The 58,669-nt window shown below is 38.3% G+C and overlaps 2 protein-coding genes across 3 annotated transcripts; both read right to left on the reverse strand.

Moving 5' to 3' along the window:
* Positions 1-16,866: 16,866 nt before the first annotated feature.
* LOC149836930 (subtilisin-like protease SBT5.6) lies at positions 16,867-33,591 on the reverse strand. Its single transcript, XM_090007934.1, has 7 exons — positions 33,443-33,591; positions 28,811-28,929; positions 28,494-28,654; positions 22,050-22,192; positions 20,205-20,640; positions 18,610-18,823; positions 16,867-17,405 (listed from the first exon to the last, which is right to left on the reverse strand). The coding sequence occupies exons 1-7, from the start codon at positions 33,589-33,591 to the stop codon at positions 16,867-16,869; spliced, it is 1,761 nt and encodes a 586-aa protein (XP_089864060.1).
* A 2,969-nt stretch (positions 33,592-36,560) lies between these two features.
* Positions 36,561-47,481, reverse strand: LOC149836931 (subtilisin-like protease SBT5.6). 2 transcript variants are annotated; one of them, XM_090005670.1, is made up of 10 exons: positions 47,312-47,481; positions 46,963-47,057; positions 46,720-46,817; positions 45,559-45,735; positions 44,683-44,794; positions 41,635-42,199; positions 40,590-40,690; positions 39,183-39,540; positions 38,323-38,536; positions 36,561-37,246 (listed from the first exon to the last, which is right to left on the reverse strand). In XM_090005670.1, exons 1-10 carry the CDS (start codon positions 47,438-47,440, stop codon positions 36,705-36,707), a joined length of 2,391 nt encoding a protein of 796 aa, XP_089861796.1. In that variant the 5' UTR covers positions 47,441-47,481; the 3' UTR covers positions 36,561-36,704. The 2 variants fall into 2 exon arrangements, with proteins under 2 accessions (XP_089861796.1, XP_089861797.1); XM_090005671.1 differs by lacking the exon at positions 47,312-47,481 and having other exon boundaries at positions 46,944-47,286.
* Positions 47,482-58,669: the final 11,188 nt, after the last annotated feature.

Consider the following 58,669-nt stretch of genomic DNA (forward strand, 5'->3'; position numbering starts at 1 on the left):
AAAAGTAATAATCTCATGTTACATCTCAAGAAAATCATGATAAATAGGATTATATTCGCTTGTTAAAAAGTGCTAATCTCATGTTATATCACAAGAAAATCATGATAAATAGGATTATATTCGCTTTTGAAAACATATTGAGGGCCAGATCCAAACCTTATCCACTGAGCATCATAAACCCATCGCCTATCTAACCTTAGCGGGTTAGAGGGGTTTTTTGGTTCTAACTCAAAACAATAAAGTTATACACCTATGCTTTAGCTTTCCAACCATAGAAGGTTTTTCATTTTCTTAAAATGCATATAACTTTTACGAAAAATAACAACACAGTACGTTAAAATGACATGTTTCCCTAAAAACCACATAATTTGCCAAAATTCATCTGATGACCAAAATCATAAATATTCGTACATAAAAAGATAATTTTAACCTTTGCATATGCAAATTTTCTCCCAAATATGTACTTAAGTATTGCATCCAAGATCTATGATAGATGTTGTCACTAATTTTTTATCCAAAAAATGAAGGGTTTCAGAAAAATGTAAAAAAGAATGAAAAAACTAGACATGAATACCTTTTCAACGACATCTGATTTGCTAAAAAAATACAAACGAGCACTGAGATACAACCTCAACAATATTCCTAAAACAGGAGATAAACAAGCGTTGTTGCACCTATCCTCATTATTCTATATTATTTTCTGGCTATCTGCACTAGAATCTAAAAACAAAAAGACAGATCATGCCATTAGCTTTTCAATGCCACCAAGATCACCATGATCTAATGAGCGGTTGGAAAGAAACATCATCTGAGAGATAAATTGTTCGATTGTTCTTGTCTGTAGAGCATATTTTTATTTCTGTCTTAGAATTAAAAAATGAGAACCCTATATGGGATTTTTGTTTTGACTCAAGACAATAAAGTTATAGGCCTGTATCCTAGCTTTTCAACAACTATAAAAATACATGTTTTCGATATTAGTTCAAAGAAATACAAATCCTAAAACAAAGTTTATTTTATAGAAAATATATGAATATGCAAATTTTATCATATATATGCAAATTTTCTTATATATATCAAATTCCTCTCATATATGCAGATTTTCTCATAAACATGTGAATTTTCTTATATATATGAATTTCATCATAAATATGTAAATTTCTTCTTCAATAAATTTGAAGTTCCTCTTATATAAGTGGATTTTCTCTTAAATATATGTGAAATTCCTTTTATATCTGCAGATTTCTTTCTAAATATATGATTTTTTTCTTAAAATATGTGAATATACAAATTTTCTCATATATATGTGAATTTTCTCTTAAATATGTTAATTTTCTATTAAATATATGTGAAGTTCCTCATATATATGCAAATTTTCTCCTAAACATATGAAGTTTCTCATATATATATATATATATATACACACACACACAACCTTTCTCTTAAATATATGTGAAGTTCCTTCTATATATGAAGATTTTCTCTTAAATATGCAAAAGTTATCTTAAAATATAAGAATATTCAAATTTTCTTATATATATGCAGACCTTCTCTTAAACATGCAAAATTTTTCTCAAAATATGCGAATATTCAAAATTTCTCATATATATGCAAATTTCCTTCTAACCATGTAAAATTTTTCTTAAATATATGTGAAGTTCCACACACACACACACACACTATATATATATATATATATATATATATATATATATATATATATATATATATATATATATATATATATATATATATATGCAGATTTCAAATATTTAGAAAAAAATCCGCATATATAAGAGAAACATTACATGTACTTAGGAGAAAATTTGCATATATAAGAACTTTATATATATGAGAAAATCCACATATATATGAAAAAATTTGCATATTTATATATTTTCTACAAAACAATCAGTGTTCTCGGATCTATATCTCTTTAAATCGACATAAAAAACTTACGTTTTTATAGTTATTGAAAAGCTAAGTCACATGCTTATAATGTTACTGTTTTAAGTTAGAACCAAAAACCCCTATAGGGTTCTCATTTCTGAGTTCTAAGACAAACAAAAATATGTTCTGAAGACAAAAATAACTGAACAATTTATCTTCCAGAAGATGTTTTTTCCCAATCGCTCATCAGATCATGGTGATCTTTGTGGCATTGAAAAGCTAACGTCACAATCTATCTTTGTTCTTTTTATTATTTTTCAATTGTTTAGTATAGATAACTAGAAAATAATATAAAACAATCAAAATAGGTGCAATTACATATGTTCATCTTCTATTTTACAAATGTTGTTAGGGTTGTATCTCAACACTCATTCATCATTTTTCAGTGAATCAGGTGTCCTTGAAAATGTATTTTTGTCCAGTTTTTTTAATTTTTTAATTTTTTTTGAAACTCTTCATTTTCGTGATAAAAATTCAGTAACATCTGTCACAGATCTTGGATGCAATACTTAAACAGATATTTGACAGGAAATTCTATGGAGGAAATTCGTACATATGAAGGTTAAAATTATCCTGCTTATCAAACATATTTTGGCAAATTATGAAGTTTTTAGAAAAACATGTCATTTTTAACGTACAATACAATCATTTTTAGTAAAAGTTATACGCATTTTGGGGAAATGAAAAGTGGAGTTTAGCTATAAGGAAGAAAATGGATCATGGCCTGCCTGATTGGTTTGGGACCTGGACAACTAGATCAAGTTGGTCCAAGCGCTGGTTCTGAATCCAGTAAGGGTCAATCGAGGTTAGCCCTCAAATTTGATCCAGCTGGGTTTAACATATACCTGTCCCCTTACAGCCCTATACCCATGAATGACTTGGAATCGATTCAGTCCAAATATGTCGTGAATATTCCCCAAACTTTCAATCCAAGACCCAAACCAAAGAGCCAAGCAAAACCATTCGACTCACATGTCAAACTAAGATAAGCCCACCTTGGCTAAGTCTTAGTCTTCTGTCGTACGTCTGTGAGCACCCACTTAGCGTGCAAGTTTCTGTTTGTTGTGGAGCACAAATTAGTGCTTGCATGTCCGTTTAATTGGACAAGTGGTTATACTGACCTAAATGGGTCGGATTTGGTTCCGATGCTGGCTTTACTAAATCCAAGCTAACCGGGTTTGGGGTTTCGTACAGATTCAGATAGAAAAGGGCAGTGCTGACTCCAAATCTGCGTAGCTTAAAATATTGGACATACTTTTATACGTAATGGAACCGAGTTCAAATGTAAGACTATGTGGAATCCAAAATCCAGTCGTTAATTGGATGCTCATTATTCTACCAAATCCAACTAAACGGATTTAGTTCCGCTAAGATATTTGACCCAAATCTGATCCCTTGACATCCCTAAGTGGGGGGGTTATCCAACTAGGGGTGTCAACAGGCCGGATTCTGGTCCGGACCCAGGTGACTCCCAACCTGGATCTATCTTTCAGGTGTTGGTACTGGGTCTGGACGTGAGTTTTATCGGGTTTGCTATAAGAAAACCATTCACGGTCCTATAAGGATTACATGAACCAGACCCAGCCCATAATATTTTTTTATCTTTTTATATTGAAAAATCATGGGTGTTAATGGGAATTTGGTTCAGGACCCGGGTTTGTTATGACAAATCATATCCGTCTCTATATAACTAATAGGAGTTTCTAATCGGACCTCCTTTTTTATCACCACACCCGGACCCTATAGGGTTTGGTATGGGCCGATACCGCCTCCTATATCCAACCACTCCTTGGAGATTTGTGTCTGAATCTTATGTCCCGGGTCCACAAAAATCCGAGACTTTTTTCATGTCCATAACCAAAATTTCATATGGTAAAAGCCATCTTTTTATTCAACACGCAGAAAATCTGAATCCAGCTTCTCTTCTCTCTACATTGTATCAGTTAATACATGTACATTTCAGCAATCACGATTCCGGCGAATTGCCGGAAAATTTTTCCGGCGAACAGACGCTCAAAGCCAGAACTATAATCTTCAATCAACTCCAGATAAAATCTTTTCTACATCTCGAGATTTTGGCTTGAAATTTTGCATGGATTTTGATGAACTGAAAAAAGCCATCCAAATCGAACCAGAGGAGAATAAGAAAGACAAGCTTCAAGAGGTCAACCTTCCCTCCAAGAATCCCGTTTGCTTCAACACCGAATTCCTCACCTTCCGTAAATCCCTCCCCTTTAGAGTCCTCCCGTTTCCCGTACATACCGAGAACGCCGTTTTCCGGCCGCCTCCGGCGAACCTCCGCTCGACGATAACGTGGGGAGGCACCATTCCTTCCTCGTCCTCTTCCTCCCCGCCTCTGTCACCATCTTCACCCCTGGGACTGAAACGCGACGACCGTGAATTCCCTGCTTTTCTCGCCGGGATGCTCACTGGAGATGACCGGCCGGTCAGGGACCGGTCGTTCTTCGCCGTCGCCGGAGTCGACGAGATTGCTGGGGGGTCTGGAGCGGGTTCGTGGTCAAACCATAGGATGTCTTCCTCGAGGAGCTCCTCCATCGCTGGGTTCTGGCCCGCCGGAAAATTAAATCCCGTGGACCGAAAGAGGCTTCGCTTCCGTGGCGGGTTAAGCTCCGGGAGGGATGTGAGTTGTGGTATTTATGGAGATGGGGGTGGAGAGAGAGTGCCGTCGGGAGCACACTTCGTCGTCGTCACATGGCGTCATCCAGGGAGCGGTGAGTGCGGCTCCCGTCTGTGGAAAGTAGGCTCTGCTCAGCTCGGCTCATATCGGCGCCATGAGCCGGCTGTTTTTGAGAGTTATGCCCGTACGCGTCTTGCCTTCGTTTTTTTTTTGCTATACCAGAACCATTTATTATTTTTTTGAACGATGAGAACCCTAGCGGAAAACCGGGTCACTTAATGGGTCCACCTACCTACCACAACCCACTAGTTAAAGGCACCTGTACACACGGTGGGAGTCGAACCTGAGAAGAAGGGTCAGCACCTCTTCCTGAGTCTGCTACCACTTGGGCTAAGGAAGAAACTATCCATCATATTATGATGGCAGACCTTCAATTGGTAAAAGCCTTGAGATCCTCATACTTAGCTTCGGCTTTGCCGCTGAACACCTCTCGTAGATTTCGAATTCGTAACATTCTATCAACTTGGTAACTTTCACCTGGACCTAGCTACGAGATGAGGAGAGTCATTGTTGTCTAGTCATTTGGCCAGTTAAAATTATTTTTAATGCTCTTTCATTTTAAAGGTGTTAGAGACCGGTTGAGATACTCAAACCCACTAATATTCTATTATTTTAAGAAGAATCTCATGCAAGTATTTGCTTGTGAGGGGCAAACCTATGTAAAACATTCGTATATATATATATATATATATATAGATAACACCCCCAGGCTAAGAGACCTAAGGAGTGTTTGCATGTCACGGAATGGAGTGCTCTTCCGTGGATTTCTCAATGTCACGGAAATGAAATCGGACCCCCTCACGGGCATGCTCGTCGAGGGTTTTTTGCAGAAACGCAGGTTTCTGTTGTTTGTGTTATTACAGTGGGGCCCTGCAAAATCCCACCCGTCGATGCATTTTCGTGGAAAACAACCCACTTTCCGTGACACACAAATACGCCCCTAGTCACACTGTCCCTACTTGTTGCACTTACACTCGGATGTCTTACCAAGATAAAGGCTTACCCCTGGGTCCCAAAGGGTCGCCAAGCTTAGGCTTGTGCAGGGAGGTGACACTCATGGGATTTGAGCCTAAACCACCCGTCTAATGGCCTAGGTCCCATCCCACAACACCAAACCCTTTAGGCTAATTTTATCGTGATATTTATCACAATGTTTTCAAAAGCTGGCATATTAATGTTGAAAAGCACCACATTCTCATGACATCTTCTATTTTGAAAATGTCACATATTTTATCTTGACCTTAATGGGGTATATAATAAACACTCTGTAGTAATTTTATATTATATCTTTTTACTAATTATTTAATATTCATTATTTTTATATTTTAGGCATACCAATATCATCTTAAGATTTTCTCAAAAAAACTATATTTTTTATATATTCATGGAATTTCCCTCATGGATAGTTTCCTGAGCGAGGCATGTGAGAATTGGTGCAAAGTGAATGATAAAAAAGCTTAAAAAATTCACGTTAAATATTTGCTGCATATACCAACATTTGCGATATTGAAGATCACCATATCCACCGTCCATCTTGGTGCATGGGATCAAGGCCTGAACACCAAATATTTCATTCAAAAGAATTTTAAGGGATTTGGTGTCCAGTGCAAAATAACTAAAAACCACTGTCAATGGTGATTTTTCAATATCATATGATCTGTGTCATGAGTACACGCCATTTTGGCTGCATGTCCATGGTGACACGAGGGGATACATTGACTCGGACACCAACACGTATGTCATTATTTTAATATTTTATATATTTCAATAAAAAACCCATTTTCATTGTTAAAATATTTAAAAGATATTTTTTACTTAAAAAATAGAAAAAATCCGTGTCCTCGTGTCCCTTTCTGATTTTTTTTTCAACTTTCGAGTCGAATCCAAATCCCACTTCTTCGAGCCCAAGGATCATTGTGACATATCATATGATCCAAAACACACATATGGTTCCCCACACTTTTTAACCATTGACTGGAAATCACGTTGACCTTAAAAATTCATCAAATCCACAAAAGAAGATCAGCCTATAATTAAGGGGGCTTAAGCCGAGCCGAATAGAGCCAAGCCAAAAGACGAGGAGTGCGACGGACTGCAATCTCAAAACAGAGAGAGCCGATGATTGGGCAAGCGTGTGGCCGAGTTTTCTCGCTCGGCGTGACATCGGCTTGCGGCGCCGCTAAAACGGGTTCCCTCTCTCTCTCTCTCTCAACCCTTCTAGAGTTGGCGCCAACGGGCATATTCAGAAACAGATAGCCAATCACTAGTAGCCACATACAACGACTCCCTCTCCTATACCTTTGCCACGTTGTGAGCCCATCAGGTCAGGGGGTACCCCTATCGAATTAGGGCCCTCTAGATGCCGTTTATTTAATGATGAACGGTACTCATGGATGGATTGCTTGTCTTCTGGATGAGTGCAACAAAATCTTTGGGAACCATTCATCTGGAAGATGCAAAATGAACGGTTGGAGAGCACTGAAACCGCAAAAGTACTGCTCTTTGGGTGTAGTTTATTTTTTTTTTGATAGGCAAGCTGAGATTAGGTAGACCTTTACCAGTTATACGTACAATGATACCATTGAGATTCGAATTTGCAACGTCCCAACACATTGGGACGTGCACTAGATGCTCCTACAAGACAAGCCAAGGAACGGATCCCATTGTTTGAAATAGGATGGGTTCTATCATGCATTCAATACTAGCCATCCAATCAATGGCTAGATGGTTAGGATTGAATGTATGATGAAACCCATCCCATTTCAAATTATGTGATCCATTTCCCAAGCGATGCACCCCCATTGGTGTCCTTTATGGCATTAATGAACGAGATCCAAGAGACTACTGATGGTAATAGCTCTAACCTTACGCCAAATCCTAACCCTAGTTTCACTTTCAATATAAAGGGTAGGCCGATAAATTAATAATTAATTTTTCATGGCAGATCGTATATTGGCAGGCCTCCGGCCAGTTGGTATATAAAACCCTAAAGATCTTTTATGTCCACAAGAGAGTAGACTCAGTTTCAACCTTGTGGGTTTTGTACCGTAGTCGTTCAAACCAGGATTGACTCCAACCAAGAAGTTGAAGTTATCAGACGGGATTAAGGTGAAAGTTAGCTCTAATTTTCATTTTTAATGAGTGCAAAGAAAAAAAAAAAGACATAGTTCTAAGTTGGGGAAGAATAAGATGAAATTATATGCTTTCGTTTTCATCATCCACGATGAGGGCACTTTTTTTCTTTCCCTACAGAGTTGGGGAATTAGGTCTCCCTCCCTTTTATAAAGAGCCTTTAGCCAACCCAGACAGGCCAAAGGCCTGTTCAAACTACCAGACAGTTATTCAACTACCCATATACCAATGGAGTTCGAACTTGCAACGTCCCATCACATGGTGACTTACACAAACTGCTCCTACCAGATGGTCGGAGCCCTGTTGGTCTTGAGGGCTCATTTTTTTCACGCGTCATACCAGAGACCAATGCATTGAGAAACAAAGTGGGCCCCTCTGGGCCCTACTTTTCTCTGCGGGACAATGTTTTCCTGGGGTACCTCATACATTTTCATATGAAACCCTGTTTCCCGTGGAAAAAAAAGAGTGTACCACATAAGGTTTGGGGAATGGGGGTTTCCATTTTCCTGCAGAGCCGTTTGTTTAACACCCATTTGGCTTTTTTGTAAACCAAAGTGCCTTGAGTTTCAAGACTTTTTCAAGGGGTTTAGCGTAAAGTCTAGCTAGGTTCAAATTTCATGGGCGACACCCCCCCCTACGCAGAAGCTTGGCGACTCCCTGAGGTCGAGGGGTAAGCCCTTAGAGTTTACACCCACATGGACAGAGATCGTAAGTATGGCAGGCTGAGCCAGCAGGACTAGGTCTATGGGCCTTGGGCAGTTTCTTTGAATAATGAAAAAAAAAAAAAAACTTTCATTGGAAAGTGCTGAGCTGACAATTGTTTTTGTTTTTTTTCTTTCCTACAATGAACTAAACATCAGATCATCACGGTGGGAAAGTGCCATACCATACAAGAACAAGTACTAGTGGACCCAAGTTTTTCTCACCACCTTTTTTTATCTCCCCCCTCGCAAAAGCTTTCTTACGAAAAAGCTGAGCTGGCAGGAATTTCTGGAAATCCATATGCCTTTTTCATAAAAGGCCTTGTCCCTTCGTGAGAATGAAACAAAGGGACCTTAATTGTTTAGTTGGCAAAGGACCATTTGGCAGTTTTGGGGTTGTTGGAAGAGCCAATCAAATTTCAGAAGCTAGAGACTTCCACACATTTGATCCCATGCGTACTCATTCTCTTAGGGTTTGAGATGGGGACGAAGAGTTACTCAAATTTCAGAAGCTAGGGATTTTGGTACATTTGACCTCACACTTGAGAGTTTTGTGATGGGAATGAAACCACAGGTCTCTTTCTTGCACTTTTCAAGCAGCAAGGACAATGTGCCACGGCAATGAAAGGGTTAGTGTGAGAGTTTAGCACTCTTGGAAAGTATGGACACTTGGAACTCTTACAAAGAAAAATATCCATCGGCTCAAGGTTTTCTAGAGTGATCCATTGCACGAACCCAAATTAGAAAAGAAAGTATATTGAGATATTTATATGTTCAAATCAAAGCGAAAGAGAAGTCTAAACATTCACTAAGGAGAGAGAGAGAGAGAGAGAGAGAGAGAGAGAGAGAGAGAAGCTGTTTGTACTATATCAATGAGTTTATCAATTTCATCTACTAGTAAATTTTCAAGTTGATCTGACCATGTGTTATGGAAGTCAATCCAGATCCTGCTTGAACAGGCTAATTCAGATAAAAAACAAAGGACCCATTTGGTCATTCTCAAAAAGTGTTCACATTATATGATTGGGGGCTGCATCCTAGCAGCCACCCATCTTGGGATTTCTCAAGATGGGCATGATCTCCATCCTGAGAAAATGTTGAGATGGGTGGCTGTCAGCGGCAGGCTGCTGCATAAAAAATGCTCCTCTAAAAAACCGGCCAATTTTTTGTTGAATCGGAATATGGACTGATAATGACACCAAAGTGATTCACATACATGTGTTAAAGCAACTGGTGTGTCCATAGCTTTAAGAGATGGGCCACATAAGGCAGGGTGGTCGTGAGGCTCTACCTCGGGTTTTTCTCGCTTTCACGACGGGTTTTTTTAATAAAAAAAGCTAATATATTTATAAAAAAATAAAATAAATAACAAACCTTTTGGAATGGCCAATTCAAATGTGATCCTGTTTGATTCACTTAATGAACTTATTTTAATAACATCGCTTGTGTGTACATGTGTGCAATCGTGCGCGCTTCCAACTTGGAAATGTTTCGTGCATTTTTTTTTTTTTTTTGAAACGCAAGTTGGGGTTAGGCAGACCCCTAGTAGTTATACAACTATACCATTGGCGTTTGAACTTGCAACGTCCCAACACAAGGTGACGTGAAGTAGCAGGTCCTACTAGGACAAGCGGAACGGGGCCCCCGTTGGTTTTTTCGTGCAAGCTTGCGTGAACTTAAAACGGTGAAGTTGCTTGCGCCTTCATTCTTAACGATGAGGAGATACCGTCATTGAGAAAGGTTTGGGTGCTTGGGTTATAAGCAAAAGGCTAGCCTGATGCTCGAGGAATTTAAGTAACCAAAGCCTTTGTGTTTGATGCAAAAACCATCAAACACTTTGTAAAATATTAAAACCAACGGGTAGCCTCAATTGTTTAATACATTTTTACATGTCTTCTTCAGCACCAAGAAGCAACAGTAATTTGCAATTTAACATTGTAAGCAAACACAACATGCAGGTCTTTGTTTTATCCTGGATTTTAGGGCATCTTGTGATAGATTAAACCCATTAAGACAAGTTAGTCAGTAGGGGTTCTGCGGGTTGGTCCTGGGTTCGAACCTGAATCGGACTTTGAGATGCTGGTGTCAGGAGCGGGATCCAATAAAGATTATATGAACTAGACACACTCAATAAAATAATGTATTTTTTAATCTTTTTTGCATTGAGAAAACATGGATCTTAATTGGAACTTGGGTCAAGTCACGGTGATTGTTGCAAAAGATTATGGCAGGTTTAGAAGCACCAGAAGAGAGGATGTCGCAAAAGATAGAAGAAGGCATGATGCAAGCGATGAAAATGTCGTCGAAACATAACATACAAGAGACTAATGTTCTATGGTGTTATCTTTAAGAATTTACAAAAATGCATTCGATCCAATAACTCTTTCGCTTCTTCTGTTAGTGTTAAAAATCAATGGTATGCTTGATTCCAATAGAATCGGTGCATGCTGGATGTTGTTTCTTCTGAATCAATTGATTGAAAATCTCGTAATTAAAATTAATTTTACTTAAATCAGTCAATTTTAATGAATTTCTGCATGATATATATATATATAAATTTAATCAATAAAATCAGTCAATTTTAATGAATTCCTGCATTATATATATATATATATATATATATATATATATATATATATATATTTAATCAATAAAATCAGTCAATTACAATGAATTTCAACATGTTGCACACATGCATGACAAATTAATTAATTGTATTAATGTTAGTAGCATATCAATTTAGTCAATGAAATCAATCAACTGCAATGAATTTCTATATGTTGCATAAATACATAACAAACCAATCAATTTCATATATATATTAATTTAATTAATAAAATCAGTCAATTACAATAATTTTTTATATTTTGCATACATACACGACAAACTAATTAATTATATTCATGTATAATAGTATATATATATATAACAATATTTGATTCAGCCATTAAAAAAAATGAACCAATATTTGATTTAGCTATTAAAAAAATGGAACAATGTTTAATTTAACCGTTAAACAAAAGAGCACACTGTGCTTACCAAAAAAACACTTTGTCGATGGTTCAACAACGATGAAATGCCTCTGATAAATAGTTGTCAAAAATAGTTGTGAAAAATATTTGATGAAAATAGTTGCCGAAAGGAAAGCAGGTTGCGGACAAAAGAGAAAAAAAACCTAGATTATGCAAAAATAATCAAGTTGGGGCCCACAGTGGTTTATATATGATTCAAGAAAATATTTTATAATAAATAAGCAAAATAACATATGTGTCATGCTTTCATCAATATTTAAGTACAATATTTGCAATATCAAGCGATTCACAAATTATGTTATGCAAAAACGCGTAGTATATGCAAATAAATAAGATATTTGCGAATTTAATGAAGTTTCATAAAATAGAATGATATTATAAATTTATGTGATATCGCTTCATATATATACGAATATGTAAGATATTTACGAATTTGATAGTAAGTGGTAAGTGTAGTTTCATACATAAATTTATGAGATTTCTATAAGTATATGCAAAAAAGTAGGATACTTATGAATTTACTAGTAAGTGGTAAGTAGAGTTTCACACGTATATTTTTGTGATTTCATAAAATCTATGTGAAAGAGTAGGATATTTACGATTTTGGTGGTTTCAGTTTCACTGAGATTTGACAAATAAATTTATTTGAGTATGTGAGGTTTAAATTCATATAAAAAAGACCTGCGATTCTAGATTTAAGTGGTTGCTGGATATATTTGATGAGTGGTATAATTTTATCACAAAAAAACTTAAATTCGCAGTTGCGAAAAGTGTCGTAACATATTTGTGATTTTGAAAATCGAAAGAATATAAAAAATTATAAGGTTTTTAGGAAATCGGGTCAAATTACCTGCACAATAAGATCATTTTTTTGAATTGCAAACCTAAATAAGACTAGATGAGCTGAGCTGAGATGAATACTTATTTTTTGCATTTGACCTCTGCTTAGACTAATAGGAACTCATAGCTCGACTCACCGAGATCATTTGACGAATGTGAATGACCTGAAGTGAGCCAAGACACAAGCTGCTTTGTTTGTTTACCAGCCCTTAGGAAGACTTGTAGCTATAAGCTATGAGTTGGACGAAAAAAGAGTTGCAGAAATGTAGTAAGGAAGATGCCTGCATTTCTTTAATTTTCTCTTCAAGCACAACTAGCTGAAAGGAAAAATAGAACAAGCATATTGCATCAACAAGCGTAGACGTTGGTTCCTCTTAATTCAATTGGTGCATACAAGTTCTGAGAAAGAATAGAAGAATAACGACTAGAAAATTTGGGCCCTTTCCTTAAAAAAGTAGATTACAATGTGCTGATACAGATGAGAGAGTGATGGAGTTCTTGAAGTTTGACAGATTTTCTTTGTGTGTGGACACCGAGTGTATCCAAATAGCTGTTGTAAGGACCAATGTTGTCAATATCGGTATCGGCCCTGAATCGTTGGGCCACGGATTCATACATATATACTCAAAGTGAATCGTTCTGTATCGGCCAGAAAATAATAAAAAAATATTATGTGTTAATCATAAAGTGACACATGTTAAAACCATTATTATAATAATAAAAAAATAAATTTTAATATTTTTTGCATTCATAAAAAATAACCTATTCAGGGGTAAAGTGTATGGATTTTCTGCCGATACTATGTGTATCAACTGATACACACCGATACTGATAACATTAAGGACAAACCGCCCTACTGTTTCCCTTCGTTGAGTAAACCATGTATTGATTTCATGATGTACTGGTTGGTAGGGGTGTCAACGGGTCGGGTTTGGTTCAAACTCAGGTGAAACCAGACTTGGAGTCGATTTTTGGGTATGGTATTGGGTCCGGACCCGGGTTTATTATTTAAAAAACCATACTTGGACCAGATAAAAATTACATGAACCAGACCCAGTAAAACCATATTTTTTTATCATTTTTTACATTGAAAAATTGTGGGTCTTAATCGGAACTCGGGTCGGGTCCGGGTCTCATATAAAATTTCACAAACTATACCCGGGTCCATGTATTAATCGGACCTTCAGGTCCGGACCCGGGTCTTCTTATTTATTACCATACCCTGATCCTATAGGTTTTGGTTCGGGTCAAGTCCGGGGACACCCCTACTGGTAGGGGTCTGCCTTACCAGTTACCCCAGCTGGATAATCCAAAAAAAAGAAGTAAAATTTGCAGCTATTTGCTTGCAATAAGAGATACGCAACCATAGATGACCATGAAAGAGTACGTAAACGGGAAGATTAATTTATGCTCATGCTTATCCCAAATCAGTTTTTTTTTTTTTTTTGTATTTCTGGAAGTTGTAAAGTTTTTTGGATAATGGGATATTATGCAAGGAATGAGATCTTCTTGATATTCCATTGTGTCTATGGGAAAGGTCTTTGCTGGCAGGACAGGATTTGGTTTTTTTAGGGACTAAATTGTTTTTCATGTCTTTCTAATTGCTCTCTTAAAACATTACGTGGTGATAGACCCTGTAGACACAACAAATTGATCAGCTCATAATTTTGATTAACCTTTCTATAGGGAGTATTAGCGACTGTGATTTGGGAACGTTTTACATAGACATGCTTTTCTTTGAATGCCAGATGGTGACCTTAATGATGATGATTATGGTGTACAAAAGCAAATATTAATTCGTAACGACTCTCTGATCCTATCTCACAGGGACACGCAATACAGGGTCCCAAGTCTAGGCAGCATGACACGTTCTATCGATCTTATGTCACAGGGACACGCTATACAAGGTCCCATGTCTAGGCAGCATGACACGGTATATAGGTCACATGACATGACAAGTTAAAATAGTATTTATCACATGTTAATAAATTTAATAGTTTCGACAAGAATAAACAAAATTTAATAGTTTCGACAAGAATAAACATACATTTTGTATATTCAAATATCACAAATATGCATTTTATGAATTGATGAATAAAAAACTGTCCTTGTGAAAATTTGGGAATTCGTGTCCGGTTGGTATCTTATCCATGTTTGTCTCCGTATGGATGTGATAAAGGTCTGATTTGCTCTGTTTTATAAAACACAATGGCTTAATTGATAGAGTAGCTCTAGCTTAGTCGAATGGTCTTTGCCACCAAAGGCCTAGTCCTTCAACCCGGGTACAGGCACCCCACCCCGCCTCGCTCCTTTTGGACCGGGGATGAAGAACATGAAACGGGGATGAAGGTTAAAATAAAAACCCATGCGGGGATGCACTTACGCTTTATCCCGCCCCCTCCCCGTCCCTTGCCCCACCCTGCCCCATCTCCAATCCTTCTAAGGATGGCAAGGGACTAGGGATGGCAATGGGGTGGGGCCGGGGACAAGGTCTCCACCCCCGCCCCGCCTCAAGATTTTATCCTCCACCCCCGCCTCCATCCCCGGCGGGGATGAATTTTATCCTCCACCCCGCCTTCATCCCCGTTTCATGTCCTCCATCCCCGGTTCAAACGGGGATGAGGCGGGGCGGGATGGGGATATTGCGGGGAAAAGTGGTCGGGGCGGGGAAAAGTGCACGTCCATCCCCACCTCCACCCGCGGACGGGGATGGATTTTAACCTTCATCCCTGCCTCCATCCCCGTTTCATACCCTTCATCCCCGGTCCAAACGGGGCGAGGCGGGGCCCCGCTTTCCCCCGGTCCACTGCCATCCCTACAAGGGACATTGGGAAACCGCCCCCCACCTCGCCTCACCCCATTTGGACAGGGGATGGAGGACATGAAGCGGGGATGGAGGTTAAAATCCAAACCCGTGCGGGGATGGAGGCAGAGATGGAGGTCCGGATTTTGAGACGGGGAGGGGGTGGAGACCTTGTCCCCCGCTCCTGCTCCCGCCCCGGTCCACTGCCATCTCTAGGTACAGGGTATGTGGCTTGGTTTGGTTTGTATAAGCTCGTGAAAATGTAACATGTAGTATTTAACATGTCATAAAAGCAGGTTTTCTTAGTTGTTTTTGCTGCAAAAAATGGCATAAAAAACTTTTTGCACAAGCCAGCTCAGGCTCAAGCTTGGCTCGGCTAGACAAGAGCTCGAGCTGAGTCCTCTGATAAATGAGCCAAGCCTGAACACAGTGTTCAGTTCGTTTGGCGACTTCACCAGCCAAATAAACAGCAACTCATTCTGCCAACAGTAGACAAGTATGGGATATTTACCTGGTTTGCATTGTTTCTACATTTATGCCCAGATAATGGTTCAAAATTTGTACTTAGCTTAGTGAAGATGGATTAGCATGAAGTTTGAGCAATTTAAATTGGATCAATAGCAATGAAGAAGAGGAGGAATGCAATCACTTGGATGTTTGCCAGAGAAAGAATCGAAATCGGGAAACTATAAGGAAATCAGAATCGGAAAACATAATTCAAATATATAGAGGATTTCGGGAAGTGAGAAGCAGGTAGGAAGCGGTATGGGGAGTCGTTTAGGAAGCAAAAATGTAAAACTGTTTGAGCAAAATAATCAGAATTCCTAAAAGAACCAAAATTCTTGAAGAATCGTGATTTCTAAGTATAGAAATTGGGATTCTTTAGGGACTCGGGATGTCCAATCATGGGAATTGGGATTCCCATATCTTTGAATCACAATTCCCGACCGATTCCTTTGCCGCTTTCTGGGAGATGCGACTCTCGTGTCATAGGCGAATCCGGTAACTACGATCAAGACACTTTCGCATTGTGCCAAGTTAAACTTAATGTTGGCTGCCACTCCAAAATGACTACGCCATGGTGAGAAATCAATCCTGAGTGCTAGAAAATCTGAAGTTACACATATAGTTCATTTGTTTGTCTAACAAGATCAGTGTGGCCTAAGTGAGCCTATGCTTGATGCAGACGAGTTCAACCTTTCTTGCACATTAATTCATGTTTTCTGGGTCACAAATTGCAACTTGTTCTAATAAAAAAACTACCAATTTAGCACTTTTAATTTTGTACTTAAAATATGATAAGGCAGCTGGCTTTATCAGGGCAATGTGTACTAAGTAAAAAATACATAAGAAAGAAGAAGAAAGCAAAAGAAATCATGTGCTTCCCATGTGTAAAAGTGAGCATTTCATAATTCATACAATAACTCTATCAAATGGCCTTCTCTAATGTAGGGCATCTTAATATAATAGTGGCATCTTTCTTAGCCACGATTATGAATCAAGTGTTCACTTATTCACTTTCAAATAAAGGGCAAGTGCAGGTGACATGATTTGTTTATCTGAAGTTTTGAATTCTTTGCTCAAACAATATAGTTCTCTAAATTAATAATCTCTTTTATTTTGAATAGCACGTGTGCGTTACATGAGTGAGAGTGCTTGGATCTTCTTGCTGCTTTGGTTGGTCTCCTCACACTCTTAAAGAGTGTGATACTATGCTAGTGAAACTGCAATGGGACTGCTGACCCTGTGAATGCCATCACTCCAAGTATATGAGCCAACAACATAGTCACCCTTTCTTAATCCGGTGCCGCCGCCACGGCCCGCAGCCTTAAAGGTTGCTGTGAAGCTCTGCTTTTCACCGATCGCGTGGAAGTGGAGAATTCTTGGGCGGATTTTGACATGAACATCCTGTGGCTGGATGACACTGGCAATGTAGGTGCTTGTACCATTGCTGCCTACATTTGTTACCGTCCTTGTTACTGTTATTGTGCCATTGAGCCTGGATATGGCTATGGATGGGTAGTTCAGATCATTTGGTCTAGGACGGCTAGTCGGGCACCTGAACGAAGAATCAAGTTGTACTCCTGAGCTGCAGAGGAAGAGGAGGTAGTCTTCGTATGACGCATCGTATACAAGACCAGGATCAGCTGCACTCATTGGATTCAGGTGGCCGGAGCCATAGTTGGAGGGGTTGGCCGTGCCCCCGGATGCATTAGTCAAGGGTAGGCCCAGGTTGTTAGTCAAGCCAGCTGCAATGAAACAAGGTGAAAGGGCACATCAGAGAATGTCAAAGCTTTTATTGCGACTAGGAAGCCCCTCTAGAAAGGTGAATCTGCCAATTAGTTTAACAAGTGACCTATTAAATTATCTCTATGCATTGAAATTGTAGTTATGACCAACAAGTGGTCTTGTGAATTCGGCCCTCTTGCTACCATTAATCCTGAATATGTTTTGAAATAAGCAGGACCAGAGTTATCGAAAGCTTCTTAGCTGGGTGGGAAGCGTGCTTCCCGAAAACTCGCTTTAGAAGCGCGATACTCCTTGCTTTCAAAACTTCATGAGAATCTCAATTCCTCCATGCTTCTTCTATGCTTCCCACATGCATGGTCTATGCTTTCCACATGCTTTTTTCACATTTCTTTTCAAGTTTTTCATGTATTTTTTCTCACGCTTCCACTCACTTCCCATGTACTTTCTAGAATCGGTAACCATCATTGTTAGATTTTAACAAAAAATTAGCTCTTACTGAAAAATCATGAATTATAAGAATGATCAATTTTATTTTAGTTTTTATTTGTTTCTTGTTCGATTCCTATTCAGTTACCATATTGCTTTATTTTTTATTCATATTTTGCTTTAAAATTAATACTTTACTTCTCGCATCTTATAAATTTTAAAATGCCTCGCTTCTCGCTTTCGCTTCCCGCCCGCTTCCTCTTTCTAGTTTGGCAACCTTGAGCAGGACAAGTCATTGAGAATATGAAGCCTCTTTGTCAGTATTCTTTCCCTTCAATACATCTAGTCCTACGTCAACTCGGTATGGTACGGGTACAGGTAAAAGGGTACAACATGGTAATTCTAAAAAATGTGAGTACGGAGACACGACTATATATATACATATATATTAAATATCCTATAAATATAAATTAAATTAAAAAAAAACTGAATACAATCTAAATATATATTATATATTGAGAATATAAAGTTATAAACTGAAAATATAATTATAAATTATAAATTGAATACAAACTTGTATGTATGAAAGGTAAAATAGCATAAATAGCATGTCATGGGGTTGACGCAGTTACGAAGGATAAAATGCCGTGTATCATTACCATAGATCTAGTCTCATTCATGCTATTGCCTAATCTGAAGATACACTTCAGTTTTGATGTTCAATGACACCAAGATACCTTTATATCAGAAAGTGACTTTGAAAAATGCTCGACTAACCTGTGGTCATGAGGGCAGACCTTACTGCAGCAGAGCTCCAGGATGGATGTATAGCCTTTAAAAGTGCAGCCACTGCAGCTACATGAGGGCAGGACATGGAGGTGCCAGAGAGTATGTTATAATCAACCCTTCGTGTGTCTGCTTTGTGATATGTTGGAGAAGATGATCCGCTCCATGCAGCTAAGATGTTGAGTCCCGGTGCAGTAATATCTGGCTGGTGTGTACTCAAACAAAAAAAAGGAAAAGTTATGCAGTTGGTGGATTACAAGCACAAGGATATAAACTTCAAATTAAAGTGAAAGAGTTAAGGAAATACTCATATGCCTGTTTCTCCAAAGAAGTGTTTTTTTTTGGAGGAATATATATCTCCAAACAATAGTAACGGTTTCTTATTTCTTTTGTAGGAACATAGCCACTTGATCACGGTATTTCCAAAGGTCAATGTTATAGTACTAAAAAATATTATACCAAGAAATGGTCTTTTAAAAAGAATTCCTTAAAAATATCAAAAATGAAATATTTTAAAAATATAGCATATTCTGAAAATATTGTGTTTTTATCATGATACTAACACGATAGAAACATTTTCCCGGAGTTCTATATTATTGACACACACACCCCCTCACACCCACACCCACACGTATAAATTCTATTGCTCTCTGTACTGAATTTTCCCAAGATTTTCTGAGGAAACCCAGATTTTTCAAAATATAGTAATAATTTATGCACTGATATTTTCCTGGAAATGAAGTTTAGGACTGTGTGGGAATGGTTAACAACCATTAGACCTAAACATAAGACAACTTATTGGATGAAATGGACATCAATGGAAACTATTATTGATAATAGTTGTTGATATTCTGAGTCATATTGTTAGAGGCATAGTTACCAGGAAACACAATGGATAGGAGAAAGTGATACTTGAAGCAGAAGCAAGAAGTGGGTGTTAAAAAATAGTACGAAGAAGGAATCAGATATGGTTGTGAAACCATTATAAAAGCACATAAGAAGCAAAAAGGAAAACATAGGAATCAATATAATGCGGGAGCTGAAGTGAATAAGAAGTGACATCAAAAAAAGTATAAAGCAGTATAGACTCAACATGCAAGATAGTTACAAAAATACTATTTTTAATATAAATAAACATAAGAAGTGAGGGAGAAGTGACAAAAAGCAAAAAGGAAACTAAGAAAGCAAGGAGGGAAGTGAGCTGCCCCGAAGGGGTTGGCGTAGTGGGGTGGGGGCCTTGCTGCTAGTTGGGCAGTCAAGGTTTGATTCCCATGGGTGTTGCCCCTCTGCGCAAGCCAACACGTAGCATAAGCCCGGTCTTTGTGCCGGGTGCAATTTTTTCAGGTTATAAATCCTAAAAAAAGAGGGAAGTGAGCTTCCTACAAAAGAGAGGCTTGTTTTGAATGTTTTGCAAGCTAGTTTCTCATAGCTGCTTCCACTTGTTTTAAGGAAGTGAGTAATTTCCTGCTTCTAAAACGTTCTTCCAAGGAAGTGAGCTTCTTAATGAGGTAAGAAGCTTCCGGTAACCATGGTTAGAGGGATGGCATATCCATAACATACATTATGAAAATTATTTACATACATACCTTAAGAATGTTAGGCTCAAGGGAGTTTGGTCCCACAGATGAGAAGGCAGCCATGAATGGAGCCGGCTTAACATCTAAGACTGTCTTAGCTGGGATAATCTTGGCCATAGGATTCTTTCTTGAATTAATGTACTTAATGATCATGTTTGCATCCTCGTATTCTACGGCAGTTCCGGGAAGAATGAATGCTTCTGTCGTTAAGTCCACCCCATCTGTGGCAGCATTGCCTATGATAACGGCTGCTCCACCGGCTCGGCGCACCTCGAAGCCTTTAGAGACACTTGAATCACCGCCTCGTAGGCACAATACAATCTTACCTTTCACTTTAGCAGGATCCAGTGAACCAGGAAGGCATTGCCTGTCAACCAAGGGAGCACTTAGGTCTTCCAAGTCTATGAAGGTATTCTGATTGTTTTTAACATTCATGAGGGCTAATCTGGTTGATAAAATGACACAGTAGTGAAAGTGAAAGCCATGTTTTGGTTAGATAATTAGTACAAAGTAGCTGTGTCAATGGGTCTGGTTTACCCGGACCCGACCAGGACAAAACCCTATATGGTCCGAGTATGGTGATAAATAAGAAGACGCGAGTACTGACCTGAAGGTCTGATTAATACATGGATCCAGGTATAGTTTGTAAAATTTTATATCAGACTCGGGCCTGACCTGAGTTCCAATTAAGACCTGCAAATTTTCAATGTAAAAATGAAAAAAATATCATTTTACCAGGTATGGTTCTGGTCTGGTTCATGTAGTTCTTATCGGGTCTAGACATGGTTTCTCTTATAGTAAACACGATTAGACCTGGGTCCTACCAAACCCAAAAATCCAGTCAAATTATGGTCTGAAACAAATCCGACCAGTTGACACCCTTAGTATGAAGTGCAAGATGGGCACTTGTTTCTTTCATTCTCGTCAAGTTGGAATGCAAAATGACACTTTTGTCATGCATGGGCTCACACAGCTTTTTTTATTTTATTTTTAAAGGCAGGCTGGGGTTAGGCAGATCCTACCAGTTGGTTTTGAACCTGCAACGTCCCACCACAAGGTGACTTACACTAGCTGCTCCTACAAGACAAGTCGAGCCCCAACCCCTTTCCTCTGGTTGGTGGGTCTCACACAGCTACTTACCCTTTTCATTGGGTGAACGAGATCTACAGTGTGATTGAAAAGTGATCGGGAAAAGTAAAAGTTGACAGCTCAACCAGCTCATCCCATTCCTGTTCCTATCCCTCCATGCTCTGTTCCAAGATGGAAAAGGATTGAGCTTTCCTACTAGATTAGCCTGTTCTCATTTCATGAGTAGGGATGGCAGTTGACCCAGGGAAAAACGGGCCCCGCACCTTTTGGACCGATAATGGAGGATATGAGACATGGATGAAGGTTAAAATCAAAACCTAGGGAGGGATGGACTTTAAGCATTTTTCACATTTCAAATCCTAACGGCTTGACTTCATAATAAGACACTTTGACATCATTAAGGGCACACTTGGAAGAGAAAAACTCTCACAAGAAAAAAAAAGTTTTGCCTATTAGGAGTTTTTGATATAAAAAGTTTTTCAAAAGAAGTTTTTTTTGCTTGTTTGTGTAGCATACAAAAACAGAGTGGGAAATATGAAAAAATGAGAGAGGAAGTGGGTGGTTGTGATGATGGTGGGTGGTGGTGGAGAGTGTAAAAAAGAATTTTCTTTTTTGGTAGAAAACATTCCTCAACGGCTTCCCAAAGAGGAATGTTTCTTATTAAAAAATCTACATTTTAGAAAAACTCTTCCCAGCAAAAAAAGTCTCTCGTTTGGAAGGGTTAAAAACCAGTAGGGATTTTCCATTTGGCTTCACTTTTTCTACATCTTTCTGGCTTCCAAACATAAAGTAGCTCCATGAGAGTACCCGTCGGTGATGTTCTTTGGGGTTCCTGGAAGGGAGATGTCTCTAGCATAAACTAGTGGATAAAACTTGGGCTCTAGCTTGTTGGGTGTGATTGTCTGCCCCTGTGAAAAAAGAGATTAAAATTCATTGGTTAGTCATCCATAAATTAACTTGATTAAATACAATAAGCAAATAAGGTGTATACAATGAAAGCGTTAATCCTCATGCTTGACACGGCAGTCTCACTTAACAGCTTTAAAAGAAATGATCTATCAGAAATCCTTATTTTTTCACACTTACTGTTGCAATTGTGGTACTGAGGTGGTATCCCATGTGGTAAGCGGGGTCCTGTGCGAAGCTGAAGCTTAAGATATATTTGGTTGGGGTTATGGCTCCGCCTCGCCCTGTTTGGATCATGGATGGAGGTTAAAATCAAAACCCGTAAGGGATAGAGGTGGGAATGAACTTTCACTTTTCCCCCTCGCCCCTAAACGAACAGGCCCTTTGGGAATGGCCTTGCCCATGAGTCTCATTTCAGATTATAAACCTCTGCGTAGGACCCCCATAGTTTACAATGGAAGCACACACCTAATCTAATGGACAGTTTACCGTCTCATCATGTGCCCATAAGGGTTGCCCCCATGACCAGTGAGGGTGACTTGGGGAGGTGATTTACCACCTAGAGGATCAATTTTCCATTTGTTTTGGGAAGTGTAGCCTGCTCAAAGACATTTTGCAGGTAACATGGGGGTGGTGTTACATCCTTTTGGAACGAGTCAAGGACCTGTAGTTACAGCAGACCAATACATCACACGATTCCATTTTTTACACAAGGAGTATTTAATGGCTCACAATTCATACAAATAAGGGTGTTTTGAAAATGGTACAAAATACTATATTTGAGTCGACTTAAAATGTAAAAATAGTAATTAAAACATGCCAAATAAGGAAAACTGGAATATGTCAAGCAGCTAAATATTTAAACTAATATGAACTGATATTTTCATAGGTTTGTTTGCAAATCTAACCATGCAGATGCATTCAGCCTGGTCTATTGGATTGGAATCAACTATTGGATCATCCGATCAAGAAATGCGATTTTTTATGCTTTAATATTTATGAGAATTTTGAGCTGTTGATTTTCAAGCCGTAAAAGATTCTTCTTATACATCATAGTCCAATGATTTAAGAGTTTGTTTCTATAAAACCAAGCATCTAGATCGTATCCATATAGTGAAATTAAAAAAAAAGCATTTTGAAAATCTCGGTTTATACCAATTTACTTGGTTTACATATATTCCAGTTACCCTGCCAAAAAATATCTAAAGTTTAGATTTTGCATTTAGAGGCTAGATCACTATAAATAAAGTATGTACCACACACACACCAATATTCTTAGCATTGAGGAAAATCTCTGTAGTTTGCATGCACTCAACTGTACCATACTTTCTAATAAAAGGCCATAATTGGGGAGGTTTGATCTAATCAAACTAAACTGGTGCATTCAACTCGGGTTGCACAGTTGTGACATAAAAAAATGATTTTATAAATAATGAAATTTCGGCATATTGTGCACCATTGATCTTTGAAGCACTGAAATAAAAATATGGATGAAGTATCAAACGATTCAAAATAATGATTTTATTAAACAAACAATGCACATCCAAAATGCATGTAAGGTTTGATATACAAAAAAAGGGAAGTTTAAAACAAGTGGTTTATACTAATAGTCATGGTACTAATTAAGGGTGTTAACGGGTCGGGTTTAGTTCTGAACCAGGTGAAACCAGATTTTTTGGGTATGGTATTGGGTCTGGATCTGGGTCTAATCAAGTCCACTGTAAAAACACTACAAGAAAATTGTTAATTAGCGACGGAAATTTGCGATGGATTTTGTCCGTCGCTAATTAGCGATAGATTAGCTAGAGAAACCTTTCTTCATGAATCTATCGCTAATTAGCGACAGATTAGCGATAAAACAACTTTTATCGTTAATCTGTCGCTAATTAGCGATGGATTACCGACATTAATTTTTTGTCGCTAATTCGTCGCTCATTAGCGACAGATTAGCGACATCAATTTTTTGTTGCTACTCCTTAATACAAGAAAACCATTTTAGCGACGGATTTAGAGAGGTAATTGTGTCATCGCTAATCCGTCGCTAATTAGCGACGGAATATACTCCGTCGCTCTTTTGGTATTTTGATTTACGACAGCGTAGCGACGGAATAATTTCGTCGCTAAGCCATCGCGAAATGTCGCGTAAATCCCTAATCCCATCTCTCTTTCTCTTTTTCCTGTTTCGCTGTCTTGCTCCCGCCCGCCGCCCGTTGGCCTCTATCTGGCCCCCACCGTCCACCGCTCGCCAGCCGCCGCTCCCCGTCAGCCTCCCGCCACCGCCCGACGACGCCCAGGTAATCATTTCCGGCAGCAAGGGGACGACCCCCCTGCATTTCCGGCAGCAGGGGGTCGACCCCTCTGCGTTTTTTTTCCTTGCTGCCATTTTTCTAGAATGTTGCATTCCACACGTATAAACCGCCTCTACTCGGCTCTCTTTTGAGTATGGTTCCTTTAAACACATCTTTTACCGTGAAGCCTTGAGAAGAGAACCCAAAAATGCAATTATTGTCATGGTCACACTTGGCTACATATAATAATTTGTTTTTATATTAGGGACCTATAACACATTCTTTAGAATAAAAGAATTGAAATAGGAGTTGAGAATGACATTACCGACGTTAGTAATAGGAAAGCCTGCACCATTTCCCACAATGATTAAGTCATTTCCTTGATACTCTTTCTTGTCAATCATACATTGATCATCGAAAGACATGATTTGTAGCCCAGTGTCAGGATATCATGCATCATCTTGAGAGAAATTTAAGGCCATTGCAGGAAAGGCCTTAGGTATGTCATAGCACTCTCGAGAGGTGTGGTTCTTGCAATCATAAAATTGACATGTTACACCTCCATCTTGATTTGAATTTGATCCTTGATCGAAACTCGATTTTGATGCTTGAAAATTATTTAGAAAGTTTTTTTAATAACCATGTCCTCATCCTCCACGACCTCATAAAGAGTTTCCATATCTCTTGCCTCACCTCTTTGAGAAAAGAAAGGAGTTGATGAGGACTCTATTTGATGTGATTACTTAGGCACAAATAGTTTCAGCCTCTTTTCTTGAGTGAGAAGCATGTCAAACAACCCAACAAAGGTTGGAAGCTGATTTTGAAAGTCATAGAATGGTGATGAGACTCTCATATTTGGCAGAAAGGCTAGAGTGAATAACACAAGATCTTCGCTTTTACTTATGACAATTAATGAATTAGCCACAAATTTAACATGATTGAGATAGTCAATCATGATTTTATCCTCCTTTTTGACATTTTGTAATTCATGTTTTAATTGAAGAACACTCAATTTTGATTGAGAGAAATAAGAATGTTCCAATGCAAGTCAGGCCTCTCCCGCGATGGAGAACCTTATTATCTGGCCAAGGACAGGTAGGTTTTATCCAACTGAGAGCCAACTGATCAGTTCTCTTTCACATAACATAGTCTGGATTTTATGAGACTTGCTCACCTTGAACAACATGCTGATTTGGTGGAGAGATAGAACCATCCACAAATTTGATTAAGTCATGACTGTAATTACAGATTCTATCTGTGAGCGCCGCAACAAGTAATCAGTTCGATCCAATTTTATTGACATGAAGCTTGAGAAAGCATTCCATTGAACATTGAGAAAGCATTCCATTGAACATGAGTGTTGTGTGCAGCAGACAGGCATGGAATCATGCTTGATGATGATGAAGGATCTGAACTGGCCATGAGAACACGACAACAGCACTACCAGGACAGCACGATCACTTTAGTAAGAGGCGTGGGCAGCGAAGATCGATTTAGATCAGGCCTGGCTCTGATACTATGAAAATTTTGAGCCTCAAAAACACACTCATACACAGAGAACACAGAAGATAACGTGGTTTGGGCTAATGATGCCTACGTCCACCGTAAGACAAAGAGCTCTCTTATTTTTCTACTTTATTTTCTCCCAACCACCTTTCCTACTCTTACACTCACGTTTTTTTGTGAGAGAGATACAAATGGAGACTTTACAATTCTATAAGTCTCTGTTTTTGGTATGAACCAGGACGATTACGATATCTACATGAATGAAATTTTCTTTGGCATAGGAAGTTAAATGAACTTGCTTTTTTTTATTGAGATTCATGACCTTTCTTCACCAACTTGTATCCAGGGAAACCCTTTTTTTCTTCCTTTCCATGTTGCCTGCCTTCACTTTATTTTCTTGAGCATTGTCCTCCTCACTTACCTTATTGCGCCCCCTAAGTCCAACTGCCATTCTAGATTGAAAGCCTGCCACTCGTTATCAAAATCCTCCTGCCACTCGTTATCAGGGAGCTTCACGATTTCTCTGTTTGCCTTTTCTATGCTTTCCTTAACAGAAAGTGATCATTTCATAATTCATGTAACGACTCTGCCAAGTGCCCTTCCCTAATATAGACTAAACAAAATAATAGCACCATTCTTTGCACATTATTCGAGACACGTAATGTTATTATCCATTGTCTAAGAAAAGGGCAACTGCAGATGCCATGTTTTTACCATCAAGAACTTTGAATTATTTGCTCAAATATCATAGTCATCAACATTAATAATTGCTTTTATTTTCAATGGCACGTGTGCAACACAGGTGTGAGTGTTGGTTAATGCTCAAGGTAGTGTGCAAGAGAATCCAAAGCCCACGTATGACTTGGTGCTCAAGGTAGAAGAAGTCGGTAGGGTATCCAATGCCCACGTTTGACTTGTAGAGCACTCAAAGCCCATGTAATTTCAGTTTCCTAGTTTATAGGATTTGCTTTTTGTTAGTAGGGTAAAAGGGTTGTGTACGTGTGTTTTTTCTTTCCTACCTTTTAGCTTAAGTTTCTATTTTCATGTAAAGGCTTTGCCTTCTATAAATAGTTGTACTTCTCATGTTAAAAGTAGTGTGTAGAGAGAGGAAAGGAAATTCGTGAATAGCAATATTTGAAGTTTTTACTTTTCAAGTCTTGTATTTTGTGCTATTTCATGTGTTGCACCTTTTGCCTTTTGCCTTTTACCTCTATTTTCCTCAATTCTTGGTATCAGAGCACAGGTTCGAATCAGAGCTGGGCGTTCGAGAAAAACGCAATAGGAGCATTGCCGAAGCAAGGAGTTCCTATAGATTCGAAATTTCTTTTGAAGGATAATTGTTGAGTAAGTTCGGTATGACAAATAATTCTAACTCTCTCAATTTGTCACAATCATTAGTGCCAATTTTTAATGGTGAAAATTATGAATTCTGGAATATTAAGATGAAGACTTTCTTTATCTCACAAGACCTCTGGGAGTTGGTCGAAAATGGTTATGCAGATGTTGAAGGATCAAAGGCAGCGAAAAAAATTGATGTCAAAGAAGCTCGAAAGAGAGATGCAAAGACATTGTTAGTACTACAGCAGGCTGCGTCTGAAACCATTTTTCCAACTATTGCCGGTGCTACTAAGTCAAAAGAAGCCTGGCAACTTCTGAAGCAAAAATTTCATGGTGATAAGAAGATCACAACGATTAAACTTCAAACTTTAAGAAGAGAGTTTGAAACGTTTTCTATGAAAACCAGTGAGTCAATTCAAACCTTCTTTTCTAGGCTCTCTACTATTGTAAATCAAATGAAAACCTTTGGTGAAATTTTAGATGATCAAAAAATAGTAGAAATTTTTTTAAGGAGTCTACCTTCTAAATTTGATCATGTTGTTATTGCAATTGAAGAGTCTAAGGATTTATCTGTGTATTCTATTGATGAACTAATGGGGTCTCTTTTAGCCCATGAGCATCGCATAAACATGTCTTCAGAAAAAACATTGGAACAGGCCTTTCAATCGAAAGTTGAAATTCCAAAAGAAAAGAATACTCAGTTTGATCAAAAGGGTGAAGGTAGAGGGTGAGGGAGAAGTGACAAAAAGCAAAAAGGAAACTAAGAAAGCAAGGAGGGAAGTGAGCTGCCCCGAGGGGGTTGGCGTAGTGGGGTGGGGGCCTTGCTGCTAGATGGGCAGTCAAGGTTTGATTCCCATGGGTGTTGCCCCTCTGCGCAAGCCAACACGTAGCATAAGCCCGGTCTTTGTGCCGGGTGCAATTTTTTCAGGTTATAAATCCTAAAAAAAAGAGGGAAGTGAGCTTCCTACAAAAGAGAGGCTTGTTTTGAATGTTTTGCAAGCTAGTTTCTCATAGCTGCTTCCACTTGTTTTAAGGAAGTGAGTAATTTCCTGCTTCTAAAACATTCTTCCAAGGAAGTGAGCTTCTTAATAAGGTAAGAAGCTTCCGGTAACCATGGTTAGAGGGATGTCATATCCATAACATACATTATGAAAATTATTTACATACATACCTTAAGAATGTTAGGCTCAAGGGAGTTTGGTCCCACAGATGAGAAGGCAGCCATGAATGGAGCCGGCTTAACATCTAAGACTGTCTTAGCTGGGATAATCTTGGCCACAGGATTCTTTCTTGAATTAATGTACTTAATGATCATGTTTGCATCCTCGTATTCTACGGCAGTTCCGGGAAGAATGAATGCTTATGTCGTTAAGTCCACCCCATCCGTGGCAGCATTGCCTATGATAACGGCTGCTCCACCGGCTCGGCGCACCTCGAAGCCTTTAGAGACACTTGAATCACCGCCTCGTAGGCGCAATACAATCTTACCTTTCACTTTAGCAGGATCCAGTGAACCAGGAAGGCATTGCCTGTCAACCAAGGGAGCACTTAGGTCTTCCAAGTCTATGAAGGTATTCTGATTGTTTTTAACATTCATGAGGGCTAATCTGGTTGATAAAATGACACAGTAGTGAAAGTGAAAGCCATGTTTTGGTTAGATAATCAGTACAAAGTAGCTGTGTCAATGGGTCTGGTTTACCCGGACCCGACCAGGACAAAACCCTATATGGTCCGAGTATGGTGATAAATAAGAAGACGCGAGTACTGACCCGAAGGTCTGATTAATACATGGATCCAGGTATAGTTTGTAAAATTTTATATCACACTCGGGCCTGACCTGAGTTCCAATTAAGACCTGCAAATTTTCAATGTAAAAATGAAAAAAAATATCATTTTACCAGGTATGGTTCTGGTCTGGTTCATGTAGTTCTTATCGAGTCTAGACATGGTTTCTCTTATAGTAAACACGATTAGACCTGGGTCCTACCAAACCCAAAAATCCAGTCAAATTATGGTCTGAAACAAATCCGACCAGTTGACACCCTTAGTACGAAGTGCAAGATGGGCACTTGTTTCTTTCATTCTCGTCAAGTTGGAATGCAAAATGACACTTTTGTCATGCATGGGCTCACACAACTTTTTTTATTTTATTTTTAAAGGCAGGCTGGGGTTAGGCAGATCCTACCAGTTGGTTTTGAACCTGCAACGTCCCACCACAAGGTGACTTACACTAGCTGCTCCTACAAGACAAGTCGAGCCCCAACCCCTTTCCTTTGGTTGGTGGGTCTCACACAGCTACTTACCCTTTTCATTGGGTGAACGAGATCTACAGTGTGATTGAAAAGTGATCGGGAAAAGTAAAAGTTGACAGCTCAACCAGCTCATCCCATTCCTGTTCCTATCCCTCCATGCTCTGTTCCAAGATGGAAAAGGATTGAACTTTCCTACTAGATTAGCCTGTTCTCATTTCATGAGTAGCGATAGCAGTTGACCCAGGGAAAAACGGGCCCCGCACCTTTTGGACCGATAATGGAGGATATGAGACAGGGATGAAGGTTAAAATCAAAACCTAGGGAGGGATGGACTTTAAGCATTTTTCACATTTCAAATCCTAACGGCTTGACTTCATAATAAGACACTTTGACATCATTAAGGGCACGCTTGGAAGAGAAAAACTCTCACAAGAAAAAAAAGTTTTGCCTATTAGGAGTTTTTGATATGAAAAGTTTTTTAAAAGAAGTTTTTTTGCTTGTTTGTGTAGCATACAAAAACAGAGTGGGAAATATAAAAAAATGAGAGAGGAGGTGGGTGGTGGTGGAGAGTGTAAAAAAGAATTTTCTTTTTGGTAGAAAACATTTGTAACACCCCGATCTGGGACCTCAATAGTCCGAGTTCGGTTGGTATTACTTTCAAGAGGGGAGAGTGCAAAACTTACACAGAGAAAACGTGGCTGAAAAAAAACTTTTTATTTCATTCTCATAAATCAACTTTTTCCTTACAATTGTTCATCATTCATAATAAAATAAAACAACTACATTTTATTCAATGACAAGGAAAGTAAAAGATACCAATGCTCTGCTGAAGAAGAAGAAGTGGCTCACAAGTGAATGAGCTAATGCCTGGAACCTATAGTTGTAATTAAACAAAAATGGGGGTGAGTCTACAACCCAGTAAGACATAATCATAAGTAAATAAACAACAATTTACAACTGTAGTGGACTCTAAGCCCCTAGTCTTATTTTAATTCTCGATACACCACACATGTTTGTATATTTTAATTTCCCCCATTATCATTCTCAAATACTCTCTTTCACACAACTATTTCTAGGCTGGCTATACCGGTAATAGCCATCTATGGGCGTAACAACTCTGTAGAACACCCCAATTCTACGAATTGGCCAAACAATGAACCATACACTCCCAGTGGTCCCCAGACCACCAGGCACTGCAGTGAACTACCACGGGGACCCCACCGGTAGCTAGCCGGGAGGTCAAGCTCTCAATCTCGGCATAGTTCATGCTACATCCTAAACATGATGGTTATCAACCATCCATGATCTTCTAGAGTCCCAAACCAGTGTGAGTGAAATCCTAAGTCATAACTAAGTTCACACATTGAACAATATTCTCACATTCAAAGTTCACTCATTCTCTCACGAGTGGTGTCATGATTAATCACAACAATCTCATTCTTAATCTCATGGTGACATTAGGACTCACACCTCTCTCACTTAGCATGCAATGATGTAGTGTCTCTACATCGTTAAATCACCGGCGGCCCACTCTCCATGGTGGTTGCACTCTGGCCGCGAACCAGGTAGCCCTTGCCACAGGTCGCCACTTCCGGGATTTAAGGGGTCATGCATGCTGATCTCAAAGTATCTATTCACACGTGAACAGATTAAATGAGACTCTAAACTAAACTTGGTCTCATCACAATGCATGATATTTAGCAATCATATAAACATGCAATCACATTTCGAATTTCTTTTCTTCTTGCATGACATATCAAAACTAACTTGCATATCACATCAACATGTATATAAATCAACTCTAAATGTCAAGCATGGAATTTATGCATGTCATGGTCTCTCAAAACTATTATGCTAATCAATAACAACATAATAACAACCAACGTAAAAATGTTTATTTACATCTAAGATTACTTATAATATCCCTTACCTCAAGTGCTGACACTGTGCTCTCTCCGAAATCGAGCCTCACGAAGCTCTAACACTAGGATCTGGTCATTAAGGCAATATACTTTAAATCAGTTCACAAACTTCTTACCAAATTACCAAAATGCCCTTCCTGAATCTTATTCAAGAAACCATGGTTTTTATATTTCTAGTTTGACTGAATTTCATAGACTATTGGATTCCCCTCTTCAATACAAATCCAACACATCAAACCTCACTCGATTCCGAGTTCGGAGTGCGAAGATATGTCTATTTTACTGAAATGGATCTCAAGTATCCAATTGGATATCTCGGCACATTTCGGATTTCGGGCCAATTTGAGACTATTTTCTGATCCAATTCTGATCTGGATCCAAACTCTGTCTGTTTGGATTCAGATCCATTGCATAACTGGATCCAAAACTGTTTGACTGGAACCAGAATAGTCTGATTGGATCCGAATTGGATCCATTCTATTCTGACTGGATCCAGAATAGCCTGACTGGATCCAGGACAGATTGATTGGATTTGGGGCCTGTTGGACTGGATCATGGACAGTCTGATTGGATCCAGATTTGCCTGACTGGATCCAGGATCATCTGACTGGGTCCAGACCTGTCTGACTGAGTCCATATCCGAGACTGATCCAGTCAGATCTGGACCTGGTTAATCTGGATCTGAGACAGGTCCAAATTGAACTGGGTCTGAACTGAAAACCCAGATCCAGACCCGAATGATTCGGTTTGGATTTTGGTTCAACCGGATCGGTACAAATCCGATCCTGTCTGAACCGGTTCTACCTGAACACACAAATAACCGAATTGGTTTGGCTTGAACCGGTTCGGCTTGAACCGGTTCGGCTTGAACCGGTTCGACTTGAACCAGTTTGGCTTGAACCGGTTCGATCCGAACCAGTTCACCCATCTCACAAGACCCGGTTCGGTCTGGGTGCGACCTGGTTTGGTCTGGGTCGCACCCAGGCTGAACCAGATTATTTTTTTTCAAAGGTATTCGATCTGGGCGCGACCCAGACCGAGCCATATCGGTCTGGGTCGCACCCAGACCGACCCAGTCTGCTTAAAAAGGACCGAAAGGGGCAAAGCCCCTTTCGTTTACAGGGAGGGGGTGGCCACCTGCCGACCCTCTCCACTGTACCCAGGAGGGCATCGGCCGGTGGCCGGTGTCGGCCGGCTGGCCGATCCCCTCACTCTCTCTCTCCCCCACTCTCTGTTTATGATTTTTTTTCCAATAACTGCAACTCGCCGGCAGCAATGGCTGCCGACCCTCCCCCTGAGTTCGGATTTACAAGAAAAGAGCAAAGAAGAACAAAGAAGAAGATGGAGGAAGGTGGACTCACCTTCCTGCTGTTGTCGCCGCTGCCGCCGTCTCAGGTAAGACTTCCTCTCTCTCTCTCTCGCTCCCCCTTCACTCTCTGTCTCTCTGCCTCTGCCGCTCGTTTGGTGCGGTGGAGGTAGGCTGCGTGAGGGTTTTTATAACCCTCACGCTGGGTGAGGATAACCCTCACCCCCGCGGATTTTGTGGGGGTGAGGCTTATCCTCCCCCCCTCCTGTTACGCGGTTTCCCCTTTGGGGAAACCGCAGCTTCCTATTTTTTTTTTTTTAAATTTTAATGCTTATTCCTTCTGGCGACTCTGTCGGAGGGGTTTTTACAATTCTACCCCCCCTTAAAAGAAGATTCGTCCTGAATCTTACCTGGAAACAGGTGTGGAAATTGCTCGCGAATATCAGATTCACGCTCCCAAGTAGCCTCCTTATTGTTGTGATGGCTTCATCTAACCAATACGAGAGATAACTCCTTGTTTTTGAGTTTTTGCACTTTCGTGTCCATGATTTCGATGGGCTTTTCTCTCATACTCAAATAACTTTGCAAATCTAATACAGTCTCAACTGTATCCAATATATGGGAGGAATCTGGCACGTACTTTCGCAACATGGAAACATGGAACACATTATGAATTCGAGATAAGGAAGGAGGTAAAGCTAACCGATATGCTGCCTGACCAACCTTCGCAAGTATCTCAAATGGTCCAATATATCTGGGGTTCAACTTTCCTCTTCGACCAAAACGCATTACTCCCTTAAACTGAGATATCTTTAAAAACACGTGATCACCTTGCTCAAATTCTAACTCACGACGTCTTTTATCCGCATAACTCTTCTGACGACTTTGTGCTGTGAGAAGACGCTCTCGAATGAATCTTACTTGATCTGTCATTCGCTGAACCGTCTCTGGTCGTAACAAACTCCTTTCTCCGACTTTATCCCAACACAAGGAAGTTCGACATCGTCGACCATACAATGCCTCAAATGAAGTCATGCCTATACTTGCTTGAAAGCTGTTGTTGTAGGCAAACTCCATTAATGGCAAAATATCATTCCACGAGTCGTTATACTCCAAACTACATGCTCGAAGCATGTTCTCAAGGGTCTGAATGGTTCGCTCTGACTGACCATCTGACTGAGGGTGAAAAGCTGTACTCATTTTTAACTGCGTCCCCATAGCTTCTTGAAAGCTTTGCCAAAACCGCGATGTGAACTTCGAGTCTCTATCTGAAACAATTGAATCTGGTACTCCATGAAGTCTCACAATTTCTCTAATAAACAATTGAGCCAGTTGGTCACACGAGTGAGTTGTCTTACAAACTAAAAAGTGAGCTGACTTAGTTAGCCTGTCGACAATCACCCATACTGAATCCATCCCATTCTTCGTCTTAGGAAGCCCCGAAACGAAGTCCATTGATATATCCGCCCACTTCCATTCGGGTATGGGAAGTGGTTGCAAAAGGCCATCTGGTCTTTGGTGCTCAATCTTCACCTGCTGACATACTAGACATTTGCTAACAAACTCAGCAATGTCTCTCTTCATACCACTCCACCAAAACGCATCTTTCAGATCTCGGTACATTTTGGTGCTACCAGGATGGATGGCATATCTAGAATGATGTGCCTCTTCCATCAACACATTTCTAAGTTGATCATCCTTGGGAATGCACACTCTCTGACGAAATCTAATAAGTCCTTGATCATCAATTTTGAATTTTGATTGTACATTTTCTGAAATCTTCTTTCTTAATTGCATAAATTCTGGGTCTAAGAGTTGCTTTTCCTTAATTTGATCCCACAATTCTGACTTCAATGTGGTTTGCACAAATAATAATAGACCTGGTAAGCATTGAGCTTCTGCCTTCTGATGAGCCATCGAGGAAAATAACTCTCAATCTGCAAGTCTAGCTAGAGCTCCTGCCTTTCTGCTAAGAGCATCAACGACTACATTCGCCTTCCCCGGATGGTATTTTAGCTCGAAATCATAATCTTTCAGAAATTTCAACCATCTCCTTTGCCTCAAGTTCAAATCTTTCTGAGAAAACAGATACTTAAGGCTTTGATGGTCGGTAAAGACCTCAAATTGCTCGCCATATAGGTAGTATCTCCATATCTTAAGGGCAAAAACCACCGCTGCTAACTCCAGATCATGCGTCGGATAGTTGACTTCATGAGTTTTGAGCTGACGAGATGCATAAGCTATTACTTTTCCGTGTTGCATCAGAACACAACCCAATCCTTTGTGAGAGGCATCACTATAAATAGTGAAACCTCCTGATCCAGAAGGTACGACCAACACTGAAGCAGTGGTCAAACGCTTCTTTATCTCCTGAAAACTTTGCTCACATTTCTTATTCCACTCGAACTTTACATTTTTCTTTGTGAGTTTCGTCATAGGAGCCGCCAACAACGAGAATCCTTCAACGAATCTCCGATAGTACCCAGCTAATCCCAAAAAGCTGCGAATCTTAGTAGGATTCTTGGGTCTTGAAATATAGTATGATGAAGGAATTTGAAATGTCAGATTTGGGGATGCTATGTTTTTTTCTTGGTCTTCATGTCATGCAATCTGAAGAAGGGATTTTCGTGTCTCAAGAAAAGTATGCTTTGGAACTGCTCAAAAAATCAAAGATGTTTAATTGCAAAGTTTGTGAAACTCTGATGAATGCGAATGAAAATTTGAGTTTGGAAAATAGAATGGCAAGAGCAAATGAAAGATGTTTTAGAAGCTTGGTCGGTGGATTAATGTATTTAACTCACACTCGACCAAATATTGTATTCTCAGTCAGTATGATTTCAAGGTTTATGCACAATCCATCTGTGCAACATCTAGGCGCAGCAAAAAGGATTCTCCGCTATATACAGGCAACAATCAATTATGGAATTTTTTATAATCATGTTACTGACTTTAATTTGATTGGATTTACTGACAGTGATTGGGCAGGTTCAATTGATGATCGAAAAAGCACAAGCGGGTTTGCTTTCAGTTTTGGTTCAGGGATTGTGTCATGGTGTTCAAAGAAACAAAATTCAATAGCGCTATCATCTTCAGAAGCGGAATATATTGTGGCTACATCTGCTACCTGTCAAGCAATCTGGATGAGGCGTGTTATGAAGGACCTGCATGTAGAGCAAAATCTCCCAACTAAGCTCTATTGTGATAATCAGTCTACAATTTCTATTGCTAAAAATCCTACTTTTCATGGTAGGACAAAGCACATTGAGCTTAGATATCATTTTATAAGGGATGCAGTGGAAAAAGGTGAAGTAGTGTTGAAGCATTGCTCTACAAATGATCAAGTTGTTGATGATTTCACAAAAGCCTTGTCATCTAAAAAAATTTTGATGTTCAAAGAATCCATAGGCGTGCAAGGCCTTTCACATTAAGGGGGGAAAATGTTGGTTAATGCTTAAGGTAGTGGGCAAGAGAATCCAAAGCCCACGTATGGCTTGGTGCTCAAGGTAGAAGAAGTGGGTAGGGTATCCAATGCCCACGTTTGACTTGTAGATCACTCAAAACCCATGTAATTTCAGTTTTCTAGTTTATAGGATTTGCTTTTTGTTAGTAGGGTAAAAAGGTTGTGTACGTGTATTTTTTCTTTCCTACCTTTTAGCTCAAGTTTCTATTTTCATGTAAAGGTTTTTCCTTCTATAAATAGTTGTACTTCTCATGTTAAAAGTAGTGTGTAGAGAGAGGAAAGGAAATTCGTGAATAACAATATTTGAGGTTTTTACTTTTCAAGTCTTGTATTTTGTGCTATTTCATGTGTTGCACCTTTTGCCTTTTACCTCTATTTCCCTCAGTGAGAGCACTTGCATCTTGTATCTGCCTTGGTTGCTCTCACACTCTTAAAGAGCAGACTACACTGCCAGTGAAACTGCAATGGGACTCCTGACACTGTGAATGCCATCACTCCAAGTACATGAACCAAAAGTGTAGTCGCCGTTTTTCAGTCCAGTGCTGCCGCCACGGCCCGTGGACTTGAAGGTTGCAGTGAAGAGTTTCTTTTCACCGATCGCATGGAACCGGAAAATTCTTGGGTGGAATTTGACACTGACACCCGGTGGCGGTATGACACTGGCAATGTAGGTGCTTGTACCATTGCCACCCACATTTGTTACAGTCCTTGTTATTGTGACTGTGCCATTGAGCCTGGATATGGTTATGGACGGGTAGTTCAGATCACTTGGCCTAGGAGGGCTCTCTGGGCACCTGAATGATGCATCAAATTGTACTCCTGAGCTGCAGAGGAAAAGGAGGTAGTCTTCATATGATGCGTCGTACACGAGACCAGGATCAGCCGCAGTCTTTGGATTCAGGAGGCCAGAGCCATAGTTGAAGGGGCCAGCTATGTCCCCTGATGCATTGGTCAAGGGTAGGCCCAGGTTGTTCGTCCAAGTAGCTGCAAAGAAATAAGGTGAAAGTACACATTAGAGAGAATATGTTTGGAAGCTTTTAATATGATGAAGCAGTCCCTTTAGAAAGCTGAATCTGCTCACCGAGGTTTAATTAGTTTCATAAGTGGCCTATTCAATAGCTCTCTGCATGAGATAGCATAATCAACGTGGTAAATCCTTGTTTGCTAAAAGAAAAAGGGCTAGTTATGTCTCAAAGTCACTATTCCTAGGGGTGGACCTGAATAAGCCATCATTTCTCGAACTTCTAAATATCCTATCAGCAGTAAATACCAAATTCAAGATAATAGGATTTTCAGTGTCTCATGAGAAAACTTTGTCCATTAATAAAACTTGGACATTTGTATTATAAAAAATCATCCTTAAAACTTACAAGGGCTCTGCCTTCCTAGTTAGGAGTGCCTGTGATTTGTCACCTAACATGAGATGACCACAGTTTGGAGCCTAGGGGGGCATCTCTTGCAGCAAGGTCGAAGCTGGATGTACTCTCCGGTTGGCAGGACTCTAAAGAGTTTTAACAACCGGAGGCCTGCCAATGTTCAGTCAGTGGGTTTTCCTTGGCCTAGCGCCAAAAAAAGAAACATTTCTTAAAACAAATGAAGAAAGATTTAGAAGAATTTTCAGTTATGAGCACCTCCAAATGAGGTTGGGTAAGGCTTCAGAATGGGAATGAAAATGTCATTTATCCTCATGTATTCTAGAGTGAACTTATTGGAATAGGCTGGCCAACTTCAAATATGTAAGAAGTTCAGTGTCAATACTATCCATAATTGGGTGTATGGTAAAGAGCTATCTAGAAACCCAAATTCCACAGACTACCATTGATCCCTATGATTTTGTGGAAATGACCAGACAAGTCATTGAGCATACAAAACCTCTTGTAGAAAGTGAGAAAGGTATTCTTTCCCAGCAATACCTATTGTCTCATTCTTGCTGCTGCCTAGCATGAAGATGCACTTCAAGTTTGATATTCAATGACACCAAGATATCTTTAAATCAGAAGACTTTTTTTTTTACTTCGTTTACATCAGGAAATGACTTTGAAAATGAATGTTATACTAACCTGACGTCATTATGGCAGACCTTACTGCAGCAGAGCTCCAGCATGGATGTATAGCCCTTAAAAGTGCAGCTACTGCAGTTACATGAGGGCAAGCCATGGAAGTGCCAGAGTCTATGTTATAATCAACCCTTCGTGTATCCGCTTCATGCTTTGTTGGGGAAGATGAACCACTCCATGCACCTAAAATATCAAGTCCAGGTGCAGCAATATCTGGCTGGTGAACACAGAGGAAAAAAGGGGGGAAATTAAAGATGTTTGATTACAAACACAAGGATATATATATAAACTTCAATAGTGTGAAGGAGAAGGGGGAAAAAGAAAAAGGAATATATGACAAATCAATTTTGTACAACCAGCAGCTCAAAACAAGGGTTAGTATCTCTTTTCTCATTTCTTATGTAGGAGTATAATCATAAATATCACCACTTTATCACAATATTTTCAAAGGCTGATATTATACCAATAAATGCAAAATTTTCAAAATATCGCCTATTTCAAAAATATCATGTTTTTATCATGATATTAACATGATTAAAACAATTTTTGCATATATATATATATATATATATATATATATATATATATGTATATCAACATTTTCCAAATATTTTTAAGAAAAACTAAGATTTTCAGAATATGATATGGTGAGATTTGAAATTTGTGACTGTGTAGTGATGGTGAGCACCATCATTCATTTTGATGGATGGTGCTCAGTATGGTAGTACACCAAAACATGAGACAACATATTTAGCGGAATAGACAACAATGGAAACTGATTTCCGATGCATTATAGATAATAGTTGGTGATATGCATGTAGTCCTGTTAGCTAGAGGGATGACATTACTAGGGTATCCAATACCTTAAGAATGTTGGGCTCAAGGGAATTTGGTCCCACAGATGAGAATGCAGCCATGAATGGAGCCGGTTTAACATCTAAGACTGTCTTAGCTGGGATAATCTTGGCCACCGGATTCTGGCTTGAATTGATGTACTTAAGTATTGTGTTTGTGTCATCGTAGAATGCGGCAGTTCCTGGAAGAATGAGTGCTTCTGCCCATACGTCCATCCCATCCACAGCTCTGTTGCCTAGGATAGCAGCCACTCCACCAGCTCGGCGCACCTCGAAGCTTTTTGAGACACCTTCACCATGACCTTGTAGGCATAATACTATCTTACCTTTGACTTTAGCAGGGTCCAATGAACCAGGACGGCATTGCCTATCAACCAAGGGAGCACTTAAGGATTTCCAAGTCTATGGAGGGCAAATTCTACTCATTTAAACATTTATAAGGGTTATTCTAGCCAATACCATGACACCAATGTTGTTAAAATCAGTTCACTAGGTGAATCAGTTTCTTAAAAAAAAAACTAAGATACAATGATTGTGAATTGACAACTTTTTACCATCAGATGACACATGAATCAGCTCCTTTTGAATTGATCTGAATCGACAGATTCAGACCGATTTGAACAACATTGCATGACACAGTCAAAATCATGTTTTGGTTGGATAATGGGGTGAAGTTCAAGATGCGGTGATGGGGACCAACCATATTATGATCCTGTTTTCGAGGACTCCCTCCCTGCCATCCCCAATGATTGGGTCAGTGGCTGGACCTCCTCTGATTGTGCACTTGACATCAAGTACTCGATTTCTCTCACATTCGGTTTTGATGTAGGCATTACTTAATCTTAAATTCAGAATTGAACTCATTTTCAATTCCAAAGTTGGATTGAAGTTCACGTGGAAAAAACTACTGACAAATTTGGTAACTAATTGGACATGAAAATGCATGTTATTGAATTCAAATGCTCGTTGAATTCTGATTCGGAAAAAATTAAAAAGAAAAAAACTACCGAATCTGAACCCCAGTATGAATCAAATGTTTCTTTACTGAACCACACTAAACGGATTTAGATTTGGTCAGATATCTAATCTATATCCAAACCATTGACATCCCCTACTCGCAGGATGGAGAATAAGCATTTGTAAGGATGAACTAGTTGGATCTATGTTAATGGGATCATGCTTAAAATCAATGCAACCATGACTGATGCCACTGGTCCCTAATGCTTATTGAAGCATTTAGGACAGATTGGTCGTCGTTTTTTCTCTTTGGGAATGGTTCCCAAACAAACATCTGATGGGAACATTCCTGGCCATGAGTAGATAATTTAAATCATCACTGCCCATGAATTGATTTCACGAGGTCAGACACTTTTGACATTAAACACCTCTTTTTACTTAGTTGCTCCAGGAAAGTACCAGCCAGTAATGTTCTTTGGGGTTCCTGGAATGGAGACGTCTCCAGCAAAAACTAGTGGATAAAACTTGGGCTCTAGCTTGTAGGGTGTGACTGTCTGCCCCTGTTAAAAACAAAAAAAAGGAAAAAATTAGTTAAAAATTATTGGTTACTCATCCATAAATAACTTAATAAAAAAAACTATATATATATATATATATAGAGAGAGAGAGAGAGAGAGGACAAGTCTTTGGTGGGGATGTGCATATGGTATCAAGGAATTGAAACCCATAGGTGTAAGTTGCTTTGACTCGATTTAACCCTATAGACGTGTTCAGCATATTCAATTTGTTAGGGCTTGACCATTGGATCGTATTTTTTGGACAAAAAATACCTTTTGTTAAGTAATGAAAACTTTGGTGCATTTACACTTGTTAATCTTTGAATGCCAAAAAATTTGGTACATTTTATTAGTTCTTGGTGATTTAAAAGTGGATTCCCACCAAAACAGACTATGTAGACCATATCTATAAGGTTAAATTCGCTTAAGAAAACACAAGCAATAGTATGTTGTTTCTTTCGCCCAAAGGGGTTGGCATAGTGACAAATCTGGCGCGTGATTCATAAAAATATCGAGAAATTACCCAAAAGTTAAAAACGGCAATTTCTCATAATATTTTCAATTTCTTGTGAATTTTTCATCAAAACCCTAAATATCGCGTTTTAAATGTGATATTTATGTTTTTAACGGCTATTTATCATGAAAAACAGTGTGGTTTATATTTTTGAATTCTTTTTATTTATATTTTCTTGTAAATTATTATTTTTTATATCTTAATTTATTTTTTATTGTCAAGATTTTGCTAGAAAAATGTGAGAATATATTTCACAAAAAAAAAAAATCTCGCAAGTCTTTGGCAGCCGATATTTTGCCTTTTTTAACTTTTGTCGCTGTGGTCCTAGCCAAAGAGTTCCCTCCCCCCCCCCCCCCCCCCCCCCCCCTTGGAGTGTCTATCTATGATCTGCTTGCCACCAGACTTTGTCAAAAGAAAGCCTTGTAGTGCCTACCTTCACTTTTAAGCCATTTCCCAGCACAATAGGTGAATCAAATCGTCTGTCAATGCTGCTGGCTGCCACTGTGATGAACCATGGTGCAAGATTCTCTGCAGTTGCTGGGTCTGGTCCATCGTTGCCAGCGCTACAGGCCACCACGATGTTGTGCTTGAGAGCATGCAATGCTCCTATGGCTTTTGCATCTTTGGTATATGCAGGTTGAGTGCCAGAAGCACCAATGGACATGCTCAACACATCAACTCCATCGCCGATTGCATCATCCATGGCAGCAAGCATGTCTGCCTCAAAGCATGTGCCTTGCAATACCGGATCGTTGTTGGGGAGAGGCCAGCACACTTTGTACATTGCTAGCCGCACTCGAGGGGCTCCGCCGGAGGCGGTCCCGTGGGCGAACCCACCGAGGGCCGAAACACCATGGACTCTCCGACCGCCGACTATTGAGGATGTGTGGGAGCCATGGCCATCACGGTCTCTTGGTGACCGGTAGCCTACAGTGGTGTTCAATTTGCCATACTTGGCCTCGTAAGCCTTGAGGTAGTATCTTGCACCGATCAACTTCCTGGTGGAAGAAGCCAAATGTTAAGACCCTTGGTGTGACAAACCATGATGAAAAAACTTTCCTATGGGTGAGAGATTAGTTAAAACTCCAAGGCTAAGACCGCCACCCCCCAAGAGCTTATTGCACAAAAGGGTGACAACGATGAGAATCGAACCTTGACCACCCATCCATCGGTTAAGGCTCCACTCTTTGCAGTTTTGATCAAATACGAACCCCCCTTTGATGTGATCTAGCTACGTGATCTAATAAATACCATCTTCTATATGATAAAATCAAAGTGTCGGTTTGACAGAGATCAGGCATTGGTGGGGCTTTGGGTAGGCCCCAAATCCTGGTCCAGTGTTTCTGCACTCATATAGGAAGGAATCTACCAGTCAAAATTAACCATTGAATTATTGAGGTATAGTGGTCCACATCATGGGTTCATGAAATGAGCATCCACAATATAATGTTTTGTTTCTAATGGCAGCTTGTTCTTTGTGGTTGATGCATTGGACTAGAAATTTTTACACTAAGAATATGCAAACAAGTGTGTCCTCTTTAGGGTCCAATAAACTGGTAGGGCCCGCCAAACCCCAGCTTGCTTATCAAAAAAAAAAAATGTGTCCTTTGGACTTGCTGCATGGATTTGAGTAACTAAATGAAAATTCTTTCATATCATTCTAAGCAATAATTGAAGGAGAGAAGGGGTGTTAGAAAATTGACAACATGATTAGGCCAGAAATTGTGGGACTTCTATTTTGTCTTCTCAAAAAACAAAAAAGAATGACTATTCTAAATTAGGGGTGTCAGCTGATCGGGTTTACCTGACCTGTACCAAATCCTATGGGGTCTGGGTATGGTGTGATAAATAATAAGACTCGGGTCCTGAACCGAAGAGCCAAAGTTACTTATTTGATCTTAGCTGTACCACTAGCATAAAAAGTGACATTCAATAATTTAAGAAAAAAAAATGATTAAATTGTCACTTCAAAGAGCCAACAGTAGTGCATTGAGAGAAAAAGTGACATAGGCAGTCATATGAGCAATCCCTTCAAAAAAAAATAGGACTCTATCTGAAAACTTTTACAATCTAGGCAGTAAAATGTAATTTCACCGTGTTAAAAGTAAATTTCCCAAAGTTTTTTTTTATATATGCAGGGAAAGGTGTAAGTACGGATATTAGTAACTGGGAATGGTATAATAAATTCAAGAACTTTTAAACTTAATACATATTTACATAAGGCTAAAATCAACTGTAGCATTTAAAATTTTATAATGACTTTTTCATTGAAATTGCTCAATTCAAAGCATGTTTTCTAATAAAACAAACAATTATGAGCACATCCACATATTAAGATTAGTTAAAAACAATGTTGTGAAAAGGGTTGAGGGGTAGTGAGGCGCTCCACCAAAAATTGAGGCAAGCCTCGAAGCCTAAAGTGTAAGCCTCAAAATTTCTTTTGAAAACTTAAAAAAAATATTGAAAATACAAATAAATAAATAAATGTTTTATTGATGAAGCAACAACCAATAAAAAATTGAAAATCTCAAAATAAATACTAAAAAATATGAGATTAAAATGTAAAAGTAACTAAGAAACTGATTATATAACTGAGAAACTAATTATATAATTAAGAAAGTAATTATAGATCAAATCCAAAAGAACAAAAGGTAAGCCTGGAATATGTTATAGCATGTTTTATTTACTATTTTCATGTGCTAAATGAGTTTTTGGGATATTTTCAAAACCATCCCTATATATCTTCAACAATTGTGAGCCATTGATTTTTCTATCTTAGCAAATGAATTGAACCTACTAATGCCAAACCAGGTTAAACACATCTTTATGGTTAGATCTCACCGAAACCCATTGGGGTTCGGAACGACCTCAAGTAAAACTTGGCTCAGTTGCCTTTTGGAACCCGTCAGATATACCAAGTGAAGCACATGAATGGGATTTTTCTCATGTAAGAATCGATATCGATCGGGCCTGAATCGATCGATTTTCAAAATGATTCAGATAATTGGCCAATTCAGACTCTGAGCCGAATCGATCCGAATCAGCCAATTTTTAACCAGCAGTTGACACATGTCAGTAAATTGTTGAAACAATATTAAAAATATTTTATACCTATTTTAAAAATATGCCAAATCAGCTCCTTTGGTATCGATTTTGGACAACAATGGATTTTTAACCAATGTTGTCAGTATAGGTATCGGCCCTGAATCGTTTGGCCAATGATTCAAGTGAATCGGCTAATACGGATTCTCAAGTGAATCGTTCTGAATTGGCTAAAAAATAATTAAAAATATTTTGTGTCAATCAGAACATGACACATGTTAAAACCATTAAAATAATATTAAAAGGTTAATTTTAAGTATTTTTTACATTTATTAAAAAAAACCTATTCAGGTCAGTATCGTATCGATTTAATTTCTGCAGAAACATTGTTTTTAACCATTTTGAAACTGACATTATAGTTGTGGGGAATTTTATGTACCTATTGCAATGAGAAGAGTTGAAGGAGTCTCCTTCCTCGCAGATTCCTTTCCATCTCTTTGGGATTGCTTTCATTCCTTCATCATTGAAACTCTTTGATTCTGGCCATATACCTTCCAAAGAACAATAACAAAGGATATTTTTTGGCATATTCAAACTTCTAATTAAATAATTATCATGGTTAACATTCAACGCCAACAAATCTTTTTGTTTGCAAATGACTCGAAATATAGTTTTCTTTCTGGAATTAAACATAATTAAATAAAAACTTTAATTTATATAGAATATTGGAAAAGCAATGTTCTTCTTGTCCATGGTGCTTGTATCGGTTATATGACCTAAGATTCGGGAACCTTCTGGCGAGTGGTAATTTCTGACCAGTAAAGAACTTATGGGGTTCAGTTATTCATTATACCATATCTTATTCAATCCTTTTGCAAGCGTTTTTTATAAGTTGGTCGTAGAGCTAAAAAGTCATCCAATGGAAAATTTTCTTTACAAAAATTAGCAAACACTCTCTTGATTAATTTTCAAGATAAAACTGGATCAGTTGATGAGAATCAACTGCACGGGTCGATACCCGCAGTTCCTAGTATCCATCGTTTACGGCTATAGGACTACTGGGGTATCTAATCCCTTGGCCAGAACTTTTTATATGAAACAGAGGACCCTCATTTAGAATCAAACTCAGTAAAAGTCGCAAAACGTGTTTCTGCTTCGATCCAAACAAGCTTTATAAGAATAATTCCAGGGCACATAAATCTCTCTCTCTCTCTCTCTCTCTCTCTCTCTCTCTCTCTCTATATATATATATATATATATATATATATATATATATATATATGGAATCAATTAACGTCATCAAAGAGACACGTACCAGTATCCAAAAGTCCGACAATTACATCCTCCCCGTGTCTTGCTTGCCTGAGCAAACTTTTTGTCCACTCATAACCAGCAACACTAAAATATTCCTCTCCCATCAAAAACTTCCACGATCGTGTTGTGTGCATACTCTGTGGTTGGCTGGGAAAGGCCGATACAACCTCATCCATGTCTGTTGCATAAATAAAATAAATAAATATATATATGTCGCAAGAGTTAGAGAAGCTTGCAGGTCATAAACAGTCTTATCTCCTAAATCGTCATAAACATCTTAAAAATCACATGAATAGATGTTGATTTGAACTTACCTATGTATCTTAAATAATTTACTTAGGGGTTTTTGCAAATTGGTCACTACCTGGTAGCTGATTTACAAAATAGTCCCTGCCTAATGGCATATTATCTGCCATTTCATTAACCCTTGCAAATCAGCTGTTGCTTTTCTGATAGTAACTGTTAAAGGGCTGACAAATCGATGGTTCAGCCCTTACAGGATGACCAATTTGCAAAATGTGATAACGTAAGGGCTAATTTTCAAAAAGTTAATAAGCTAACAACTATTTGGTGAGGGTCATTTTAGTAATGGTCAGGGCTTGACCATGGTCAAACTACACAAAAGGATCAGTTTGTAATAACGGTGAGAAAGATGGGGGGGGGGGGGAGAACAATTTGCAAAAAACCTCATTTACTTAATAGAAAACATGCATTAAATGATCTATCTTTCATGTTTAAGAGTGTTTTATAGCAATGAAAAACCAACTTCTTATACCACATTAAAATTAATTTAATTGATGGAAAACATGTATGCTTTAAAGTGTTTTTCAAAGTGATAAAAAAATTAATGGCTCGTATTGCACTAAAACTTAATGATGAAAAAAATATCAAATCTCCAGGTTAAATTGGTTCAATTTGAGGCATGATTTTTAGCTAATAAACAATAAAATCACGCACAGGTTAATTTATATTACGCGAAAAGTACATGTAATTTTGTTTTCTCCAAGTGTAATTGTACCCCAGATTATGAAGTAATTATCTTTGATTACGTTTAAAATATTACTGACATACAAAGCATAGTGAGCTTGAAAATCAACCAAAAGATGTTTAAATGTCTCCCTCTGAAATGCTGAAAAAAGATCGCTAAAGGGAAGTTTCATGCCTGACAGTTTAGCGGCCTCATCAGGTGTGAGAAGAGCAGCAAAGCCGTCAATGCTGTTCTTGTAGCTATAAACAAGAGAGTTCCTCGCCTCTTCTTCGCTGCGAGAGAGAGAGAGAGAGAGAGAGAGAGAGAGAGAGAGAGAGAGAGAGAGAGAGAGAGAGAGAGAGAGAGAGAGGTTCAAAACACCCACCTTGGAAATAAGATGAAAAGAAGATAATAGATACCATCAAATTGAAGAATTACCACTCCTTCACAGAGAGAAGAAGGGAGTGATGGTCTTCTTTTATCTCCTCTTCGGTCTTTACTCCACTGTGATGCCCACGGTAGACTATGTAAACCTGAAAATTGTAGTCTTTTAGAGTACATGAACTAATTAATTTTTATCTAATAGAAAATAAAAAAGATCAATAACCACTCTCTTCTGCACAAAAAATCAACTCCATGCAAGTAAGATGTGACAACCCACACAAAATCTGCAAAAGGAGAGTACAAAAGCCCAAGAAGAAGAGGTAATTTCTTCCCACGAATTGGCTGAGACAAAGAGCAAACTCTGGAAGGAAAGGTAAAAAGTTATGTTCTTTCTTTTGCCAACCTTGTGGTCATCTGCTGGGGAACCAAGGGCTTCTAGTGATGGGTTAAGGGTGGAGAATAACAGTGGGAGAGCAACAAGAGCAAGGGTAGACCGTTGAAGGAAGATAAGAAAAGGGCTTGGCCTCTCCATCTCTCAAAAACGCCTAAGATGCTCAGGAGAAGATATGGGGGTGTCTCTTTATAGAAGCTTGGTGACCTGTGACTTCAGTACTGGTGAAAGATTTGGGTCAAATGAGAACACTATCATTCATATTCTGGGATTAGTTTTGTCTTGGCTAGGCCAAGGGAAAATCCCTCCCACCAGCTACACCACATTAGCAAGCAGTAGGTAATATTATGATAACATCAAAGAAAGAACCACCACAAGAAAAGGTTAACGTGGTTTGGCACAGACCTACGTCCACGATAAAAAACTACTCACTCTCTCTTCATATCATTCATGAGAATGAAGCAAAAACATAAATAAGGGTCGACACTTTCCTTCCTTTTATCAGGATAGTAACTATCCAAAACAAGATAAACTCAAGAAGGTTTCAACAGAAATAAAACTCCTTCCTAAAAAACCGAAACCGACAGATACCAATAACAAGCTCCCCCTCAAGTTGGTGGGCATATGTTAGTTTGCCCCAACTTATTATACATATCAATGTGTTCATCACGATGAAGAGGTTTCGTAAGAATGTCGGCAAGTTGTTCATTGCTCCCAACATGAGATGTGCAAATGATTTTGTTTCTTACTTTTCCAAGTGACTAGATTTACACCAACAAACGTACAAAAGCCAGTCGTAGACCTTCGATCATTTGGTTCACCCGCCCAATCGGCATCACAGTATCCCATTACACTAATGTCTTTGTTCCTTCTCATGAGAATTCCTCTGCCTGGACTTCCTCTCAAGTATCTCAAAATACGATGGGCAACTTCAACATGTGCAGATCTTGGCTTATGCATAAACTAGTTGATCACACTAACTGCGTAGGTTATGTCAGGTCGAGTAATAGTCAAGTAAATCAATTTTTCAACTAACCTTTGGAAGCTTTCAACATCATTTACTATTTTTCCACCATCCATTCTCAGTTTTGTATTGGCCTCAAGAGGAGTATTCATGTCTTTGCTTTCCATCATGCTTGTGCCAGAACATATTTTCTTTGACATGGAAAGATACCTTTGTCAGAGTACACCACCTCAATTTCCAAGAAATATCAAAGTTTCTCGAGGTCTTTGATCTCAAATTTAGTATAGAGAATAGTTTTCACCTTCTGCATCATTTGCTCATTGTTACTTGTCATAATAATATCATATGCATAGACTAAGAGAATAACAATGCCTTATGACATACATGAGATAAACATAGTGTAATCAGTGATACTGCATTTATTGAGCATTTATTTCATTTGAAAATGTAAACAACTCTAGGTTGCATCAAAAATAGATATTGAGCATTTATTTCATTTTTGAATAGCTAAAATTTTTTGCCAATAAGATAAAATTGTAGTTGACTCAAATGCTTGAAAATGTGCATGTATGTGCAAAAGACATTCCTTCTTTTACCTAGAGTATTTCCTCCAACGACGTTAACTCCTCGATCTTAAGAGTCAAATTCAAATTTTTTAGCGCTGATGATTTTCTTCAAGGAAGCTATTCATTTTCCTGATATGAGAAGGGGATATATATTCTTAATTTCATAAAAGCAAGTAATGAAAAGATATTGATACAAGAATTTCGCATAAGAAAAGATGATTTCTGGCAATTTCGGCAATTTAATATCTGGGTGTTTTCCCATGATGATCTTTTTGCACTCTTTTTGAGTCATTGAGCTTTCTTGTTTTTTTTTTTTGTGAAGAGTTTATTACATCATTCTTCATTTTGAAGATGTCTTGACTTTTCTCTCTTCTTTTTTTTTCTGAAAAAGGTATGTCACAAACTCCTTCATCTTGGAGATGCTCTGATCCTTCTTTTTCTCAGAAATTATACTGATACTATTGGCTCATTGGTCAAAAAAAATCTCTTGATGACAGCAGAAATCAAATATCTTTTAGGGTTTGTTGGGAGGTTCATCACATTCGCCTTCATCTCGACGGTGATCTAAACTTTCCCTGGAAGGATCCGTCGCAAACTCTTTCATCTCGGAGATGATCTAAATCTTCTTTGGCCCTTGGGGTCTAGCTCGCATATTCGTCTTCAACTTGACGACAATTGAGAGATCCCTTTTGCAGATATTTGATTGTAGCTTAAATGACTAAGGAGATATGGATTGAATGGATTCTTTTTATAGATCAGGATATTTCCACTACTTGATTGCCAAAAAATCAGTTTTTAAACACACGCCACAGCTATGATCAATATTGATTCGCTTCCAGCTTTTCTACTTCATTGAATATTTCTTTCGCTAATCATACCAAGGATATTTCTTACGCTCACTACAAGAAACCTATGGATTAGCGACGACCTAAATCCGTCGCTAAACTGTTTAGCGACGAATTAGCGTCAGATTAGCGATATATAACTTTCATCGTGAATTTTTCGACGCTAAGTAGTGCCAGAACTTATCTGCCGCTAATTTCGTCGCTAATTTGCGACGGATATTATCTATTGTGAGTCCTTCGCTATTTTAAATTAGCGATGGATAATATCCGTCGCTAATCCGTCATTAAATTTTTAAAAAAAAAATTAAAAAAATTGCTCGTTGCTGGCGCGTTCTCCGGTAGGGAGCAATTTTTTTTCACATAACCGGCGCAGTCCCGTGTCGGGACGCTCTTTCGCAGTGAGCCATTCACGACGGGAGAAGGTGAGGATGGTTTAAATCAAACTGGGACAGAGTTCTCTGCTCTTCTTTATGTTTCCCAGTCTGCGGGCAGGGTGTACGAGTTCTCGATTTCACGTCGAGGAAGCACGCGAAGGAAGAACGAAAGGGACAAGTTCCTGTTTGGATGAGAACTAGGGTTGGCCTGGAGGAGAGGGACAAGGAGACGATGCACGCGATCTGGCTGTCTCTGAAGGAATCCCTAAGGTGCACCGTCAATTCCGGAGCGGTCTTCTTGCCGGAGAAGCTCAAATCAGACGGTCGCGGAGAGGCTCGTGTTCCCAAGAACGATGGAGTTCACGCCGGAGATTGAGAGGCCGTCATTGCGAGGGACAGAGGCCATTGACCGGATCCCGGCCGGAATAGGTTCTCCGACGAGTCCCTTCTCTTTTTCTTCCTCCCGTCGTTTTTTCTGATAATCTAAAACCAAGACGGCCTTCCAGGCGAGAAGGTGAGAAGACGTTGGTCGGCCTGAATTGGTGGCACTTTACCCATTTATTGAAAATCTTGCTGAATCGGTTTAATATTATGTGGTGGAGAAACAGAGGGAAGAAAAATTTCGAACGGGGGGAGGGAAAATTTCGCGCCTTAGGCGAGACAGTTTTAAATAAAAAATTAGCAACAAAATTAGCGAGGGAATTTTTCAGTCGCTAATTAGCGACAGATTAGGGACTGAAAAATTCCCTCGCTAATTCTGTCGCTAATTATCATTTTTTTTAGTGTGTTGGCGACGAAAAAATGTTGTCACTAATCCATCACTAATTAGCGACGGAAATATTTCCGTCGCTAATTTTGCAAATATTTCAAATGTTAGTGACAAATAGTATTCGCTTGCTAATCCGTCGCAAATTTGTGTCGCTAATTAACATTTTTCTTGTAGTGGTTCTTTTGGTTGATCAACAGAGAAAATATTTGAATTTTATCCCTTTTCACAAAAAAACTTCACCTTTTTTAAAAGAATACTAGAGGTAATTTGAGGTGATTCTTTTGTGCAATAAAATGTTGGAATCAACAAATGCTTTTAGCAAATTAGCAAAGTTTTCAAGAATTCTTTGTGAAATAATCACTCAATATAGATTTTGATAGGACCTTGAGCTGAAATTTGGAATAAATAATATGAAAATGAGATTTTATTAAAAACAACATCGGCTCAATAGGGACCCAACCTAAGAGCCACAAAGAATATATTGGATCAGTAGGGATTTATCTTACAAAATGAATTTTTGAAGAATGAAGTTGGTTCTAAAGGAATCCAACCTAAGAATCTTGGTTCAATCAAGAATAACATGGGTTTGCTGGAAACAGTATCAGTTCAATTAAGAACGACTATCAGTTCAATAAAAAACGACTATCAGTTCTTTGAGAACACTATCAGTTCAATCAAGAACGACTATCAGTTCCTTGAGAACACTATCAGTTCAACGAAAAATCACTATCAGTTCCTTGAGAACACTACCAGTTCAATGGAGAACGACTATCAGTTCCTTGAGAACACTATCAGTTCAGCGGAGAAGGACTATCAGTTCTTGGGGGAACACTATCAGTTTAGTGATGAACGACTATTTGTTTCTTGAGAACACTATCAGTTCAATGGAGAACGACTATCAGTTCCTAGGGGAACACTATCAGTTCAGTGACGAACAACTATCAGTTCCTTGAGAACATTATCAGTTCAACGGAGAACGACTATCAGTTCTTGAGGAAACACTATCAGTTTAGTGATGAACGACTATCAATTCCTTGGGAACACTATCAGTTCAATGGAGAACGACTATCAGTTCTTAGAGGAACACTATCAGTTCAACGGAGAACGACTATCAGTTCAATGGAGAACGACTATCAGTTCATGGGGGAACACTATCAGTTCAGTGACGAACGACTATCAGTTCGACGGAGAACGACTATCAGTTCCTGGGAGAACACTATCAGTTCAGTGACGAACGACTATCAGTTCCTTGAGAACACTATCAGTTCAACGGAGAACGACTATCAGTTCCTGGGGGAACACTATCAGTTCAACGGAGAACGACTATCAGTTCATGGGGGAACACTATCAGTTCAGTGACGAACGACTATCAGTTCCTTGAGAACACTATCAGTTCGACGGAGAACGACTATCAGTTCCTGGGAGAACACTATCAGTTCAGTGACAAACGACTATCAGTTTCTTGAGAACACTATCAGTTCAACGGAGAACGACTATCAGTTCCTGGGGGAACACTATCAGTTTAGTGATGAACGGGGACCATTATAGAGGGTTGATGTTGCTTCTATGAATGGCCTCAGGATCATCCCTTATCCTGAATGGGAAACTCAGGTTTGTCCCTTAACCTGAAGGGGAAAAAGAATGTTGAAGAGAATAAACTTGAAGCTTGAATTGGGAAAATGGAAATGCTTTGATGAATGATTCTTGATTTAAATGGGCCATCATAGTTAGTTTTATGTGGCCTGATTTCATGATTAACCCCTTATCCTGAACGGGGAGAGAAAATTTGAGAAGATAAAAAGAGATAAAATTTGATGCAAGATTGATAAAAATAGAGAAAAATTGAGGAAATTGATGAAAATTTGTCTTGAAAAAGAATTTTCATAGATAGCATTATTTCTCCTATGAGGGGTCTCAGGATTATCCCTTATCCTGAATGAAAAGAAGAAAAATACCTCGAAGGCTGAGGTTCAGGTTTATCCCTTAACCTGAAGGGGGAGTAGGATATTTTGAAGAGAATAAACTTGAGATTTGAATTTAGAAGGGAAATGAAAGATTTATGATTTGTGATTTATGATTTAGATGGACCAGCATAGTTAGCTGTATGCAGTCCGATTTTCAGGATTAACCCCTTATCCTGAATGGGTAATGGAATAAACATTGAGAAGAATTTAAGAAATCATGGAAAATGATTTTGGTTTATCCCTTAACCTGAAAAGGGTGAAGGAAATACCTCGAAGGTCGAGGTTCAGGTTTATCCCTTAACCTGAGAGGGAAGAAGGAAATACCTCGAAGGCCGAGGTTCGGGTTTATCCCTTAACCTTAAAGGGTAAAAGAATATAAACGGATCGACAAAAATTACAAGAATTGATGAAAATTTGATAAAAAATGATAAAATTGATAAAGAAGGATAAAATTGATAAGATTGACAAAAGATTAAATGAAAATTGATAAAATTGAGAAAAGAAAGAGTTTATTTGATCCTGCCTACATATGGAATCTTTAAAGTGAGAGACGAATGTTCATTTGAAAGACAAGTGAGAAATCATTTTTGGGAAGAGGATTAACCGCGAGGTTGAGAATGATCAACACGAGAGCTAATCTTTGAAGAAGAATCAACACGCGGGTTGATTTTGAAGACAAATCAACATGCGGGTTGATTTTTGAAGACAATGGATCGAAACCAATTTTGGAAAAGAAGATCAACATGAAGGCTGATTTTTGGGCAACGGTTTGAAACCATTTTTGAAAAAGGAAGATCAACGCGATGGTTGATTTTAAAAAAGATTGGACCAAAATATTGAACTTCTGGTGATCATGACGAAGATTTTGCAGAAATTTTTAAAATTTTACGATTTTGAAAAACCCTCATAGGTAATTTCATTTCTCTCATGAATGATGTCGGGATTGTCCCTCATCCTGAAAAGAATAAGAATTTAATGTGGCTTAATAGAAGCCGATGACGAAGAAGATTTTTGAAATGAAAATACAATTTTTAAAAATAAATGCTCCAGTGTGGCAAAAGAAAGAAGTATTTGATATCAAAGATATGAAGAAAATTGACATTTCATTGATAAGCAAAGCTGATAGCAAAAGACTGCATATTTACAAGTACTTTGACCAAGAGGTCACAAAAGACTGGGCTGACATGCCCCCATAAGACGACTGACATAAAGGAGGAAAGCAAAAACACTTTATCAATCTCTTGCGTGGTTCAAAAAAAAAACTTGGCTGGTACAACTGATTATTCTTCTTCATCGCCCTCCACCAGAAGATCTTTGTCAATGCAATACTAGATGATATGCTTCAGGACGAAACAATTTTTTGTGTCATGCCCCACTGCTTGGTGAAATTTGCAAAACTATTCTTTGAATCTTTCCATAATCATCGAGGGATCAACGGCTTTTGGTAGACGGACCATTTCTTTTTTGAGCAAATATTCTACAACAGTCTCGAGTTTTTGGTCCAGCGGGGTGAACTTTCGGTCAACACTCCAATCCTTGTGCTTTGATTTTTCTTGTTTTTTGCTCTTATGTTGAGGACTGAACTGAAGAGGCTTGTCATGGTTGAAGAACTTCTCCTTTGGGCCTTTGAATCCTTCTGAAATGTTATCATTGTTACTCTTGTTGTTGTTAGAGAAACTAGCAGAGAAGTTGCTTTTCTTTTCTGTATCTTGATTGCCTCTTGCCAGGGTGATGCTATCATAGACTTCATTTTCTAACCCCATTTCAATCCATTTAACTTTCTCTATTAATTTGATAAAGGATTTAGATGGAGAAGTGGAGATCAGACCCTTCAAAGGTTGAGAGAAATTGTTCAAGATTATTGACAGTGCATGCCCTTCTAATATAGGGTCCTTCATCCTGTTGCAAGTGGATCTCTACCTATGAATGAAATCTTTTGCCTTCTCATTGTCATTCTGCCTCAGATTGAATAGATGGTTGAGTTTGGGCAAAGCCTCGGTATTGAAGAGAAACCTTTTGATGAATAGATTGATAACTTTGTCAAAATCTCATAGTTCAATCGGGTTGATATGGTTGGCATACAATTTTATTGTAATTCCCTCCAGACTGCGTGGAAAGCATAGAAATAGAGCCTTGTTTCTTCTGAACCGGTTGCATTCTACAAAAAATATGGCCAAATGATCCTTGGGGTTGCCGGTCCCATCAAACTTTATGAATTTGCGAGAAAAATCCTCTCAGTTGTCATCCCCTTCTAGGTCATCATAAAAGTCTTCACTGGTGTAGGTCTTTTTGCCTTTATCCTGAGATTGTAAGTATTTGACTGCGCGGGTTACTTCTCCCAGTTGTTCGCGCATCGAATCTTTTACTGGGATCTGAAACTTGGTTTTACTTGCTGATTCACGTCCCTCACTGATTTTCTTGGGCCGATATAAGGGATTTTGGAAAAATGGCGATTGCTTTTCCTCTGAGTCTTTTTCTGTTGACTCTGAAGCACGGTCATACAGAACTTGCTTCTTGCTGACTTTTCGCCTGATTTTGTTTTTGGAAGATATTTCCTCCGAATTTTCCTCAGCCTGTTCAGATATCATTTTGGCCATCACCCTCTGAAACAACTTGTATATGGCTAGATTAATATCGCTTTCTGCTTCTTGGCCTCGTTGCCTAAATGATCTGGAGGAGTTCATTTCCTCTGCTTCACTGTCGCTTTGTTGTGGAACTGTCTCCTTTCCAGTCCTTGTCTGAACCATGATGAAATATCAATGCTTTCTGTAGAATAAAAGGGATGGTTCAAACTGACGATTTTTTGGGAGAAAAATTTGACAAGAGAAGAAATCAGGTTAATAGATTTGAAAATGATATCTCATTACTAGAGATTGGAGTCATCACAGAATTTATGACAATTGTGTTGTTACTCTGTGGAGAGGAATAAATAACTCAAAATACGAAGAACGAATGCTATATTAAAAAAGGATATCTCTTGACAAAAAGAGACTTTATTGTAAAAAGGCAAAAGAATTTTTGGAATAGAATCAGAAGATACACTGAAAGATATGAAGAAAGAAGAGTTTGAAAAAAAGATGGCAAAAGATTTAAAATTTAAAGAATTGCAGGCAGGATCAAAAGAATTGAAGAAATCAGAAGAAGAAAAGAAAAATACACTTGGGTTTTGAAAACAAAGAGGAAATTTTGAATAATATACCCAGAGTCTTTGGAAAATATAAGAAAATAAATAAATAAATATCACAGAATCACAGTTGTACATCAAGAATGCACAAACAACACTCCCTAAAGCTGACTCTAAATACAATATTTGAAATGGCTGGTAGGACCTTAATCCTAACTCTAAGATTTAGATCATCTAATTCTGATCCAGATATGCCGATATACTCAAGCCGAAGCTCGAAGTACGTGGCATAAAAATATCTCTCTAGTTCTAAGGTAATGGCTTCCCAACATCCTTGAGCACCTACCGATATACTTCGGACTATGGCCCTTAAGTACGTGGTAGGAGGGCGTTAACCCAAATAAGTGGTCCAGTTGTGAGGCTCTTTCTCGAACTATGGTTCAGTGAGACAGCCCAGCAACGTGAAGATCGGGACAATATAGGTAGAGATGTTTTTGAAAACATGTTCATCATGCAATAAATCATACGACACTAATGCAAGTGATTTGAAAAAGTTAGATTTTGAATCTAACTTAGAACTTGAAATATGTCTGGAAAGAGACTTGAAGTTCTAAGTTTTTGAATAATCAAAGATTGAAAAATAGCTATTGGATTTCAAGAAATGAAGAGAAAAATGAGAATTAGAAACTGAGGTAGAATTTGAAGTAAGAATGAGACTTCAAAGTTTAAAATAAACTTTGAATTTGAATCGATTTTCAAGAATCGATTTTGAAAAGAGATTTTTTATCTTGAGTTTAAATTTAGAACAAGAACTAAATTTGGAAGTTAAATTTAGAATTGAGAAAAAGTGAAAAAAATAGAGTTGGAATTGGAATCCAGATTTGAAAATCAATGTGAGATTTGAAAATGGAATTGGGTTTGAAATCCGGAATCCTAGATGGAATTGGATCAGAAGTCTGGAATCCAAGATGGAATTGAATCCGAAATCTGGAATCCTAAATGGAATTGGGTTTTAAATCTGGAATCCAATATGGAATTGAATCTGAAATCTGGAATCCTAAATGGAATTGGGTTTTAAATCTCGAATCCAATAAGGAATTAGATTTGAAGTCTGGAGTCCTAGATAGAATTGGGTCTTAAATCTAAGATGAAATTGGATCCGAAATCTGAAATCCGAGATGGAATTGGATTTTGCAATCTGGAATCCAAGATGAGATTGTATTTGAAAATCTGAATCCAAGGTGGAATTGGGCTCTAAATATAGGATCCAAGATGGAATTTGGATTTTGAAAATCCAAATGGGACTCTAAAGATGGATCTGGATTTTGGAAATCCAGATTGAATTTGAAAGTGGGCTTAAATTTAGGGAAAATCAAATTTTGAGATTCAGAATCAATCTCAAAACCTTGATTTTAGATGAATGAATTAAATTGAGAATCAAGACTCAATCTTTGGATAGAACTTTAGAGATTTTCAAAAATAAAGAATAAACTTGATTTTAATCTTGAATCTTGAAATCAGAAGATGAATCTGAGATTTCAAAGTTTAAATTAAACTTTGAAATACGACCTGGGATATTGAATTGAATTTAAAATCGAATGTTGAAAATAGAAATGAAATTGAATTTTTCAAAGTTGAATTGAACTTTGAAATTGGATTTTGATCTGGAAACTGAGTTTGGAATATAGAAGTGAATTCAAAATTTCAAAGTCAAATTGAACTTTGAAATTAAAGTTTGAATTTTGATAGAAAGATGAATTTGAATTTATAAATAAGAATTGAAGATCGATTTGAGGAATGAAGGACATATTTGAAGAATTATTTCAAAATCACATGGATTTTCAAAGAAAATTTGAAAAATATGATGTAATTCTATCCTAAATGATGAATGAATTAAAGAATTTTGAAATTTGGATTTTGAAAAGCATATTTCATTCTTTAAGTGAATTGAAATAAGATTGAAGATATAATACATTTCTGACTATGGTCATAAAGTGTATTATATAATAACCATATTTAAATTCAAATAAAAAATTAAACATATTTTGGTGCCTTTATAGAGTTTGAAATGAAATTAACTCTCAATATATCCTAACTATGGCCATTGATATATATTTTGAGTTAATTTCAAGTAAAACTTTGATAAAGGAAGAAAATATTTAGAAAAAATATGATAATTTTGGAAGGAGATCCAATGTGGATCCAATGTTTTTCCATAAAAGATAAAAATCCTAAGCATTGTCCACATTTTGACTATAGCCATCAATGTGGATCATTTTCATAAGATTAATTACCTTTTATTAGAATGGTGCACGTGCCATTCGTGTTTCGCCATTGTGGATTTTTGAAAATAAAAAACAAAAATGATATGAAACAAGTAATGCATGCTCATACATTCTAATCTAAGCTGGAAACGTAAAGAATTCTCATTATATCTAGCTATTACAATTATTAAACTGGAATTGAAATGATAAAATCCTAATCTAAGAGAGGAAATCAACATTTTTCATATGTTCCTGCAAAATAAGGTTAGTATATAGCAAAACACCAAGTATGAAGAGAAATTCAAAGGTTATATTAAAACTAAAATGTACATGATGATATCTGAGTGTTAATGAGGAAATCTACATAAAAATGTATATGCAATGCATCATGATGATGAGAAAATATATATTTTGAAGTATGTGTAATGTACCAAGCTACTAAGAAAACGAATGCTAGCTGTATATGATACCCTAAACTGATGATGAGGTGAGACATCTAA

Source organism: Nuphar pumila, chromosome 5 (genome assembly GCF_984573655.1).
Source record: "Nuphar pumila chromosome 5, dmNupPumi1.hap1.1, whole genome shotgun sequence".
NCBI lineage: Eukaryota > Viridiplantae > Streptophyta > Magnoliopsida > Nymphaeales > Nymphaeaceae > Nuphar > Nuphar pumila.

Bases quoted from the DNA above. Each gene is read 5' to 3' on its own strand.
- LOC149836930 (XM_090007934.1), bottom strand. From the start codon at position 33,591: ATGCGTTTTGGTCGAAGAGGAAAGTTGAACCCCAGATATATTGGACCA. The intron at 28,655-28,810 runs GTAAGATTGTAT...GAACTGCCGTAG, and splicing joins GGATCCTGCTAAAGTGAAAG to AATACGAGGATGCAAACATG. The intron at 20,641-22,049 runs GTAGAAAAAGTG...TTTATCAACCAG, and splicing joins TGTTTGGAAGCCAGAAAGAT to ATTAGCCCTCATGAATGTTA.
- LOC149836931 (XM_090005670.1), bottom strand. From the start codon at position 47,440: ATGGAGAGGCCAAGCCCTTTTCTTATCTTCCTTCAACGGTCTACCCTT. The intron at 44,795-45,558 runs GTACGTGTCTCT...GTTCTTTGGAAG, and splicing joins TGTCGGACTTTTGGATACTG to GTATATGGCCAGAATCAAAG. The intron at 40,691-41,634 runs GTAGGCACTACA...TGTTTTTAACAG, and splicing joins GAAATGGCTTAAAAGTGAAG to GGGCAGACAGTCACACCCTA.